General features: G+C 39.5%; 6 protein-coding genes and 1 long non-coding RNA gene across 10 annotated transcripts; 3 read left to right on the top strand and 4 right to left on the bottom strand.

The window, feature by feature from the left end:
- Window positions 1-521: 521 nt before the first annotated feature.
- On the bottom strand, window positions 522-2,797 carry LOC133728526 (uncharacterized). Of its 2 annotated transcripts, none has more exons than XR_009855881.1 (3): window positions 2,672-2,797; window positions 2,232-2,366; window positions 522-1,946 (listed from the first exon to the last, which is right to left on the bottom strand). It is a non-coding gene; the product is annotated as an uncharacterized LOC133728526 (long non-coding RNA). The 2 variants fall into 2 exon arrangements; XR_009855880.1 differs by having other exon boundaries at window positions 522-1,936.
- A 1,372-nt stretch (window positions 2,798-4,169) lies between these two features.
- LOC133728525 (ankyrin repeat-containing protein At5g02620-like) lies at window positions 4,170-7,540 on the top strand. Its single transcript, XM_062155929.1, has 3 exons — window positions 4,170-5,002; window positions 5,829-6,349; window positions 6,434-7,540. Exons 1-3 carry the CDS (start codon window positions 4,384-4,386, stop codon window positions 7,067-7,069), a joined length of 1,776 nt encoding a protein of 591 aa, XP_062011913.1. The 5' UTR covers window positions 4,170-4,383; the 3' UTR covers window positions 7,070-7,540.
- An 8,530-nt stretch (window positions 7,541-16,070) lies between these two features.
- LOC133733817 (F-box protein SKIP1-like) lies at window positions 16,071-17,703 on the top strand. Its single transcript, XM_062161455.1, has 2 exons — window positions 16,071-16,446; window positions 17,215-17,703. Exons 1-2 carry the CDS (start codon window positions 16,373-16,375, stop codon window positions 17,546-17,548), a joined length of 408 nt encoding a protein of 135 aa, XP_062017439.1. The 5' UTR covers window positions 16,071-16,372; the 3' UTR covers window positions 17,549-17,703.
- Window positions 17,704-19,707: 2,004 nt separating this feature from the next.
- Window positions 19,708-21,030, bottom strand: LOC133731056 (protein FAR1-RELATED SEQUENCE 5-like). Its single transcript, XM_062158525.1, has one exon. The coding sequence runs from the start codon at window positions 21,028-21,030 to the stop codon at window positions 19,708-19,710; it is 1,323 nt and encodes a 440-aa protein (XP_062014509.1).
- Window positions 21,031-28,578: 7,548 nt separating this feature from the next.
- Window positions 28,579-33,510, bottom strand: LOC133732397 (endoplasmic reticulum oxidoreductin-1-like). Of its 3 annotated transcripts, XR_009857086.1 has the most exons (12): window positions 33,416-33,510; window positions 33,116-33,289; window positions 32,894-33,025; window positions 32,036-32,294; window positions 31,519-31,629; window positions 31,171-31,289; window positions 30,767-30,871; window positions 30,471-30,673; window positions 30,241-30,364; window positions 29,798-29,994; window positions 29,538-29,691; window positions 28,579-28,927 (listed from the first exon to the last, which is right to left on the bottom strand). XR_009857086.1 is itself a non-coding variant. In XM_062159941.1 (11 exons), exons 1-11 carry the CDS (start codon window positions 33,446-33,448, stop codon window positions 29,670-29,672), a joined length of 1,479 nt encoding a protein of 492 aa, XP_062015925.1. In that variant the 5' UTR covers window positions 33,449-33,510; the 3' UTR covers window positions 29,424-29,669. The 3 variants fall into 3 exon arrangements, 2 of the variants coding, with proteins under 2 accessions (XP_062015926.1, XP_062015925.1); XM_062159941.1 differs by lacking the exon at window positions 28,579-28,927 and having other exon boundaries at window positions 29,424-29,691; XM_062159942.1 differs by lacking the exons at window positions 28,579-28,927; window positions 30,767-30,871 and having other exon boundaries at window positions 29,423-29,691.
- A 16,337-nt stretch (window positions 33,511-49,847) lies between these two features.
- On the top strand, window positions 49,848-51,963 carry LOC133728521 (serine/threonine-protein kinase WAG1-like). The gene has a single exon (XM_062155926.1). It carries the CDS (start codon window positions 50,266-50,268, stop codon window positions 51,739-51,741), a length of 1,476 nt encoding a protein of 491 aa, XP_062011910.1. The 5' UTR covers window positions 49,848-50,265; the 3' UTR covers window positions 51,742-51,963.
- A 289-nt stretch (window positions 51,964-52,252) lies between these two features.
- Window positions 52,253-57,109, bottom strand: LOC133728520 (leucine-rich repeat receptor-like serine/threonine-protein kinase At1g17230). Its single transcript, XM_062155925.1, has 3 exons — window positions 53,206-57,109; window positions 52,561-52,944; window positions 52,253-52,447 (listed from the first exon to the last, which is right to left on the bottom strand). Exons 1-3 carry the CDS (start codon window positions 56,117-56,119, stop codon window positions 52,443-52,445), a joined length of 3,303 nt encoding a protein of 1,100 aa, XP_062011909.1. The 5' UTR covers window positions 56,120-57,109; the 3' UTR covers window positions 52,253-52,442.
- Window positions 57,110-60,948: the final 3,839 nt, after the last annotated feature.

Here is a 60,948-nt window from a genome sequence, read left to right as displayed (position 1 = left end):
GCCCTTACCTGTAAGGCAAGAAGTCCTTTTCCGAAAGGCAGAGAAAAGAACATTGTGACGAGGTTGGTGCTCTCCTCGTCCACATCGTTTGATTCAGAAGTCAGGTTAAGGGACGCCCCGACGACTGCACCCCACGGTGCTGGCACGCTCGCGCATTCAAAAGAGACAGTTTGTACCAGATTGATTTTGGGAGCCAAACACATAGCATTCCACACGGAAATTCGTGTGAATACGTCAATACATACAGATACAGCGACGGATTATATGTCTGTATGTATTACTGGCGTTGCTAATACTACTACACACGAAATTGTCTATCCCTGTGAATGCATTGGATGGGTCCCACCACTTTAATCAACTCCAACAATTATGTCCCATCACCAAAAAAATCTGTGTGTACCAAATACATTTATTGAATTTTATTAAATAAATTTTTTAGTCCCACAAATTATTAAGTTTTTTGGTCCCTCAAATTATTGTCATCGTAAGTATTCAATTACCATCTTTGCATCTGTTTCCAGCATTATCCTCTTCCATCCTTCCAAGATATACACCTTTCTAATGCTTCACAAACCGCCAATGCCTCCACCAAAAGCACATATTCACTCCTTAAGCACCCACTACAGCCACCACGAAAGAAGTGGCCTTTTAATTCTCAATACGACCAAATCGAGACCACCAATCCATGGGGAAGTATGAGTCCCATTACAACTAGTGCTGCTAGATGCCTCATCTTCAGAAATGTGACCCAATCCATTCATCTTTAGGCAGCCACAGAACCCAGAAAACTCTGTTGCCAATCCTCTTACTTGTTCGCATAATTTCTTCAATGATTGATTTGACTGCGAGCTCGAAGTGTTGGATTAGATTTGGTTATGGCTTGAGGACGGAGACCCATAATGATTCGAATCAAAAATAGAGGATATTGGAAGAGAAATGGATTAGGCAGATCTACGAGAAATAGTAACCACAAATCTAAATCATCGATCTTCAAACTGATACAAACACTGACCATTATAATTATCTTTGCGGGACACGGTCCAACGCCCTTCAAATGTTACCAGCGATAGATCTGAGAGAGAGAGAGAGAAAGAGAGAGAGAGAGAGAGACTGTCCAATCCAACACCAAGGTGAGGAAAAAGCTTCTTTTCTGATGGGCAGAGGAGATTATTATTCATCAAGGCACTGCCTTTGAAGTCATCATAGAGGAAATTTATTTTCTTAATCTTTCCCTGTTATCAGTATCATTAGTACAACTGAGAGTGGTATCTCAGCATGTGTTGCGGTTGGGTATTCAATCATTGATTCAAGTAGTTGAGAAGCTACAAATACTTGATTGTTTAGCTGCCCACACACTTGGATTATTTCCTCTTGGACTAAAAAATCAGTTCGAGTGGGATTTCAACTCCAAGATCAACCCAAGCAATCATGACTCCATAGGAAGCTTCAATGATTCCTTCCTGATTCTAAATGGCTTTGAAGCTCTCCATTTTCACCAAAATGCTAATAGATCTGCAAACACACACCTTTATGTTATACTTGGAGTCCCAATCGATAGAATCAATTTTATACAAATAGAAAGCATAGATCCTTCAAGATTAAAGAAAGCTATACATTAGTTGCCACATAATAGAAAGCAAAGGTGTATTCCCAAAAAAAATAATAATAATAACATAATCTTTTTCTCCCTATTCTTCTCTATGCAAAAATATGATACCAAATATAAGCTGATTTGTTATACCACACAAGACAACTCATGGTCTTGGACAGGAAAGGAAGATTTCCACCAGGGTATAACCCCCTTCAAATGCTGGAACTGTTCTCAAGTTCGATTAACTCTATGCAGCACTGTGACGATAGCAGACTGGATTGCAGGGAAACTAACAACCAATATGCTTCGTCACATTTCGATAAAAGAACCAATCACCAACAGATTCTGCAATTGTCTATCAAGAATGGCTAAGCTAGCTATTGGTTAGATGGCAAATATAGTTCAAATGACAGGAAAAAAAATGCAAAAAATGGATTTTCAACAGCATATTGCTACCGTTATGTATTCACTCTTAGAAGACATCAACTCATGAACAAAGAACATTGTAATATAAGCCATTAACGATTGACAAAAAGTTAACCAAAATGGGTGACAACTAAAATAAGACACAGGTAGAAGTTGCAGGAATACAAAACATAGACAATAAATTGAAAAACCAAAGTGGAGTAGTAGATAGTACTAATTGTGCAAGTTTGAGCTTGTAGAGGATGGTGGTTTTACCAGCAACATCAAGTACCCACCGTTAGTGTTCTCATTTCTTTCCTTGCAAACAGCATCTTCACCATCCTAGACATTGCAATACCTATTTTTCCAACTGCTTCAACCACAGAAAATAGCACAATATGAGAGACCAGAAAAATATGTACCTGCACTAAACTGACTAAAGAAAGCAACAGATAGAGTTGCTTGAAATAGTGACAGTCATATCTACCTCCATATCCTTAACTCAGTATACAACTACTCAACTACACACCTAAAAATTCAGTATCTTTGCAATCCTTACTAACAAATTTCCAATCTTTCAAATTCAACTAAGCAAGAAAACCAATCACAGAACTGAAAACATACAAAATAAATAAATAAAATATAAAATAAAAAACTGAAGAGAAATTAACTCACAGAGTCAGCTCTACAATCAGGCAGTTTAATTTGAGTGCTGCAAAGGTCAGCTACTGAGTCACGGTAGGTGAAAGAATGAAGATGTAAAAGAAACAAAATCCTCCAAAACCATATTCAACCAAGATAAAAAAATAAATAAATAAATAAATAAATAAATAAAAAGCAGAACAAAAGCTAGCTAAAGATTGGATTCAAATATTCATTCATTTCAATCTCAATTAAGTTTTAGCAAGTCAGCTATGGAAAGTTCAAATTTGGGAAATCGATTAGAACTATAGAAGTCAAAACCGTAATGACCAACATAAAAAAGACCAAGGCTTTAAGAAAAGAACGAAGTAAATCTTTATAGGCAGACCTTTCTTGAAGAAAAGCCAGAGGAGATTTGTCATACCTGCAAAATTTGAAGATGATGTTCAGAAATTGTTCATCTGGCTGTTCAAAATATCAAGGCAAACACAACAAAGTAATATGCGTATAAACCCCCAAATCAAAAACTTTCAATTCAAATCCAATACATATCCCACATCAGAATGAGAGAACAACTAAAAATTGAATCAACAAAATCAAGGTTCAAAAAAAAAAAAAAAAACCAAAACCCAAAACGGTGATGTATCATGGTGGAAAAGCTGAGCGACAGACAAAAACTAAATGAAACAAATTCGAAGCCATCGTAGAATCCCTGATCAATTTACTCAATTTCTGTTCAAATCGAGCATCAACTTTTTCCCGTCTCCCTCTTCTTCTTTTCTTTTCTTCTGTTTCAACAAAATCCGAAGCAAAAACAGGTTTTATTGAGTGTAATCAAACAGAGACCCAGCATAGACTGAAAATTGAAACGAAGACCACCTTGATAGTCTGCAAGACTGAGATACAGAGACTTCCAAAAAGAAGAAGAACCGAGAATCCTTCTCAGGCAAAACTGTTATTCATCAAAATATCAAGGGCAAAACCGTCACTCCACTTTGTGAACAGTGATAAACAGAAAACCGGGCAACTGAGCTTTAGTATATTGTAAATATTTTGTATATAAATATGTTTATTAAATTTTAAATAGTTAACTTGTTTTTATTTTATTTGGAAATAAGATTCACATGGATTTTTTTTCTGTATCAACTCAAATTCATACGGAAGTCTGTGTAATGTCTGACACAAATAAAATAATTTTTTAAATATAAATAAATTTTAACACGGAAATCTGTGTGTGACCATAATTCATACGGATACCTGTGTGAATTTCACACGAATTTCCGTGTGAATTTTGAAGGTCTCACTTTTAGTTTTCAATTCACACGGAAAACTATGTGCATATAGTTTTGCACACAGATATCTTGTGTTTGCAATTTTAAAAACACACATAATCTTTTTCGGTGCGGATATCTGTGTGAACCAAATCTGTGTGTGGTGGGGTTTTTTTCTAGTAGTGTCATTTCTTTGCAAGTCGGATGCCGGCTTGGGAGTCCCATCTCCCCAACAGGGCCATTCAATATTGTTCCGCATACCTGCGGCGGCCCATCTCCAGTGCATTGCTTGGTTTTGAATCTGTCAGCATCGCTGCCAGTATTGACCGACCCTCATGTCATTTGGTTCTTTCTACTTCCCCCATCTTGTAATCTCTCACCCCTTTGATTCATTCGACTAGTTGCCTCGACTGGTAGGTGGGATAAGAATTATAAGATAGGAGGAGTACGTAGGAGGAGGCATCGAAAACCACCATGGATCTTTACCTGTATAATTCGGTGAAGAATGGAGATGTCAGCTTCTTGAGAAGAATCAGAGACGGCGACGTATTACTAAACCACGATCTTCTCCTTCAGAAAACGCCTAAAGACAACAACATCCTTCACATCGCCGCCGAATTCAAACGGATTGAGTTTTTCAGACAAGTCCCGAGTCATTATTCTCCTGCTCTGTTTTGGGCTGCTAACAAAAAGGGCGACACTCCTCTTCACGTGGCCGCTAGAGTAGGCTGTGATGAAATTGTCGAGTTCCTTATCGATCAGGCGAAAGCGCTGCACATAAGAGGAGCTGATGAGGAAAGCTGTCATCTAAAGCCGCTACTTCGGATGACGAATTTAGAAATGGATACGGCTCTGCATGTGGCTGTGCGGTACGGTCATCTTGGAGTGGTGGTTATGTTAATGGAAGCCGATCCAGAACTGTGTTGTTTGACTAACAGGGCAGATGAATCGGTTTTGTTCTTGGCTGCTAGGAAGGGGTCTGCAGAGATTGCTCGTTATCTGTTGAAGTCACCGGTGTGTCCTTGTTTTCGAGGGACTAATGGTGTGACGGCTTTGCACGCCGCTGTAACTCGCAGCAACCTCACCAGCAAAGGTAGTTTTCTACATGATCCCCTCAATTATATATGCATAGTTTATTTTCACAGGTTCACTTTTCTTGCTTGGCAGTTGTATTCTTTTTTTTTGAATTGGCAGTTGTATTCTTAAAAAGAGTAAATTTGATTTTGACTTATTATTAGTTGGATGCACCGGAAGTGACGGTTTTGCTCCTGATATATGCGTACGCAGTTTATTTTCACGTTTCTTGGATTTGCTTGCCATTGTAATCTTGGAAAGGGTGAATTTGATTTTAACTTTTTATTCAACCAAAAGTTTAGGACCCTTTTGGTTTTTCAGTAATCCCATACAATAAGTGAATAATTTCTATTAAAAGGAATGCCCTCTTTGTTCAAGTTTGGACTTCTAATTTTCATAGTTAGTAAAAAAAAGGACTTGTATAGTACGCGAAAAATACGTACGTGAATTATTCGGACATTTTATCCTATAGTTTTTTTTTATTAAGAACATTTTATCCTATATATAGTTCGTTGAAAAGTTTGGCAAAATATTTTTAATTAATTAAATAATTAAAATTTTTAATTAAAAATATTAATTTATATTCATTTTTGTTCAATAATATGTGTAAAATACGGGAAAAAACATAAAAATCTTGTATAGTACGTGTATAATATTTTTGGCTTTAAAAATAAGGGAAATTTAACGAGTCCTTTTCAAAAATATGAAGTACGGAAGTATTTTTGAAAAAAACGTAAATACATGTTTTATTCATTTATAATACGAAAAATTACTAACTAGGCTAATTTTACTGGTTGAGATTATAGTACTGCTTAGCTCTAATTTTTCAGTGTAATATATGCTAGGCATTGTGAGGACAATGGTGTCCAAAAATCCTGAGATGATTAAAAATGTCGATGCACTTGGCTGGACACCGTTACACTATGCAGCATTTAGAGGGAACCTTGAAGCGACTAGAGTGCTAATGCAATGCGATAGTTCTACATCTTACATCTTAGACAACTCTGGAATGTCAGCTCTCCATGTAGCAGCCCATGCCGGCCACACCAAAATAATGGAGGAGCTGTTTCGGTGGCGGCCCGATATTTGTGATCTGCTGAATGACAAAGACCAAACGGCTTTACATGCTGCAGTATTAGGAGCACAAGTTAATGTTGTGGAGTACATATTGAAGACGCCTAAGCTTGCGGCGATTATAAACGAAGCAGATAAAGATGGAAACACTCCTTTGCACTTAGCTACCCTTCACCAAAATGATAAAATCATAAAAGTTCTGTCTGGCGATCGGAGAGTGGACAAGATTGCTATTAATAAGGAATTCTCGATGCCCGCCGACATGTTTCTTGGTGACAATATTGGTGAACAGGTATGCAACACAAAAAGTACTAACCTTTATGTCATTGCATTCGTCTTTAAAGACTAAAAGAGTGTGCTTTCTTGATGTTTAAAGGAAAAAATTCGCCGTGGTATGGTTTTGCACAACCTGGGGTGCTCTGTTGGCGTGCCATTTTTCCAACAACAAGTCAGTCGTGACTTCAACAAATTGGAACCACTAGAGAAGGACACAGACGAGATCAGAGAAAACCAGCTGCGAGCTCGTCCGGATGATCGTAATGCCTTGGAAAGAGATGACACCAAACTACTAGTTGCAACGCTCATTGCAACTGTTACGTTTGCAGCATCTTTCACCAGTGTGCCTGGAGGATTTAAAGATGACGGAATGCCTATTTTATATGACAAGGCCGCTTTCAAAGTGTTTCAGTTTTTCAATGCAGCGTCCTTCTACATCTCAATTCTTGCAATCTATAATGAATCAACTCCGATAACTGTGTTATCCATCCATCTACCCACACCATCAAGTCTCATTCAGTATTCCATTGGAGGAATGGTGGTTGCATTTTTTTCTGGCACATTAGCAGTGCAGCCGAGACGTAGTCACAGAAATTTGTTTGAATTTATATTCGGTGCAAATTCGGTTGATATTATGCTCACGGTGATGTGTGGCACTCTTTTAATATTAGCTATCATCTCTTTGCTGAAGTCTCTGATTCAAATACGCAGGGGAAAGAGGATCCACTGGTTTTGAAACCATGTAATTTAAGCGCTACTTATTGAAGTGAAGTCTACCTGCACTCCTTTAATTGATTGGGTTAAAATTAATATGGATGGGGCATGGGAAATGAACTCACCTAGTGCGGGTTATGGTGGAGTTTTTCGAGACTAAAAGGGTGAGGTTCTTGGCCAATTTAGATATCTGAAGCTTAGTTGCAGCTGAAAAAATGGCGGAATCAAAGCTATTGAGTTGGCTTGGGTTCGCGACTGGAAGCATGTTTTGTTAGAAGTTGATTTGTCTCTTGTTCTTACATTCCTTCGCTCTTCTCATACGGTGCCCTAACAACTTCGAGTGGAGTGAGGCAATTGTCTTCATTGGATTTCTCAAATTCACTTGCTTTCTTCACACATTTATAGAGAGAGTAATCAAGTTTCTGATGCTTTAGCTAATTTTGGTGCTTTATTGTCTGATATGATTGGTGGGATTCGATTCCACAATTTACAATTTTTTTTTGTGCTCGTAACCGTTTAGGTTTTCCTAATTTGCGATTTAGCTAGTTTGTAGTTGTTCTTGAAGAGGTGTATCTCTTCAATTTTTCGAGGGGTAAGATTTTTGTCTTCCCCTTACCTGTTTTTATGTACTTTTTTTTTTCTTTTTCTTTCAATAAATTAACCTCGTTCTGTGGGGGCCGAGGCAGGAAGGTATATAAATGGGGGCAAATAAAATTCCAGGCTTTCGGTTCCTGGCAGTAGCAGCAAAGCTGTAAATAGTACCATTCTGCAATCTGCAGTAGCCGCAAGGCTACTATTTGGATATTGATCCTTAGCCACATGAAACAAGAGGAAACCTCCAAAAAAAAGGGCTTAAAGCTCTCTCTTGGGAATTAAGTCGAACAGGTGGTGTGCATTTTCATCCTTAGCTATATTCCACACCAAAACCAAGCTTGTGAAACCCAAGGTTAACAGAGTAGTAAGAGAAGCAGCAAATACATAAACATTAAACACGATAGTAACCCACCCAACAATTTTCCATTAGGTAGAGTGATTGAAAACTGTGAAAGATCCACCCAACCAAGTCTCAAAGCTTGGGTTTCTGATTAACCAAGATGGAGGACCGTCTAGAGACAGCTTAAGCTTTGAGCTTTTAGAGGGAATTAGATCGGAGGAAGGAAGAGGAAGAAGAAGAACAAGTATTTGGATATTGATTGCGGGGGCAAAACGGAGACCAGCTCAACAAAAATCTAAAATCACTGGGGCCACTGCCCCCACACGTCCCAATGTGGCTCCGCCCCTGAGTTCTGTCAAAAAAAAAAAAAAAAAAAAGTGAAGTCTCTAGCTACCTGCATTACGTTATTAGTTTTCTCTGCAAGGAGCCAAGGAAACTTATATCAGTTCATGTTGATGTGCAGCACATGAATTTATTCTTATTGTTTATAGTTGGTGGTGGAAGCCTAGCAATTATTTGCATGATAGATACTTTTTGTCATCATGCAGCTTTGTCCAAAAGAAATTAGTGTGAAGCAAATGTGCTAGCTCTGGAAAACATTAACCTAAGTATCTGGAGTTGCTTTTGATTTTGTTGCTCGAGTTGTGGTCATCAGCTCTTTCGTAATCTAATATAGCTTCACAACACAAATTCGATCGTATTCTAATTCTCTCATCTAACTAATACTAATTTGAAGGAAATTCTAAAGTAATTAATTTAAGTATAGCTAAAAGGTGTTCAGTAATGCTATTGTGGGTTTCATATTTTGTTACAGGACAAGAATTAATGGTAAGAAGGATAATATGATTCAAAAAAACTTGGTAGAAAGCCTTCAAGTCGGTTTTAAACATGTTAGAAAGCCTGAATAAAGAAGATTGGCAGCCACCAAGGACAAAGAAATGTAAGTTGGAATTGAACAATTACAAGCTTATATTTAGCACAACAATTACTGTTACCAATAGAGCAAGTAACTAGAGATATTAAGTAATTCATTTTCCCTGTTAAATATATTTATCATATGAATCAAATGAATATATTGGGAAACCTAAATAGCTTGAATCAAGCACTAAAATGTCGAAAGACTACTTAATTTCTCATTGGATATTTTTTGCAAAAACTTGACCTAGGGTTTGCTCTAGGGTTTGCTTCCGGTGATCTGGATAGCTGGTAACTTTCGACCAGGAATATGGATATCCTTAGTTGGAATTGCAGAGGGATTTGCAATTATTCAACGAAGCGGGCGCTGAAGGATCTCATCTCTCATAATCGTCCCCAGATTGTCTTTCTTTGTGAGACGAAGATTAGTCGTATGTCAGATTTTATGGATCTACATCGAGCTCTGGGTTTTCAGCCGTATAAAGAGGTGCTCAGTAAGGGTAACTCAGGGGGGTTAACTATGTTCTGGAATGAGGAGGTGGATATCCAGACTCGGTCTTCCTCTGCACATCATATTGACTTGGTGATCTCTGGTGGTCCTGGCGTCTTATTGGGTTCTATGGATATGCGCAAACCGGGGAGCGAGACAAATCGTGGGATTTATTGCGCAACCTAAGTGACTTGGATTCGATTCCGTGGGTGGTAATAGGTGACTTCAATGAGATCTTGAATAGCAGTGAGGGTTTCGGGATGCTCTTGGCTATGGGGATCTTCTTGATCTAGGTTTTTATGGTCCTATGTGTACGTGGTGGAATTCGGAAACACAACTGCGTTTGGATAGGGCGGTGTGTACGCCGTCGTGGTGTGATATTTTCAGCCATGCGAGACTTTGTAATCTCCTTCTAAGTGATTCGAACCACGCTCCCATTCTGCTACAGGCTAGCACAGTACCAATCATTCGACGTCTACGTCACCACCGCTTCAAATTTGAAGCCTACTGGCTGCAGCATGCCGAGTGCAATGGGGTAGTTCAGGAGGCATGGAATACTAACGTGACTGGGACGCCCATGTTCTGTGCCACGAAGAAGATTATGTATACGAGGCTGCGTCTAGATAAATGGCATAAACAAACTTTTCGTGCCAGGCAATTAAGCATGTTAGGTATTCGAGCTCGGTTGGAGGAGTTGATGGATGTCTCTATTTCTGAGGCAGTTCAAAATGAGAAGAAAAGTTTAATGGATCGCCTTCAGGTTCTGCTGTCCCAAGAGGAAACTTTTTGGAAGCAACGTTCAAGAGTGACTTGGCTTAAGGAAGGGGACCGAAATACTAGTTTTTTTCATAGGAAAGCTTCGAATCTACGTTACAAAAACATGTTATATGGATTTTATGATGATGAGGGAGTTTGGTGTGATGACGACAAAGGCATGGAAACTATTGTGACCTCTTATTTTACCAAAATGTTTACAGCTCAGGATATTGCTCATGAAGCGGTGACGAAAACATTAGCAGCGATTCCTCCTTGTGTGACTGAGGATATGAACAGCCAACTCTGTGCTCCATATAATCAGGCCGAGATTAAAAGGGCTTTGTTCCAAATGTACCCTACTAAATCGCCAGGTCCGGATGGCATGCCTCCTTTGTTTTTTCAACACTATTGGGAAACCATTGGAGATGATATTACCCTTGCAGTCCAAAGTTTTTTACAATCAGGTCAGCTGTTACGACAAATAAATTTCACTCATATTTTTCTTATACCGAAAGTTACTAATCCAGAGAGAATGTCAGATTTGAGGACAATTGCATTGTGTAATGTTATCTACAAACTTTGTTCTAAAGTGGTGGCTAATAGGTTAAAGTTGGTTCTTCCTCTGGTATTTTCTCCTTTTCAAAGTGCATTTGTTCCTGGAAGGTTGATCACAGATAATATTTTGGTGGCGAATGAGATTGCGCATTTTGTCCATAATAAGAGAGAAGGAGGGGAGGGTTACATGGCTTTGAAACTTGATCTCAATAAGGCCTATGACCGTATGGAGTGGTCTTTTCTTAGGCAAGTTCTAAATCGTTTCGGTTTTGCACATGATTGGATTGATATAGTTATGCAATGTGTGACTTGAGTTCGATATTCGTTCTTGGTTCGGGGAAAGCCACGCGGCTATGTCACTCCAAGTCGGGGGTTACGATAAGGTGATCCGTTGTCTCCCTATTTGTTTCTTTTAGGGGCAGAAGGTTTCTCGGCGTTGATCCAACATAAACAGAATCTCGAGCTACTACCTGGAATAGAGGTATGTGACAATTCCCCTTCAGTGAACCACCTGTTATTTGCTGACGATAGCATGTTATATGCCCATGCCTCTCTAGAAGCTTGCCGTGAAATACAAGATGTCATTGAAACTTATGGAAGAGCTTCCGGGCAGTTGGTTAATTTCAACTAGAGTTCGGTGGTGCTTAGTGGGAATGTGCCAGAAGATATGAGGGATGAGGTGTCGAGGTGGTGGCGTCGCACGAGAAATATCTTGGCCTTCCCACTTATGTAGGGAGAAAGAAGACAGCTACGTTTCAGTATATTAAAGATAACCTGGCCAAAAAACTCGAAGCTTGGCAAGGGAAAATGTTGAGTGGAGCAGGCAAAGACATCTTGATTCGGGTTGTTGCTCAAGCCCTGCCTTCTTTTGCTATGAGTGTATTCCAATTGACAAAGAATTTTTGTGATGATTTGGAGCAGATGTGTGCAAGATTTTGGTGGGGTTCGACTCTAGACAAAAAGAAAATTCATTGGAAAACATGGAAGGCTCTCTATAATCCAAAGGAGGAGCTAGGGGGGTCTGGGTTTCCGGAGTTTATATTTTAATTCGGCTATGTTGGCGAAACAAGCTTGGCGTGTGGTGAATAATCCTTCTTCTCTTATTGCCCGCCTGTATAAGGCTAAGTACTATCCAGAAAGATCTTTCTGGACTGCTACGCCTCATTCTTCTCCTTCTTTTTCATGGCGAAGTATTTTTTCTAAAAGAAACTTATTGCAAGAAGGATCTTACTGGCAAGTAGGGGAAGGCACTTCTGTGAATATTTGGGAGGATTCTTGGGTGTCTGCGATTCCGGGAGGAAGTCACTATGGTTAGTGACCTTATGCATACCACAAGAATGTGGAATGAGCTATTGATCCAGAGTGTTTTTCCTGTGGGGGAGGCTAATGCAATTTTACACATCCCGCTTAGTTTGAGAAGGGTTCTTGACAGGTTGGTATGGAAGCTTGAGAGGGATGGTAAGTTCTTAGTTCGAACTGCCTATCGATTTTCTTTTTCTACCTCTCCAAACCGCAGACCTTTTGAGCTTACGGTGAATGGTGGGTTCTGGAAAAAGCTTTGGAAAGTTTTGATTCCAAATGCTGCAAAAATTCATTTATGGAGGGTGTGTCACAACATTTTACCTTCTCTTGAAAGGTTAGTATCAAAACAGGTTGAGGTGGAGTCCCAAATATGTTCTCAGTGTGGTCAGGACAATGAGTCTACTATACATATTTGTAGGGATTGCCCCTACACACAGGAAGTCCTTAAGCAGAATGGGGTGCTACGACAAGTCTGCTATAACCCACATTTAGGTGTAATGGATATTCTGGATTGGTTAAGCTATTGTGCCAATGAGTTGTCTCTCAACCATTTGGGGGAATTATTTTGTAGTCTGTGAAGTATCTAGAGGGAAAGAAATGCTCGAGTGTGGGAGGAAAAGCGTAGTATGGCCTGTGATGTGGTGATTCGTTCGACTTCGCGATTGGAGGAATTCAGGTTTCACAACTCCAAAGTAAAGTGTAGTAATGTTCATGGTAGTCGAGTTGCAAAATGGGTGGCACCTCCAATTGGTTTATGTAAGATCAATGTTGATGGGTCATTCTTTCATGAGACTAGAACTGGAGGTTTTGGTTTTGTGGTACAGGATTCGAGTGGTTCTATGCTTGCTGGTGGAGCAAGTAGTTTGCGGGGCTTAATTTCTACTGAACATGCATGCAGAGGTACAGGCGTGCATGAAAGCAGTTCAGTTTGCAGCAGCTAGAGCAGGGTTTTGTTCCAGCTATTCTGGAAACTGATGCTATGGAGGTCCAGCAGCAGCTTGACTCAGGCTCTACAATCAACACCTCTGTTCTTGGTCGTATTTATGATGATCTCAGGTTGCTTTTGGAAGGCCTAGGCAATGTACGTATAGTTTATGCAAATAGAAAGGCAAATATGGTTGCCCACTTGTTGGCTGCACAGGGTAGGATTTTAGTGCAGGATAGTTTTTACTTTTCTACACCTAGCTTTCTTATGGCTGCAGTAGCAGCTGAACTCTCTCACTTGTAATCTTTTGGGCTAAATACTGTTTAGTACCCTGTGGTTTGTGTCTAACATCAATTCAGTCCCTCGACTTTCAATTTCATCAAAAACACCCCTGCATTATCAAATCTCGTCAAATAGATCCTTCTGTCATTCCTCCGTCAACTGCAACCGTTAACTCGCTGACATGGCATGCCACGTCAACTCCTGTGGGCCCAATCTCTAACACAAAATTCCCAAATTGTCCATGTCCTCGTTTCTCATCTCTTCAAAAGTTGAATCAAGAACAGAGCCTTGTTGCAGAGAAAAGCCAATGCCAGAGCACTGCCACTGGTGGCTGCGAGCTCCGCCGTCTGATTCCTCTTCCTCTCCTCAACCACAGCCGTGGGTGACCCATTTTCGAAGGTGGGTTTATCTTCATGAGAGGTTACTTCATACTCATGTTTATCGAACCAACAAACCAACATGAACATCAAACCAAATGACTCAGTATTATCCAGAAAACCCAAGACGTCTGCAGCCTAACTTTGCATATCCAATTCTACAACTTCAACGATTCCAGATACATCAAATCATCAATTTTTGTTCACTGTTCGAATTCACCAAGTTCCACCCAACTCGATGAACTACGAACAGAGGCGACCCAACAAATTCGAATTCACTGAGTTCCACCCATTCGATGAATTGAGCGCAAGTGCGCAACCAGGTCTCGATTTATGCTCCACGATGTCGGTGCTGAGCCCAGAAGCACCAGAATCGCCGTCATTGACAGCAGCTCCGTCAAAGCCGAAAGCACCCAAAACAAAATCGTTGAAAACTTAGTCGATTTCAAAAACAAATCATAGCACGACGTAGAGCTCGACGCAAGGATGGATTTTTTCCTACCTCATGCATGCAGATCATTCCATCACCGGAATTCGTCGAAGAACAGCCGGAAAACACGAAGATTCCTGGCCTCGATTCTCTTCCCAGTGCTGCCGGCTGAACGATTTGACCCCAAAAAGACGTTGGCGACGAGGAGAGGAAGCTATTGGTGTCGGTGCACCGTCGTGAGGTGGCCGGACGGAGATTTTCCCTGGGTCATCTTCTCGGGTTGTTGGGTCGTCAACCAGGTCGAAGAGCCTTGAAGCTTCTGGAGAAATTTGAGGCGTTCGATCTTGATCTGGCCTATTTATAGCCTTCCTTAATTGAATTTTAACGGCTGAGATCAAGTGGTGATGTAATCCAGATTGAACCGCAATAATTTCTGTTTATTTAAAAGGAACAAACAGAAATTTGAAGACATTAGAAATTTTGAAGACATTAGAAACGAGGGCATGGACAATTTGGGAATTTTGTGTTAGAGATGGGGCCCACAGGAGCTGACGTGGCATGCCATGTCAGTGAGTTAACGGCTGCAGTTGACGGATGAATGACAGAAGGATCTATTTGACGAGATTTGATAATGCATGGGTGTTTTTGATGAAATTGAAAGTCGAGAGACTGAATTGATGTTGGGCACAAACCACAGGGTACTAAATAGTATTTAGCCCTAATCTTTTTTTCTTCAATAAAGGGCTGACCTCCTTCCCTCAAAAAAAAAAAAGCACTAAAATGTCGGACTACATATATCATAGTGATTACAGACATTATTGTGATTACAATTATCTTTTATGGGAGGGCATTGTATTAGGATGTTTTCACTATAAATACTCAGTCCCTGTACCCTCTTTGAGACGAGCTATTCAGTTCTTGCTCCATAGATAGATAGCAAACAAAGAGAAGTACAGAAGATCTGTATTTGAGATGGCTTCATCAATTCTAGCAGGTAAACATCTTGTTCTAAGGATCTGCATATTTGTTTCTCTTTAATTATATATACATGTGTGTATGTGAGTGCAATATATGTGTTTTTGTCTTATATGCAATTGTAGTTTCAGATTTGTACTTTCAAGAAAAACAAAGACTGGTGGATGAACTGTTACAATTGTAACTTTCTAACCTATTGATATATAACTAAGCAAGTACCAGTATATTTAAGGATAAGTCTGATTATTTGTTCCTACTTGATCAGTGACTCGGTATACTGGGCATCCTTCACATATATTGCTTCTAAAATTGCTAGAAGAAAGAACATTGGCTGCAATCACTGAATAACCTCAAAATAGAAACAAAGACTGGTGGATGAATTGTTGATAAGCCAGTACGGGCCAGTATCTTCAAGGAAAAGATCTAGATCCGTGGATGCCGTATATATTGTTCTCAAAAGTTTAAAATGTCATTTGATTATTAAAAATAAGTCTACCTAACTAGCATTGTCTATTGACTCGAAGCTCTAAAGTCTTCATATTCCATTGATAAAAGAAACGATACGTCGACTTTAAATAACTAACTAAAGACCGACTACAAAATAACATTTATATACTTGATTTTCATCTTGATTCAAATATAGGTGCTTAGTTTCTATCTCCAATAGTTTGAGAAAGTTAATTGATAGGGAGAAAGAGAGTTCAAAGCTGGATGGATCCTTCTATGTACAAAGCGGCAACATCTGGTGATGTTCAAGGACGGATCCATGTACAAGGCTACTTGGACTGTAGCCCAACCCAAATGTACCTCATAAACATTTATATACTATAAAATGTACCAACATTCTAAAAGTTGTTTGCAGACCAATTGGTGAAGGGACTCGGCTTCTCTGCTAGAGTTCATTTTGCTATAATCTGCTTGGAAAACACTCTCAGCTCGCCACGTCATCTCACTTCAATCCAAGGGCCATTAAACTGACAACACAGAAAGCCCATAGCCTTCACTAACGATCTCCAAATAATTCTTTAACGTCAACACTGAATCGAACAAGAAGCACCTTGCCTCTCCCTCTCTTTCTTTGCCCAATTTCCTCCTTCCCCTCATCAGACCCCCCTCATCATCTAGTCGTGAACTGAAGTCGAGTCCGATCTCTCGACTCCTCACATCTCCCTCTCTCTCTTGGCCCAATTTCCTCCTTCCCCTCACCATCTAGTCGTGAACTAAATCGAACACGATTTGTCGACTCCTCACATCTCCCTCTCTTTCTTCGCCCAATTTCCTTCTTCCCCTCACCATCTTGTGTCATGTTATTCGTTGAATCAAATTGATTTGGGTGTATTTCAATTTATTGGATTTGGGCGTGTTTTATTGGGAGGTTGTAGGAATGAATTCTAAATTGTTAGGAGCTTGCAATAGATCGAATTTGAAGATGATTACTTTGTTGATGCGTTTTCTGAGGTCTGTTATGATTGCCCTTTTGTTTGTTCTGCATATTGTTAGTATTTTCCATCTGTATTAAGCATTTTATCATCTGGGTTGGTCTGTTTTGAGGGAGTTTCATTGTTGATTGATGGGTTGAGTGTGGAAAAAAATAATGCATTTGTATGCCCTGAGCTTTAATTTGGATTAGGAGGGTACCACTGGTGTGAAGTAGAGGAAAGAGTGGAAATTTCTAAGGATTTGGTATAGCATTGATGTTGTAATTTTACCAATTTCGAAACTTTTAGTCACACTAAGAGAAAAAATGCTGAAGTTGGTTTGTAAGTTATGGAGCTAATGTTATTCATCTTCACCTTCAAGCTATGAAGCTAATGTTATCTTGCATTTATTTATTCGTGTTTGATTCATTTTGGTTTTGGTTTGGATTTTCTATGGAAGTTTGGATTTTTGTGGAAATGGAATGAGGAATTGAAAAGTGGGAAGGTTTTGGTTGTGGGTTTTTATTGTCGTGGTGTGGTGTGGGGATTAGCAGGGTGATTATTAAAACTTGTTTTTTGGGCATGAATTTTTGTTCTTGATTGATGTATGGTGAGCTGAAAGGTTTATATATTTAGTTTTTGTTTGGAAAAATTAGATTTTTGAGGCCTGGAAGTGAGTAGTTTATGTTTTTCTTCATTGGTACATTTCAAATGTTGTTTGTTAAGTTCAACTTTTCATGGACTGTTGTGGGTAATTGGAGTTAGATATATGCCAATGTGATATGTGCTTGTAATTGTATTTTTCTAGGTGCCCAAACCTTGAGGTTCTTTCTATCAAGTGCTACCCGAATGTGACTGATGCATCCATCGCTGACATAGAGTTTCGGTGCACCATGATTAAGGAACTTGACATCAGCTATTGCCATGAAATATCTCCGGAGTCGCTGGTGTTGATTGGGAAGAATTGCCCTAATCTCACAATTGTTAAATGGATTGCATTGAATTTGCTAGATCCTTCTGAACACGCTAGGATTGTTCCTGAGGAGTATTTAAAAACTTGCCCTCAAGATGGAAATTCAGAAGTTGATGCAATTGGCAAATCAGAGCACAACATGTTGGTTAGGATATGGAAGTGGAGCTGATGATGTTAACTAATAGTAGCTTTTTTTTATTGTTGAAGGCTGTTGGTTTTGGTGAAGGTGTAAACTTTTACTTTTGGCCATGACTCCAATTTGGAGTGAATTGTTAAGTTTCTATGTATGAAAAGATTGTGCAGGACTCCAATTTGGAGTGAATTAATATGAAAAGTTTCTATGTATGAAGAAATTATGCAGGGTATTATTTACATGAATGAGAATTTCATTTTTTATCTTAACTTTGGCAAATGACCAGCCATTTTTTATCTTAAGTGATTGCCTCCTTGTTAAGCTACTGAATATGAATCAAATTGAAACTCAAAAGTTTGTTACCAAAACTCCCATACACAACAAATTGAGCAGAAAGTGGCAAACTGATGGACAAAAGTGCAGAAAACTAAAGCTGCAGAAAACTAAAACTGCAGAAAAACTAAAGCTGCAGAAAACTGAACCTGCAGAAAACTAAAACTGCAGAAAAACTAAAACTGACTGAAGCTGCAGAAAACTGAAGCTGCAGAAAACTAAAGCTGCAGAAAAACTAAAACTGCAGAAAAACTAAAACTGCAGAAAACTAAAATTGCAGAAAACTAAAACTGCAGAAAAACTAAAACTAAAGCAAAAAACTAAAGCCTGTACTGTACTCCTATACATACACAACTGATGGTCAAATTACTCAAGTTCGGCTAGGAACTGCAGAAAACTAAAACTGCAGAAAACTAAAGCTTGTACTGTACTCCCATACATACACAACTGATGGTCAAATTACTCAAGTTCGGCTAGGAACTGCAGAAAACTAATTGAGGTAGTGTACTAAGATTGTGATTAAAAAAAAAAAAAGTATTCAAAAGATGAAAACACAAGAGATTGAACAGGAATTATCAAATAGGTAATGCTTAAACTATAATAGCAAAGAGCATTGAACAGTTCCACAAACAAGCATCCTATTATAATATGAAACTCCCAAACTGTACCAAAAGACACCAAGTTGTACAAAGCCTAACATCTACACGATTCTGTGATATCCTTCACCACAGATGGCAAAAAGAAGAAGAAATTGAACTCTGAGTTCAAATCATTCATCACCACAAAATGAGTCTTTCCCATCATCTGGAAAATCTTGAGAGTTAAGTAATGCTTGGTAACTAAAACTTTGAGATTCTTGAAGTGGGCATCCATAACATTGGAATTGGCGCACTGCAATTACCAGACTGAGGACATGAAAAAAGAAAAAACAAACATGAGTAACTTTTAAGAAAACTCAATAGCTTGGTTGAATCAGAATTAGAAGAACTTTTACGAAAACTCAATACCTTGGTTGAATCAGAACTAGATGACTTTTCTTTCTCAAGAGGACTCCCTTTTCGATTCTTGGCCAAACTTTTTTTCAAAATCACCTATAATTCTTTTTTTTCTTCCTTGAGAACTCTCCCTTTTCTTGAATCCCTTGGCTTGAACAACTTTTGCCTTCTCCGAGTTACTGTTGGCCATATTAATACCCTCAATCACAGTGGAGGAAGGTGTAATCTGGTCATTCTTACCAAGTTGTAATGTATCCATTTTTGAACATAACACGTCTTCAATAGCTTTGCTTAGTTCCCCCAAATGATGTACAACTAACTGATATGTCTCTTCTCTCTCAGCAGCCCGAGATGAAATCTTGGTAGATATGGAACTTAGAGACTTGTACCAAGATGTTTGTTGTAGGTTGGTATCTACTTGGATGTCTTGGCCATCCATGTCTTTCACTCTTTCAGATCTTGCTTTTCTTGTCCACCTTTTTAAAATATACTGATCAGGAATTTCTTTCACATTCATGTAGTTAGTAAGGATTTTTATTGCATGGCGGCACAAAATACCTTCAATCTCAAACAACCTGCAACTACAAGAGACTGAATGGTCTTTCTTCACCCTAACACATCTCTCCTTTGGATGACCATTAAAGGCAACTTTATACACAATGTACGTCATCACCATCTTGAATACATCCGACTAAGTTGTAGTCAAGAGCCTTCTCATACTGAATTTGGAATTCTTCAAATGCAGCTTTAGTGTAAATATTTCCAGCCTTGATCACCATTGAAGAAAATATCCCAATAACAGGTAACTTGTAGCACAAACCATACTCTGCCTCTAACTCTTTATACCACTTATCATTGAGCAATCTGTCAAAGTGCTTGAAAAATTGAACCACGTACATCATAATCTGACTTAACATATGGTTTTAGCCTAGCATTGAAACTCTCACTTAACTGGGTGCTATGCATTCCAGCAGTCCATGCCCACTTGACATACGGTTTTGCCCATTTTTCCTTTAATCGGAATATACTAGTTAACCAAGGATTATCATGCGCACCATATTCAGTAAGCATTGCTTCCCATACAAGTAGGAACTCATCCTCCTCTTCATAGTTATTCATACATTTTGATAAGAAGGTGGTGACCCTATCATCACCCTTGAATATACTACTTGCTTTCTTAATGGCATTTTGCATTATATGCCATGTGCAAAGCAAGTGATATGTGTTAGGCATCACATTTGCACAAGCTTTAGCCATTGCAGCATCCTGGTCAGTAAAAATAGACTTTAGAGCCTTGTTAGACATTGCCTCCAAAAACGTCTCAAATGACCATGTAAATGAATCAGAAGTTTCATCATACATCAATGTTGCCCCAAAGATTACAGTCTCACGATGATGATTAAATCCCACAAATACTCCAAATGGACGATTGGCTTCATTAGTTCTATATGTAGTGTCAAAACTCACAACATCACCAAATAAACCATAATCAAGTATCATCCTAGCATCAGCCCAAAAAATATTTGTTATTTGCTCATCACTATCCAATTGCACAGCATAGAAAAATGAGGGATTTTCTAATGCTTGCTTTTGGAAGTATTTTAATAAGCATCCTGCTTCTCCATATGCCAATTTCTTTTGCCTCTGAGATTGAAGATAATTTTTCTGATCTTGTTTAGTGAATCCAAGAGCCTCTCTTCCACCAACTTCTCTGCCCATTAACTCGAATGAAAGCTTCGGTGGGATTCCAGAATCTTGAGCCAATTCCATCTCAGCTCCTTGTGAAGAAGTAACATTTCGTTGAGATGGTAGCATGTGAGCACACTCTTGTATTACAAGATCATGGCTGTGAGTTTCTTCAAATTGAACAACTCTGTACCTACCACTTGATTTATCCAATTTAATGATCATTTTAGCATCACAACTTGTTCGTGTCTCCGCTCGAGGATTTTTAGTCAAATGGTCTCGCTTATCTATTGTACGTAAACCTTCTTTAGAACAAACAAATATTCTTGAGATGAGCTTACCAGAATGCTTGTTCTTGTAATGTATATGTCTTCTAATACTAAACTCAACTCTTCGCCCATACATGTTATAAAACTCATATGCTAATTCTTCTGAGTCAAACTCCATACCATTCATTGGCTTATAATCTGGACTAGTCGAGTCATCTCTATCCATAGGCTCCATTCAATCATTGATTTTCAATCTATAACATATAAAATCTGTATTAACATTCCAATCAAATTCAGAAGCAAAATGTATCATGCTATGAAGTTTGGCTTATATGCTACTCTATTTTCACTAGCTACTCTGTTCAGTTTTTAACTTTGAAACAAAAAAAAAAAAATCTGATATGACAGACCATAGAATCAGATCAAGAGAATAAGAATGATTGAATCATGTCTTAGCTAAACAAATATACATAGAATACTTTAATAGGATAAACACCCATCGATACAAGGCTGAGATTTCAAAGAACCAAAACCCAAAACCAAAAACGCTAAATGGGATAAGATCAGGATCCATAAGATCAATGCTAAAGAGCTAGATACAGATACCTGAATGATGAAAGCAAAGTACCAGCACCTAAAGATGAATGAAATTTGGACAAAGAGTGATCGTGAAGAATAAGAGATGTATCAGCAGTGAGGAAGAGGAAGTCTGATTGGAGGGAAAACTGGTAGAAGGTCAAAATTGTTAGAGGGAAACTTGAAAAAGCCTTAACGTTTGGAGATCGTTAGTGAAGGCTATGGGCTTTCTGTGTTGTTAGTTTAATGGCCCTTGGATTGAAGTGAGCTGACGTGGCTAGCTGAGAGTGTTTTCCAAGCAGATTATAGCAAAATGAACTCTAGCAGAGAAGCCGAGTCCTTGGTGAAGGCCTTAGCTTCCCACATATTATGTCCCAGGTTCCATAACAAATGGAGTCAGTTTCTGTTTCTTCCTTTTTTGCCTTTTATTTCTTCCTTGTTTGACTAATTTTCATAATCTTTTTTTTTCCCTAGGTCGATTTTTTTTTCCTAATCATAGATAAAAGTATTTCTAGCTTTATCTAATTTTTTTTCATGATAAGATTGAGTGTAGTAAATGAGCTTCACTTCTCTAACTTTATTTATATATAGTTGGGACAACCTAATGTTAATTGATAAAATATGTATCACATAGGTATTAAAAATAAACTCAAATCATTTTAGAACTTCTGTGCTTTTATCGAGAAAAAAAAATTACTTATTATTCTAACCCAACTGAACTTAACATCCTAAATCCTAGGGATGTATTCATGTGAAGGGCAACCCAAAATTCTTTCAATATTTTAGATAGTATAAATGTGCTGGTGAACTTGCTCTTAATCAATGCTCTAACTTTGATTTAGCTGGAAGAGAAAAAAGAATCTTGTAAGCAGGCCTTAAATTAGCCCACCCCAAATGTACATCTTGGCTACGTCCCTCATGTTGGTTTCTTACAAAGAATTAGAGATGGTGATGTATCATCTGATCTTCTCAGTCATCAAACCACTAAAGACAACAATGTCCTTCACCTTGCAGCTGAATTCGAGCAGATCAATTTCTTCAGAGACATCCCTCTTGACAAACGATCTCATCCGCTGTTTTGGGCCGTCAACAACATGGGTGACACGCCCATGCACATTGCTGCCAGAGAAGGTTGTGATGAAGTGGTTGACTTCCTCATCGAAATGCAAAAATGCTACATATTCGAAAAGCAAATGATCAGGAGAAAGGATCAACTTATGCGGAATCTTATAAAAAGTTATTTCAACTCACTAATTTGGAAATGCATACAGCATTGCATGTTGCTGCCCAATCCGGTCACCGCGGAGTGGTGATTTTGTTGATGAAAGCATGCCCTGAGTTGTGTTCTTCAGTTAACAGCACCAAGGAGTCCCCGTTGTTCTTGGCAACTTGCATGGGTTTTTCCAACATTGCTTAGCAAGAATCGAACCCTAGACCTGCAATGTAGGAAAAAGGTGTCAGACCACTACACTATGCAAGCCGCTTATATTATTGGGTAACTCTAACTGCATATAAAATAAAAAGTTTACTGGGTCACGGGACCCAATGTCCCCTATGTGGCTCCGCCACTGAGCGTGTGTGTGTCTGTGTGTCTGTGGGCGCGCATGTGTGCGTGCGCCGAATCAGAAGCGAATGTCCGCACAGACGCAAAAGTACGGACGTCCCTCCTCCGGCCTCAATCAGGAGGCGATGGTGGTGCTGCGGTTGCCGGAAGAACCCTCTGGACATCCCGGACGGCGCCACCATCAAGGCGAAGGCTCAGCTGATCGGAATTGAAGGGGTGAGCGGCGAGCTCGCTTGAAACCATGGAAGCCCATCGAGGTCGACTTCGAACTCTTCATCGACGACTCCAATAGCAAGAAAAAGCTTGACATCGAGACCTGGTTCGCCACGGGCAACCGCAGCGCTGCCTGATCGAGGCCGGAAGTGCGGACGTCCTCTTCTGAACAGCTCTGTGTGTGTGTGTGTGTGTGTGTACAAGGCCCTTCTAGTGAGAGAAACTTTTTTTTTTTTTGTCTTTTCTAGGGATAGGGCATTAAACTAACTTTTCGATCATATTTTGGCATCTTAACCGTTCAGTTTAAGTCTAATGTGTAGATCACTTCTGCAAATTTTCAGCCAAATTAATTATCGTTAAGGCATTCAAAACGACGACTTAAGATTATAAGTATGAACGGTTCAAGTTTGATAGATTTGGTTCGTCCATTGATTTAATCTAGTTTGATACTTAAACGATCACCGATTTGGCTAAAAATTTGCAGAAATGATCTACACATTAGGACCTAAAAACTTAACGGTTAAGATGTCGAATTGTGATTAAAAAGTTGGTCTAATGCCTTATCCCTAGAAAAGATAAATAAAATAAAAAAGAATTAGTGGAAGGACCCTCATATATATATATATAGGTAGAAATATCACTTTGGTCATCGAACTATGGCTCGCTCGACACTTTGGTCATCCAACTTTTAAAAAATTCATTTTGGTCATCGAACTATATCATCGCATATCACTTTGGTCATTCCGTCTGTTTTCTCTGTTAACTCCATGGGTATTTTGGAGATTTTAAGGTTTACTTGCCATTTTTCTAACTTAATCCAACTTTTCCCGCCTAAACATAAAACTTCATCCAATTTTGCCAACTTTTCCCTCCTTTTATAATTCCTCGATTTATTAAATCAATATTTTTCTTCCTCTTATGTTCCCTCACTTTGAATCATTCTCTGACTCGATTATTTTTCTCTGTTGTATGCTTTCATTACTGATGATAAATGCATGAATAAAAGGAGGGAAAAGTTGGCAAAATTGGATGAAGTTTTATGTTTAGGCGGGGAAAATTGGATTAAGTTATAAAAATGGCGGGTAAAACATTTCATCTCCAAAATACCCCTGGAGTTAACAGAGAAAACTGACGGAATGACCAAAGTGATATACAGTGATATAGTTCGATGACCAAAATGAAATTTTTAAAAGTTGGATGACCAAAGTGTCGAGCGACCCATAGTTCGATGACCAAAGTGATATTTCTCCCATATATATATATATATATATATATATATATATATATATATATAGAGAGAGAGAGAGAGAGAGAGAGAGAGAGAATCAACCAATTGTCACTCTGTGCATAATGCTTGGCATTTCTCTTCTTGGTTGTTTACTCAAATGAAATAGATAGGGAGTAGTGGCTCCTTAATTATATAATTGTTTAATTTAGCATTTTAATTTTCCTTCAGATATTGTAAGTATGAAATGTATGAGGAGTAACTTTTTCCTTTCAAATATTACATGTTTTAGATTGGAGAAAATTTTACAAATAGTACCCGAAATAAAGTCCATTCATCATTTCGGTACCTCAATCTTTAAAACTATAACAACGGTACCTCAACATTGAAATCCCACACAATATTGATGTCTTCCGTTAATAACGCCGTTAGGGCCGATTTTTTCTATGGGCAAAATCGTCTCTCCATGGGAATTTTTCTTTTCTCTTTTTTCTTTTTCTTTTTTTTTCCGCGTCTTCTTCTTCCTTCTGGTTCGTTCTTTCTGGGCAAATATGGGGCGGTGGTGGGTGTGGTAATGGAGGCCGGCTGACGGAGGAAGCGCTGGCCAAGAGGTCTGGGGCACCGGGACTTGGCTGGAGTTGCTGCGCCGAGCTCAGGTTCCACTGAGTCTTCTCCAGGACAGGTATGGTGCTTGCTGGTCCGTGCGTGCTCCGGCGGTGCAGGGCTAGAGTCGGCTCGGCAGTGCAGAGCTTGAGGCGGTTGGGCAGAGGCGAGCGTCTGTGCGGGCGAGGTCAGGCTTGGCGTTGATCTAGAACGGCGACGAATCCGATCTTCGGTGCTGGAGGAAAACGAAGGCAGTCCATGGGGCTGGACGAGGCCGGAAGAAAAAAAAAATGTTTAGGGTGGCGGCAGGAAAAAAATAATAATAAACGGTTTTTTTCTCAAAACTAGGGCTAGAGACGATTTTGCCCATGGAAAAAATATGCCCTAACGGCGTTATTAACGGAAGGCATCAATATTGTGTGGGATTTCAATGTTGAGATACCATTGTTATAGTTTTAAAAATTGAGGTACCAAAATGATGAATGGACTTTATTTCGGGTACTATTTGTAAAATTTTTCCTTTAGATTGGCTAGAGTTTCAAATCGTTGGAGCAACATTATAAAATTAAGGGGAAATTACTAGTCACACTCTGTACTTTGGGTGCGTCGACAGTTCAGTCTTTCACATGCGCCGAATGGGTTTATCTTGGGCCTAGGAAGCCTTTGGGTTCCCCTTGACAAAGTAAAAAAAAAAAAAAAAATTAACAAATAACTCTCCGGACATTCAAATTTCACACAATTTGGTCCAAAATGACCATTTTACCTCTCACTTCCTCTTTTTTTTTTTTTTTTGTTATTTTTTCTGCTTCTCTCTCACTCTCTCTCTCTCTCTGCAACCATCTTACCAAGATGCATTCTGACATGCCCCTCATGATACCTCACCAATTTACCCATCAAACCTAATGCATTCCTTTCTAACAGAACTTTTTTGTTCCGAATCTGTATCCAAAATACATGACAGAAATGGAGCAATCCCATCTGGGTTCAAGCATTCCGCCATTTTCTCAAGCTCCTCGACACCTATTTGGTAAGTATCCCGATCAACAAGCTTGTTCAGCGCAACAACCATCTTTTGTTTGAGCTCGAAAACCACCTGTTGCACAGTGACTCTCCCATTTCCTCTCCCCTTAGCATGCGTCTTCATCTTGATCATAGAATCCTAATTCAATAGCCCCAAATTCCACCTATATATTCCCTCCACAATCAAGAACCCCACTTCCTAACTGTAGGAATCAAATCACTAAAATCCTGCAAAAATTGAAAGTAAAACAAGATTTCAACAACCCAAACCAACATTATTGATTCCCACACCATATTAATGAACCTAACATAAGCTATGTTTTCATTCAATTTTTGAATAAAAGATTTGAGTAAGAAACCAAAACATTCCAACTAGATAAAGATCAATACTTTCTTTCTCTAACTCTACAAAAATCATGCAAATTTAAGTTATTGAATTCATTAAACCCTAAATGCTATCAAAAACAGTAAACAAAGACTTAAATCCTAAATTTTGAACCAAGCCCACTTACACATATTGACATTTAACTCCAGTGGAAACTTACCCAGATGAACAGGAAGCTTCAGTGTGGTGGAATCAGAGCAAAGTATGGGAGCTTCGTCTTGTTCTTCCGCCATTTTCTCAAGCTCCACGACGGAAGGGATGTCGAAATCGGGCTCGCCGGCGGCTAATCGGATCACGGGGACTCCGGCTTGGCTAATCGCATCCTCTGAATCTTCCGGCGTCGTCTTTCTGAGTCGAGAGAGAGAGAGAGAGGGACCTAGTGTTCAACAATGAGGAGTCTAGTCGAAGAAGAGGATGCGGGGCGATGATGAGCCTTTCTAATTCGTTTGAAGATTCCGACAACGAAGGGCAATGGTGGTTGGAGAGCAGGCAAGCAAGATCGGAGTCATCCTATGCTCAAATGGGTTGCAGACGGCCCCGTGATTGGTTCGAGTTGGGGTCGTAGGATCGGGTGGCGGCTTCGCTGGGATCTACTGGTTTTGTTCGGATCAGGTCGGTTTTTTGCTCTGATCAGATCGTTCCGATTGAGATTGGGATGTCTAGCTCCGATCTAGGGAGGAGTGGCATGTCTTTACCGAAATAGGGGCCTGATGGAGGGTGGAACGGTCGGATCGCGTTCGCGCTTCCACGGCATCAAGTTTGCGGCCGAATGACGAGGGAGGCTCAGGCGAGAGAGAGAGAGAGAGAGAGAGAGAGAGAGAGAAGCAGAAAAAATAACAAACAAAAAAAGAGAGAAGAATTTACAAAAAAAAAAAAAAAAAAAAAAAAAAGAGGGGTAAAATGGTTATTTTGGACTAAATGGTGTGAAATTTGAATGTCTGGAGAGTTATTTGTTAAAATTAGAATGTTAAGGACTGAACTGTTGGCGCACCCAAAGTACAGGGTGTGACCAGTAATTTCCCCTAAAGTTAATATTCTTAATTTAGGTTTTAATTAATTTTTGCATAAATGTGACAAACAAAAAACAAGTGCTATTGCATTTGGTCGATCTAGTGGCATAGTCTCCTCTTTGTAAGTGAGAGGTTGTGAGTTCAACTCAAAAAAGACTAGTTGTAACATTTGAGTTGTTTATTTGATCAAAAAAAAAAAAAAAAATTGGAGATGGATGCTCCAATCTGCATGTTGAATTGTTTAAAGTCGCCTCGACTCAATTCAGCCCGACATCACCTGAAAATGCGTTTCATTCAAAAATTATAAATTCATCATCCAAATTATTAATCAATGTATACTCCAACAAATTAAATTTCAATAATATGCCTGGGATTGTGGTGATTATGGTGTCCAAATATCCTCAAATTAAATTTCAATAATATGCCTGGGATTGTGGTGATTATGGTGTCCAAATATCCTTATAAAATCAAAGAAGCTGATTCTTTGGTTAGGACATCCCTACACTACGCAGCATTTAGAGGGAATGTTGAAGCAACTCGATTAATGATGATGCACTGTTACGGTTCTAATAGTACTCCTTACATCTTGGACAAATCTGGAATGTCAGCTCTTCATATTGCAGCATTTGTAGGCCACATCGAAGTAATGACAGAGTTGATTGGATGTCGACCATAACTTGCGAGTGTCTCACTGCCAACGACCAAACAATTCTTCATGTTGCAGTTTTAGGTGCACAAAGTATAGTTGTTGAATACATTGTGAAGATACCTGAACTTAGGAGACTAAAGATCAAGTAGATAAAAGAGGAAGAGGAAACACCCCTTTGCATGTAGCTGTCAGTGCTACTATTGATAAGGAATTTTTGCTGCTTTTCAACAATTTTCTTGGCGATAATATTGAAGTGCAGGTTAGACTCCTTAATTCACACACACACATATTATCTTTTAAATAAAAGTGAGGACATCATCACTCCGACTCATTGTGCAATGCAATTAAATCATCGGAGCCGCACATCTTTTTGGTTTATCTACAAAACTTGCACTCAAAATTTCAGCTTCATGGGAAACTATTTGATCATCTAATTAAATTTGATAGCTAGAGTAAGTTGTTAAATATAGGTTATTACACAAAACAGAAATGATGATTTAAGAACATATATAGTTTGGTGGGGGAAGGCTTCCTAGCTCACTGAGTGAACTTAAGATATGTCTACAACTGATTTTTATTTAGTTTTCTGTAATTGATTTTCATATGTTCATTTATTTCCTCTACATTACATTTGTAGGAAATCATTTGGGCCATATCACTATATCACGAATTATTGCTGTCAGTATTGAAGCCTCAGTTGCATCTGAAAGTAGCTTCCCATTAATTTCAACTTTGGTATTGTATCTCTGATTGCCATGCCAACTCCAGCTTTGGTTTGGTCTATAATTTTGTTCATAAACTGGATCAACTAAAACTCGGAAAATTCACCGAGTTCAGTTTAGGTATTCACCACGTTCTCAGGAATTCATTCTGATGTAAGCTCTGTCCTAAATTAATATAATCACAACGAAAAACCGCCAAGATTTAGGATGTCGTCTACAAATTCGTTCAACTGGCATAAAAAAAAAATATATATATATATATACATATATATATATAGGATTTTTCTCAGGTGCGACGTCCGTACCGAAATTTCGGTACGGATTTCCTGTTTTCACCCACTTTCCGGTCACATTTTTTTATCTTAACCGTTCAGTTTTTAGGTCCTAATGTATAGATCATCTCTACAAAATTTCAGCCAATTTAGTGATCGTTAAGGCATCCAAAACTGCAATTTACACGAACGAACCGAATCTGTCGAACCAGAACCTTTCATATACATTGTTGTAATTTGCAGTTTTGGATACCTTAATGATCACCAAATTTGCTGAAATTTTGCAGAGATGATCTATACATTAGGACCTAAAAACTGAACGGTTAAGATGTAAAAATGTGATCGGAAAGTGGGGGAAAAAGGGAAATCCGTACCATCCGCACGGTACGGACGTCCGCACCGTAGCCGGACTGTATATATATATATATATATATATTGGCTGCTTGACATTATTCCAGCATTTTGTGCAATTATGGGTCCCAAAAATACATGCAGGGATTTACCAGTGTATGGTTGAAGCTTTTTATCTGTAATTCTCAAAACTTGGTCCATGATTTCATCTGATATTAAATGATCGATCATAGACATACTCCAGTCAGTGACTCAGTGTATGCTTTACATTTGCTCTAGAATTGTTACAGTGCTAACATCCCTAACCTGCAAAAATATACCATTCATTAGTAAGCAACAGTGTTACATGCCTATAACCAGAATCCAGAAGACCAACGATTGGAAGCAATGTAAAATACCAATAGTGATATACCTAAGCCTGATTGGGATCACCGCCTCCCATATTCTTTGCAATGTACTGATTGTTTGTATAGAATAAGGTTCAACAACTCGTCCTCCTTCCGCTACTTTCTTGATTGAATGTCCGCTTTGACAAGCATATTTGACAGATTCAGAGAGTCGATTTAGCAGATTTACGAGAGCAATCACTTCATTTCGTTGCAGCTGCAGCTGCATATGCAAAGAAAAATGAGAGAGAAAGAGATGGTTCAAGTTCACCAACTCTAAAGAACTTGTTTAAGAAGGCAACTCAAACAAAGTCTAGATATTCAGCTGGAAAGCTATTGGAAAACCTCGAGCATAACCTGATCAATTGGTTCGGTATCTTTGCAAGTCAAAACTGACAAATGGGTATTTAGATGAATAAGAAAACCTATGTTGAGAGATGAGTTTGATAAGAGAGCTGCAAGAACTTACAGGTTGATCTTGATGATTTTTACCATCAACAGAAAAGAGGATCTTCAATGCAGTACCAAGACCAAGAACTTGAAGCTTTCCCCAGAGCCGACATTTCTCACATCCCACACAATCCATTAATGCACTGAAATTTGAGGATGAAATTTTTAGAACACCGAATGACAAGAAGGTGATCAATGTTTAGTTCAACACAAAATATTAATTACTGAAGCAACTTCTCACAGACAAACCTAATGTTTCTGAATTTCTTTTGAATTTGTTGCTTCAATTGTGGTCCGCTCTGACCTTTCCAGAGCTTTGCTTCATCAAACGGTAGGGGACATGCAGCTTGGAGTTTAGGATTGTAAAGTAGCTGCCTCATCAAAGACTCTGTTCTCAGGTCTTCCTCGTGATTACCTGTATCATACTCAGCCTGCTCTAAGTAATCTGCAGCCTACAAGATGTTAAGCCCATCAATGATTAGTACAATGTGGGACAATAAGAAAATTGATTATGCGGTGCAGAAAGGATGGCAGAAAATGCTTACTTTTGTCACTGCCCGGAGAACAAAGAGGAATGCGAAGTACAAATTCTGAACACGATCTGGATATTTTAAAACGCGATCATACATCAATTCCATGTTTTGACCCCACTGAAATTTATATGTGCAAAGGTCATATACAGCTCATATTGACCAAAGACAGTGACATAAATTCTTTTAGTGGTTATACCTTTACTAAAGTACTTTTTATTCTCATTGTAGAAAATTTTCTGAAATCCTATGAATTTTCAATTTTGAAACCGCAGAAGATTATAGAAGAATGAACAATGCATGTGTTATGGGTAACAAATAAGTTGATAGTTATGCTGATAACCCCTCAACTGGACAAATGAGATGAAAATGAGCAGGGAAAAGAAAAATAGTCACATGATATGAGGCAGAAGGAGAACCAGATTGGTAATCTTGTCTAGAAGATAATCAGCAGCTATGTGGATTGAAATTGACGAGTGAAGACCCGATATTAATTTGTACAATACTCTTTGCTCCTGGCAAATGTCCTGAGATGAATCTGCAGAAGAGCAAAATAAACAACACTGATACAGTTTTCAAGCAGGGCATATGTCATTTTGATATACTCAACCTAGACTTCCCACCATAAAGTTGTATCATGTCACCTTCACTGGAGTTGACTGGCTATACAAATATGAAAGCAATATCCAACATTTCAATGATAGAATATAGCAAGCAGAATAAGGATCCAATTTTTCCAAATAGATATACCAAAAGTTTCGACTCACATTTTGGGCAATTTTCAGAATAAACAGCATCCCATATCCTTCTTGCTGATGGACCAGTATAGCCAGTGTAACGTTCAGGGTTCAGTAGAAGGTTCACATATGTCATCTCATCTGCAGATCAGAAGTTAACAGAGTCAATCTCTGAACAACATGATTAAAAATCAGTTATTTACTCCAACAAGAATTTTTTTCATTGAGAGAAATGAACACAGAATAAAGACTGAGGCAGTTTTTCATTCAGAATTTGTTTGCTACATATACCATAAACCATGACCTACATTCAATAAATGGGAAGATGCAAAATATTTAGTTCTGTCATTTAAAATGCAAGCCTATTGTCTTCATTGGTTTCTGATGTCTCTCATAATATAGCATATGCATTCCACACTAAATTATAAATAATGACTTTCGCATCTAAAATTCCAGTGTGTGTACTCCAGCTTCCAACAAATAAAATCTTTACTAAGGACGTTAATACTAGGAAGCATAAGATCAAAGATAATATTCAGTGAATTACCATTATCAGTCTCGTCATCATTTGTCCAAGGGTTATCTGTCTCAATCCAGCCTCTGAAAGCTCTACTGTCTAGAGTGCGGTCAACAGACCCCTGCAGCTTATCATCTTGACAAACCAAACTGTCGGATGGAAGGCCACGGTGAAAGGGCCTCTTGAAAGGTTCCGGAAATTCATTTTCTGGGCATTCGCAGATGCTGCAGTCATGCAGGAGGCACATACCATCTTCAGTCCAGAAGGGACAGTCACACCACAGCTTGGCCTATCAAATGAACCAAGTACATAAGCTCCCACAAGGTAAACACAGAGACTGACAATATTACTAAAGCACTACTATAATATGAGGAAGCACAATGTCAATAGAAAGTTCACATAGTCACATATCGATTCCAAATTTCTTTTTTGTTACTGACAGCTAGAAATGTATGATTATACCAGAACTCCAAGTAAAAATCTGGGATAAGTAAGGCAAATAACAGGAAATGAAGAAAGTTTGGTGCTTGCCTATTTCGGATACACAAGTCTACAACTTTTATGCAAAAAAGTCATACCACTTTACACAATGCTGTCAAGAATTACAATGAATCCAATTACCACTACCGTCTACTGAGCCCTCTCTAACCAGTGTATTCCATTCAAACCAGTTCTGGGTATACGAGGTCATTAATCATTATGTGGCCCTCAAATCTCTAATGCCAGCATACATACACATAAGAACGAGTCAAAGATAAAGAATTCATGTGACTAGCATCATTAACCCCTTGAAATGCTCAAAATAGCTCTTCACCTTGTGAATTAGTTAGCCAAATGTGAATCAAACCCAATAATAGAAAAAACATCAAGAGGGCTCAAGCGGCACACCTTAAAATATCGAAAAAACGGAGTTTTAACAATCTCTTGTAGCAGAGGATGCAACACTTCTGCATTAACACTGTCCACCGTTTCATAATCACAACAGCAGTCCTCAACAATGCCACTGTATTTCTTTGAATCCTACACTCGCACAAAAATAACTCAAAAATCAACAAAAGAAACCATGACAATGAACTCAATTACATGCACATCCGCACATCCAAGTCTTACCTGAGGACATTGGCAGGAACTGGGATTCTTGAAAAACAGAGCAAGGTTGAGTTTAGAATTAAAATCTCTGGTAGAGGTGAGAGCTATGGCTAATAAGACCACAATCACAGCACCCACTAAAACCCATCTCTTCACATTCTTCTCCTTCACCATCTCCAATTCCACCAAATCCTCCTAAAATCAAGCATCAAAGATATCAATGTCTGCAACTACATTTGTATATAAAAGACTTTTTGAGTTCAACGTTAGGCTTTGATTTGGAAAGTCCAATTCAATTTAATAGCCAGGAACACAACTTACGCGCCAATGCTGTAGCGAAGGACTAAGAGACATAGTGACCGAGGCGAGAGGTAGAGACACGGAAGAAATGAATTGGGTAACTGAAACGTGGTCGGAAGGGATTGGACGGTGTGACAGAAATTTCTTTTGTGCGAGTGGGTTTTAATAGTCTTGATTTGTCAACGTCCGCTAGTTAAGTCTGTCAACGGTGACGTGCTCGCGCCAATGGGAAAGCAGTAGCACCGTTGCGTACTTGCTAGTTATGGAACGGACCTAGCCTTCCTATTTCAGACAATTTTAATTTTATTTTATTTGTAATGCAATTTAATTCTGTAAATTTAGTTATTTTTATCAAATTTGAATTTTGATTTTTTTATAGGTAAAAGAGATTTCATTAATCCCAAAGCTAAAACGACACATATAAAAAGATCTCTATACTTGCATCCAAATCAGTGATCAAGTATCTAATGACAGACCAGTATCATCCATTGTACATACTGAAGTTCATTTATTCTAAGAGCTTACTAAACTATGACAGATTCCTATACATAATTAAAATATACTGAATATTCCTTAAGTAAGCAAAGCAGAAAAAAGATTGGAAGAGTTTACGATTATATTTGCAGCCCATTCCCAATCCTTTGCGAAAGGACCCAGCCCAAGTGGTCCAAGTATACTTGCAGCCAACAGTGGTCACCACCCGCTGCCAAGGTCATCGCCATAGTCACCGGAGCACTTCAATTGTCCACCGGCAAAATAGCAACAGTATGTGGTGTATGTCGTGCCCAGCCCTAGTAACTAATAAGGTTTTGGTCTGCAATTGTCAAGACCGGAGAATATGATTTTAATGAGCTTGATGCAAGAAGAAAACTTGATATATATATATATACACACACACACACACACACACACAGGGCCCTTCTAGTGAGGGATCCCTTTTTTTGGTCTTTTCTAGGGATAGGGGATTAGACCAACTTTTCGATCACATTTCGACATCTCAACCGTTCAGTTTTTAGGTCCTAATGTATAGATCATTTCTGCAAATTTTCAGCCAAATCGGTGATCGTTAAGGCATTCAAAACGGCGACTTATAATTATAAGTATGAACGGTTCAAATTTGACAGATTTGGTTCGTCCATTGATTTAATCTAGTTTGATACCTTAACAAGAATCAATTTGGCTGAAAATTTGCAGAAATGATCTATACATGAGGACCCAAAAACTGAATGGTTGAGATGCCGAAATGTGATCGAAAAGTTGGTCTAATGCCCTATCCCTAGAAAAGACCAAAAAAAGGGATCCCTCACTCAAAGGGCCCTCATATATATATATATATATATGAATCATATATTGGCAATATTAAAGCATGAATCATATATTGGCAATATTATTCTCTGATGGGGAAATTCTAGTGTACTTGTGGGTATCTCATATCCACATTTACAAAAGTGACAACAAATTTGTTGTCAGAGTGGTAATGTTGAGTCATATTTTGTGTAATCTTAGTTCTAATAATAGTAATTACACCTCTTACGACATTGTTACAAGCTTTTGAACAAATTCGTTGTCAATGTTGTAATTTTTGTTTAACTATATGTAATAGTGCAAATGAATATGGTAACTTTTGTTCTCAATGTTGTCATTTTTGTTTAACTATATGTAAATAGTGTAAATGAATATGGTAATTTTTGTTCTCAATGTTGTAATTTTGGTTCAAATAATTGTAATTTTTTGTTCAAATAGTTGTAAATGAGTGTATGAGATACCCACAAGTATCATAGCTTGTCTCTCTTTGATGATCCAATCGACGGAAAACTTCACAAGTTCTTTTGATTCCCCAAGCGAAAACCCTAAAAAGAGTTGAAAGAAATTCATTGTTAAAAGAATTCACCAAATGATAAAGGAGTTTGGGCCACCAAGATGTTGCAAACCAAGCTTGGGCCTAAATTTTTGAGATTCAACAAGACAACAACAACCAAAACGAGCAAAATCATTGACTAAAATAATCACTTCTTGTTATTGCAGAAACTTTTGTTACTGGAAATCCTTAAAATCCACATGTCAAAGCTTTAAGCTAATGAAGAATCTAACATTATTAGTCTAAAATCAACTTAACATTATTTGTCTCACATGAACACAGCTAGCAACATTACTTCTGTTGCCCGCTGCAGTACTTGGTTATATATTCAATGGCAAATTGGTTTCTTTTATTTCAACTATCTGAATTTGAAGATTATATATTTCTGTACTTGATATCTTCAATCTCTATTTTATTATTAATCTTCCTTCAACCCTCGATCTGCCACGTTAATTTCTGTAACTGAAATAACTAGAAATTAACCAAGTTGCAGGGGGTATCAATCTGCAGCTAGGTTGTATAGTTCTTGGACTCAACATATCCTGTTCCCAACTAACTAGCTAGAGACGCCTCTGGGCATCTTCTCCTACTAATAATAAGGGCATCCCATGCCAAGATATTTTGGTGGACGCACTCGATCACCAGACTAACAGAAACTCATGCATATTATTATTCCAGTAGCTTCTTGATCGATCAGGCTAGGGTTTTAAAATAAGCATTTTTTATAGATGATTGGTCTCACAATTATTGGATTCTGAAGTTGATGATCCCATGTACTTATATTATATACTCGATCAGCACTCTGTCTCTGATTACTGTGAATAAGTTTATAGGATCCAAGTTAATGATTAGGAGTTTTTGTAAGAATGATAAACAATGGAGGTTGAAACATGCATGTGACAATTATGTGAATTAAGGTGCAAATTAAAACAGACTTGAGAGTTGAGATAGACATATACAAGAGCTTACTGATAGCTTAGGTATTATCATTCTGCATATTTTATGTAAGTTAAGGAATAATAATTAAACAGGTATAACGAACTATATGATCGAATAGGGCCAATTTGGAATGATACATTGTATGTATCCAAAAACAGGATAGAGAGAGAAAGGGAGAGAGAGAGTGTTTTCATCGTAAATTTACTTCTCTTCAATCCAGATATGCTGTTTGCCTCTACATGCATGCACCTTAATATATACAGCTGATGTATGCCACAATATTCCAAATATAAAATATTTAAGAGGAACAATTTAGACTTTTTTTGTCCAAAAGAAGTTGGTTAGAGGTTAGAAACACGAGTAGGTTATGAGGAAAAAAACCTATATATAATTTTGGTTCATGGAGCTAATTGAATATGAATTAATTAACTCGTATAGAATTTTTAGATCGCCATGAACTCCTAATAGATAATTTAAAGCAAATTAAGTTTGATATTCTTAGTCAAGCATGTCATTCTACGCTTGACTTAAGCATAGAATTCTAATTAAAAAGAATGAGAGGGCCGACCTGGGAAGGCGAAACCTTGGTTTCGTGATGGCGGCGGGGAGTCTTGTGCTCTCCAGACCAGACAGTGACGAGACGAAGGTGGCGTGGGCGTGGAGGGACAGTGGTTTCTTCTGCAACGGCGTTGGGGTCTCGACCAAGGTTTTCGAAGGCTCCGGTTGAGGAGATTCTCGGCTGAGGGTGGTTTTTTTAGCGTGGCTTGGCAAATCGGGTCGGAGTTACGACGCTGGCGTCGACGCCTGCAGGGGTGGTTGGGCTCTGCATCATTGTGGCGGCGTTCGCTGACCGAGTTTGGGGTCAAATCTGGGTGGTTAGAGGCATTGGCTCCTTCGGTGGTGTCAGGTTGTGTCCTCGGCTCAGGTTATGGGGACGCGGGTGCACCGAGCTTTGTGGAGGAGGCAGGAGGTGTGATGCCCCGAAAATTCGTTATTATTTTTTGAGAATTTTTCTGGAATCTAATTTGTGGTTATTGGATGGTTTCGTGGCTCGTGGACGGAGCGGAAGTGTTTCGGACGAATTATTATTCGAAGAATATGGTTTTAGGGGAGGTGCAAAGGTTGACTTTTTATACGTTGAGTTTCTCCGAAAACTTCCTTCACGAAAGTCGTAGAGCACCTCGATACAAGTTCGTGGACATATGGAACGCGGAAATCGGAGTTCGTATGAAGAAGTTATGGCCATTGGAAAAAGTTTCCATTTTGATATATATGGGAAATTCCCAGAAAAATCAGAGTTTCCGTTTTTTGGAAAGTTTTCTCTCTCCTCTCTCCCGAGCTCGCGTCGCGCCTTCCCCTTAGCCGGCGTCGTTCTTCCTCCTCCGGCCACCATAGGAAGCGATTCAAAGTGGGTTTTTCTCGCCTTGCTCTCCTCTAGAGGTCTGTGGTAACCATCGAGCGTGGAACGAGTTGTGGTGGGCGCTACAAGGCCGAGAAGAAGCCGCGTCGAGGACGAAATCGCCTTCGTCGGAACTGGAGATTCTGGCCACCTTTGCCGGTGATTCTGGAGGGCTTTTAGAGCCCAGAGGACGTAGATGCTTCTCCCCAAGGTGGCTTGCATCGATTCAAAGTGTGGAGGTTGAATTTTGGATTTGAAATTCTAGGGTTTCAATCGGCCCGATTTGTTCTAAGGTAAAATTCGATCGATTGGTTTATAATTGGACTTTTGTATAGTTTTGAAAGTTGTAATTGGAGTTGAGATGAAGAACTTTTGTGTTGGGGGTTTTGCCAAATTCCGACTTTGGGCAGGCGGCGGCGCCGCCACTATGGTGGTGTTTTCCGACGGTTTCCGGCCACCTCAGGGATAGTTTCTATTCCTAATTTCGATCTACTCATCGATACGATCATGTCGATATGCAATACGTAATTTTTGGAGATCGTATGAGCATGTTAGGGTTTTTGTGATTTCGATAGTTTCGGTTATCGATCCGTGAGGATCCGACTATCCGATCAACTTGTGGTTTTGTCACATCGATCGTATGAGCATTCCGGAGACTTTGGCTGGTCTCGGATGAGGGTTCACCTCGATTGGCGTTACTTTCAGGGTTTTCGATTTGGGGATTCTAACTTTAATCACTTGGTGATTCGTATGCTGATTTGAGACCATTGGTGATTAGGTGCTTCTCAAGGTGATTTGGACGAGTTGTTGGTGTGAGTATTAGTTCAGTTTTGTATAGAAGACGCAACAGGATTTCGAGGTGAGTAATCTCACAATGTTTATTTACGAACGAAGTTACCTTTATCGTTTTGAGAGTTATTTAGTTAACTGCAAACTATAGTTGGTATTAGTGGCATTCCTGAGTGAATGACCACGTATATATATATTTGCGTGAAATATGTATATTCTTATGGGTTGATGGGTGATTTAAGCAATAGGGATTGATGGGTTCATTCTATTGTTTGGGGGCTTGACTTTTCAGGAAACATTGTTTTAGAAATGGGGAATTTCTATTGTTTGAAAAGTGTCAAGATTTGGTGTGAGTTGCTTTATTGTGATTTGAACGTTTTGATCTAACGACCGGGGGTCGGAAGATCTGAGAGTCACAAGTGGTGATTTATCCTTTTGATTTGATTTAACATTTTGGGTCTAGTGCTACTTGCTTAATGTTTTGAATCTGAAGACCAGGGAGGTCAGATGATTCGGAGGTCACTGGGTGACATCTCCTTTTGAGAGTTGAGTAACTTTTGGTCCTGAGTGACCGCTTTGAAATGTTTTGATCTGATGACCGGGGAGGTTTGAGGATTCGGGGTTGCTGGGAGTGACCTCAGGCATATATATCGGGACTTCACGCCTTTGGCCGGGTTTGTGCGATCAGTTAGAGCTCTAGTCTGTTGCCATTGTACATCATGGGGGGGGGGGGGGGGTAGCGGGGAGCGGGGATCTATTTGATGCTCATGAGTGCGTGTTTTAAAAGGGAGTGTCGGGGATTTTTTCTTTTAAATGTCTGGGGAGGACTTGTGTATCATATTTAATTGTCAGAGTTTCAATTATTATGATTTTGTCACGGGGTGACTTTTGTTGATTTGAGAACGTGTTTTAAAAGGGAGTGTCGGGGATTCTTTCTTTTAAATGTCCGGGGAGGACTTATGTATCATATTTAATTGTCAGAGTTTCAATTTATATGATTTAGTCACGGTGTGACTTTTGTTGTGTTCTTTGGGGGAAAGCATATTGAATTGTCAGAGTTTCAATTAATATGATTTTTGTCATGGGGTGATCTGTGTTGTTTTCTTTTGGGAAAAGAATGGGTTGTTTTGGGAAAACAGGGTGTGTGTTCCTTTTTCACGAGTTGATGGGTTTTCCTCGTTGGGCGAGTTGTGCATGTGTGTTTTGAGTTACTCATACGAGCTTTCACAAGCTTACCGGGTTTGTTGTGTGGCAACCCGGTGCACTATTCAATGGTGTAGGGGTTGATCCTGCAGGTCAGGATAATCGTGGCTGAAGGTGAGATCTCGTGCTTGCAGCTATACGGTAGGAAGCCAATTTTGTGACTTTACCGTTGAAAAGACTTCCGTTGCAGTAAGCTCTGAGAAGCATTTACTTATTATTTTGTTATGACAATTTAATTCGTAACTCGTGTAATATATAACTCTGCGGAGCGAGTATATATTGACTTTGTGGGGTCAGGGCATCAGTATGTACTTGGTTTAAAAGGAAAAAGTTTTCCAGGTATTTTGTATTGATGGCTGAACCATCACGCATGTATAATTATGAGATTATATATTGATTTTTATGTTGTTTAAAAATCAGGGGCGTGACAGGAGTGCTGAGGCAGGCTTCTTTAGCGTTAGCGATGTCTGGGCTAGTGGTTGGGCCTATTAGACCAGTGTTAGAGGTCGATGTGGCAGCAAACTGTGGGCAAGAAGAAGTCCAGGAAAAATCAGCGGGAAACCCTAGTTTTGAACTAGGGTTGACCGCTTGTTTGACTGGGCTGACTTCTATTGCTAGAGAGGGCTGGGCTTAGGGCTGCTGTTCGTGGGCCAAAGGCAAGGACTGGGCCTATTTGGCTCAAATTTGAAAAGGGGGGCTATATACTGCAGACCCTTAAAAAGAGCCCGGGGAGCAACCTGTTGCCGAGGTTGTTGGCTACTGAGAAGGCTGAAGATGGCGCAGGTTCCAACCCTAAGGGGGAGGGACGAGCGCTCTCTTAAGTTCTCTAAGCTTTTAGACATTCTGGACTCAAGCCTTTTGAAGTAGGGGTAATTTCTATAAACTTTTCTAAGACATTTCTAGTTGATATTTGTACCACAATTGTGTGTTTGGCAGATTAGACTACATGAATATATTTTCCTTAGAGAGCGAGATTATTCTTGCGTAGTTTAGGCTTGTGGTTCAGCGAGCGTCCGTTTAGATTTTAATGAGTCTAGTTGTGGCTTGGATAGATTACTCGATTTGTCCTGAAATTCCGTCTGTAAGTTATGTTAGACTCTGACCTGTTTTCATAGCTTGATTACTAGTGCAATCAACTTCTATTAAAAAAAAAAATTAGCTTTTTCCTAATTATTTTCTCAAAAGTTCAGTCAATCATACAAATAAATATAATGTCTCTAAGTTAATAGACCAAGTGAAGACATCCAAATTTACTTATAAAAAAAATATTTATCAATTTAGAAGTTCGATCAAGCTCGACCCTCATAATAGCTAACAGATAGAGAGCAAATATATAAGTAAGTGTCGGACTATTTCTCAAATTCATACATTTGTTTCGAATAAATGTATATCAATTAAAAATTCAAATTAAATATTCTATAAATACGTGATATGCCCAAGTAACCACACCTCAATATCTCAAACTCTCTTAACTAATTAACTAATAATGAGTGTTCCCGATATTTGAATTCTTTTTCTATATCCCACCTCCCCCTTCATAATTTATTTGCGTCTGATCAGGGAGGGGCCTAAACACTCATGTCAAAGTGTCAAACTCAAGCAGATCCTATGCTATAAACACTCATTGTGCCATGTCTAACTCATAAACACTCATTGTGCCATGTCTATCTCATAAACAACATGAAAATCACATACAAGTAGAAATATCAACCATAATTGAAAACAAAACGAGACAACGACCAAAACTAAGCATCGATCCTGTGGTGGCACATGTACATGTATTTGCCACATCACCCTACTATGGCACTTGATATATTTCAGAAAAGAATGAATCCAATATGTAACCTACACCACAGTGGTGCTATTTAATTTGTTGCCCAGAATAAATATAAGGTCAAGGCCATTTAAAATTGTCACAAAATATATTTTGGGGATTGGCGTCTCTTAATAGGGTGGTGGACGTCCACTTGGGTTATTAAGAAATAAAAGTAGGTTCTAATTCCAACTATTGGACATATTCGATTCTGAAAGAGGATACATTTTCATTGTTAGGATCTTTTATGAATTCAAGTAGTAGCTAAATATCATAATAAATTATCGTTTCGTTATTCCTACAACCGTAATTGGTAGCTAGCTGGATTTATGAGGAGTATTGTGACACACTACCAACTTTAATTACTTGTATAAACGTGTGATTGGAACAAACGTTTAATACCAAATTATAATTTGCTGTCACCACTCTGATATTCTAGAAACTAACCCATTACGTCTATAAATTGTAGTTCATTGTTTTCAACTATTTGCCAAAATAACTCTTCCATAGTTTGATGCTTTATCTACAGAAAGATTTTAGTCACGAACTAATATGATTAATTAGCTTTTCGGTCCATGATCGACAGAGGGCAATGAATGTCTGTTTGTTATTTTCTTCCTAAAAATAGCAAGTGTTTTGGTTAAAATACCTAAAAGATGTATAAAAGATGATCGATGAAGAGTTAATATAAAGAGTTCAACACAAAGTGTTCAAGCCATCCCGTGAATTGTCTCAATGACGTTGAAGTAAGAACAACGAGGAAGTAGCGCAAGCTGGAAATAGAGGGTACGTTGCTTCTTATCGAGCGATCTTAAGAATAAAATTTCTTTGAATCCACCACAAACTACTAAAAATCTTGGATGCACAGTCGGCGCTCTGGTTTGAATTTAAAGACCAACGTACCATAGTTGGCACATATCATAGTACCAAACCATATTGGATTTACAAGTTTTGCAACCTGGAACCTACTCAATATCTATAAAACCCGCTTAAATCGATGATTACTGACAATCTTGAGTTGGTAATTTATTTTAACACTTTAAACAATTCAGCTAATTTTGTCGGTACAGGCTTAATTATAAACCATCTTCTTGGCCTTTTATTTCTTTTGAACAAAATAAACTATCAACACAAATATAGAACAAGCATATGTTTTTGATTTCGTAAAGCGGTATTAATGTTTGGATCATAGAGAAGATCATTTACAAATGATTCTGAAAAGGTTCTTGGCTTCTTCTTTTTTTGTTTTTGTTTAGGGGTTTTGTCCATTTACCCCATTTCTAGGGATTTTTTTCCCACTTACCCCATTAAGTTTTTTTAATTCTCTCTTATCTAATACACTCTAAGGGAGTCTTCCCTAATACCCCATTAAGATTTTTTTTTTTGTTTTTAATTTTTTTTTAATACCATTTTACCCCTCACCCCTTTGTTACTTAGAGAGAGAGATAGAGAAAATGGAAGAGAGAGAAACCATAGGAGACTTCGCCGGCCGCCGGAATCCGGTCAACTTTCGCCGGATTCCGGTCAACTTTCGCCGGAATCCGATCACCGGTCGCCGGATTCCGGTCACCAGCTGCCGCCCACCGGAATTTGCTGAAAATCTCACCGGAAAGTTTTTTTGCCCTCAATAGACATCTATTGCCCCCTAATATAGGGGCAATAGACGTCTATTGACCCCCAATAGACGACTATCAGCCATGTATTGCCCCCCAGTAGACGTCTATTGCCCTCCAATAGACGTTTAGATTACCGAAATGGTAATTAATCTTCCTAAAACTACACAAATAAAACTTTGATTAAAGAAAAAAAACGAGGAGATTACATCAATTTAAAACGTCTATTGCCCCCCAATAGATGTCTATTACCCCCCAATAGACGCTTTAACAGATGTCTATTGCCCCAATAGAACTTTTTTTTCTTCATTTTTTCTTTCTATCCGGGCATTCTGCACCATTTTACCCAAAAAAAAAAAAAACAGAGAAATTGATTGAGTCACCCAATGAAAAGCTCTGGGCACCCATGTCCTCTTCTCCATTCCTGTTGCAGTCGGAGTCGACTTCTTCTTCTTTCTGTTGGGCCTTCTGTCTTGCAACCACCATCCAAATTTTGAAAAAAAAAAAAAATAACGAAACAAATCATACCCAAACAGACATTACAATGCAAACTCTTAGCTACTATTGAAAATCCACCCAATGACAACTCCTAACATGTTTCAAGGTATCAAATTTTAACTCACTCCCAATTTTGGAGAAGGGAGATTCAGAGCAGACTATTGAACAAAACCAGTTGGAAGGTGAGACACCGAGGCTATTTGTACAGTTTGACTTGTGTGCAGAAGAAGCCATCACCGGCACAATCACGACGGGTCGACCGCGAACAAATTCTCGGAGCTGAGCCAAGCCACTAGCCCACGGTCGAGCTGGCCGGACATGGAGAGACTGGGCCGAACAAGAACCATCTATCCCCGCTTCGAAGTACCCTGAAATTGGACCCGAATCTTGCCGGAGATGACTGTTCTCCGGTGGGCTGCAGTGGAATCGAGGTGAAAGAGGCTCGTCCCCGGCGTCGTGATCTCCGGCGGAGACATTGTTTTTCGAGGTGTGGAGAAGGTGGCGGAGGAGTGAGGTCGACGGCGGCAGGAAGCTAAAGAAGTCGCGGTTCCAGATCGACCTTGATCGTCAGCGAGAACGAGATGTCAAGGGTGAGCTTCTCCGACGAGTTGGACTCCGATTTGGTTGAGTTGGATCCGGCCGGGTCGGAGGGGAAGAGGAAGAACACGGTGACGGAGCCTTCGAGAGAGAGAGAGAGAGGAGAGACAGAGAGAGATCTGAGAGCAATGAGAGATTGATGGCATTGATGTAGTTTTTTGATTAGGCTGAGGTCAAAATTGTTATTTCACTTCAAATTGTGTTAGTGGGAATAAAAATCTGTTGTTGGGGTAAGTGGGATAATTTTTGTCAATTTTGGTGCTTTGGGTCAAGGACCCTTTTGTTTATGAGTTCGATAGACCAATCACAATGGTATTGGTATGCAGCTCTATCTCACTCTCTTAGCACGAAAGAGAAGACAGGGAAATTATTTATTTGCCTGCATTATTATCAGCATCACTTAATACCTAGTTTGGAAGGTGAAGAGCATTATTGATGAATTATTATTTTTATTTATATAAAAAAAATTAAAACTTCAACGATCATAATATAATATGAAGATTGAATTAGGAGTCAAATATGAGTGAGAGATTATTGAGGTGGTGTAAGCGACAATGTAGGGCCAATGTTGATCACGTGGCAGACAGCATCAACTTTCATTTTCGACGTGGGTCCCGCCCTAGTGACGAACAAGCCATGTCGACCCATCACATGGTACGTACCCTTTGCCCTAATAATTAATTAGAGATTAGCAGTGATTAAGTCGTCAAAGAATTTAAGACTAGTCCTAAACAAAGATTAGTAGTGAGTAGAAGGTTCCAGCTATGTTTTTGTTATTTTTTTACCTGCGGGGGTAAAAGTCGGCTACATGCACGTTGGGTTTTCACTTTAATTCGTGTTGATATATAATGTGTACGTAAATCAATTAAACTTGTAAATGAAGAATTCTCTTTAATTATCTTTCTTGTTGGAATGCTCTTTATTATAAGATGCAAGGTAGGTTCAGTACACGCTAAGTTCAATCTCCAAAAAAAAAAAAAAAAAAAAGTAGGTACGTACTAAGTTGCCAAATATATAGATTATTTAAGACACGACGTTTTGATGTTTCTATAAATCCTTGTTAATTCTACAGATTTTTATAGCTCTGTACACTTTTGTTGTACTGTTGGTGATCAAGTAAAACTTTAGTTGTCAATTATCATGGGTGAAAGTCCTAGAAATACTAGGTTCTCTATGTGGCTATGTGCAAGTGCCTAATCCTATGAATATTCCGTCGTTGGTGCGTGCTCCATTTTCTCATCAAAAAGAGATTCATTATGCTTAACTAAACTAAAGTAAAGCAAGAATTTACAACTCTAGGCAGACTAATTTTATGTATCAATTCAAAGCTAGCAGATTTATGAAATTAAGTTAGTTTTCTTTCTCGTACGTCATAAGATTTAATCTTCTCTATTTTCTTTATACTTTTATACTTGACACTTCATATATTCAATCTAAATAGGTGCACAAATTGCAAACCCTGGCTACCAAAACCTTTTTCAATTTCGAGTACCCAAAGTACTTCAAAATGGAGTTTTAATTAGATTCCCAAATACCGATGGCCAAACCTTGTTTTCTCTTTTGATCAGAAAGTGATGACTTCATTTAATTATATGATCCTCAGAATTTCAATCCAATAAACACTACGATAAAAAAGAATATTATATCACTACATCATAAACTACAAAGTGCAAACGAATACGACTTCCAAAATCAACAATCCACTGTCAACAACACTTGCATCAGCAGTGTTAACCATATGCAATCGCCATTGTAGAACTATGCTCCAGATAAAGAACGGCTGTGACTTTGTGTTATACGGCGCAATTACAAAACTTCAAATACTGGATTAAATGGACCACTATCTCATCAAAAAGAGCTCCTTTCAGCAGCTAGTCCCAACCCCTTCGATGGTCCAACTTTGACCGTACATAATTACAGATCCATCTAATTTTAAGCAGTGCATTAAACTTGGTGTTTAAAACCTACCAACTCTGGATCGCAGAAACTAATAAACCACGCCTCCCTCCTCCCGCAGATAGATCAAAATCATTAATAAACCATTCAGCTAGCATGGAAGTAGTTGGAGTCGTAGAACCAAAGTTATGACTATCCTGAATAATTTAGTAGAGCTCAAGCTCGATCTCTGTGAGAAACAGCCGACTAGACTTATATATAGGCTTATGTAGATCGATCAGAACTAGCCCTATTATTCAGTTCTCTTAACTTTTTTTTATTATTGAAGTTCTCTAGCTTTGATTCACACCCTTCGATATAATAAAAGCGGCTTCTATCCTAACTCGTTCCCTTTGTCAGCGCCTTCAATTCTTCAAACAACTATATATTGACTATCCTCATCAGCCTCCTGCATGGGAATGTGCTCCCCTCTTAGTCTTATCAACAAGAAAACAACTACACACGTCGATTGGGTAGTCTTTTGTATTTAAAGCATTATTGGCCGCACAGATAAACCTAATGACGTCGCTAAACGCCTAAACACTTACTTTTCTGAGTAATTAAGCTCTCTGCAAATACAAAAGGAAACAATAGATTACCCTCCCTTGATGTTGGTACATTGAAAAAAAAAAACATGATTAGATAACGACAATGAATTAATAGGAGAGCATATTAGATTTTAATTATCATTTTGTTTGCTTCATCACTTAGTAAACACATAAATAGTACGGTCCGGCGGCCGATCTCTGCTGCTGGTTTTTTGGAGCGGCGGTGCCATGTTTCGATGGCAGTGGGGTTTCGAAGCCTGGTTCAGGGATTGGTTTCTGTGTTGATCCATGTCGCTGTGGCGTGGTTTGGAGCGGTTTGGATCGATCGCCGTTGGTGTGGTGGGGCGGCTCGTGGCGACGCTGGTCTGGTGATGTGGGTCGGCCGGAACTTGGCCGGACGGTGATGCACGATGGGTCGTTGGTGGGAGAAGGTGGACTTGGACCATACCAGAATGATGGGCTTGATGCCAATTCCTTGGTGGACTACCCTATTGGGCCACGAAATGTTGGGCTGGGGTTCTGCCCTAGTCCATTGTTATTTTGGGCAAGGGTTTAGGCCCTTGGCCCAACCCTATGTTTTTAGCTTTTGTCTAATTACAATAATGTTTCTTGTATTAGGAACCTAGATCTCTAGCGCCTCCGGCGTAGTACCAATGGAGGATCCCCGCTACCTCTACGTATTTGATTGTTTAATGAGTAGGTCTATTTTTATGTACCACTGTGGGTACTACCACTATCTTCTTGTCTGCCTATGTTCTTAAATGGCAGCGGAAGGGTATGTAACGGCCTATTTTGGCTTGTGATGAATGATATTATTGCCCCTTGGGCCGATTAAAAAAAAAACACATAAATAGTACCAAAATAAACCATACTTAATAGTGCGTCTAATACGTAGTGATAGATGAAATCGAAAGTTCAAATTATTTCTCTTAAAGAAGAAAAAAAGAAGAAGACATTATCAAAACCAAGCGACTATTTCTTCCATCAACAAAGATCACAAATGCTACTACTATCCCATTACTTGACCTCCTTTATTTCTAGTTAGACGCGTAACTTATATTCAACATGCTACGATTTCGGTTAGCTTCATCTTAGTTGATCTTGATTCTGTTGTGATTGTTTTTCTTATCATAGCGAATAGAAAGATCACAACTAAATCAATGTTTGTAATTAACTACTAATCTCTAAGGCCTCGTTTGGTTCGCAGAATTGAGGACTCAGGAAAGGAAAGTCATTACTTTCTTTGTTTGGTAACCACAAACTCCGGAAATATTTTCCTGACAGTTGGGAAAGCAGGGGGAAAATCATTCCACTCAGACCCCATGGGATTGATTTTCCCTTCCCATTTCCCAGCATTTATTACAAAAGTTTTGGACAACAATACCCTCTCTTGCATAAAAAATTGGTGTACTTTTGAATTTTTATGATGTTGTTTTATTTTAAAATACAAGGGTATTATTGAAATATTGATATATTTTTAGGGATTTTGTCAATTTACCCCATTCTAGGGATTTTTTTCCCACTTACCCCATTAAGTTTTTTTAATTCCCCTTTACCCAAAACACTCTAAGGAAGTCTTCCCTAATACCCCATTAAGTTTTTTGTTTATTTTTGAGACTGTTTTACCCTCACCCCTTTGTTACTTATAGAGAGAGAGAGAGAGAGAGAGAGAGAGAGAGAGAGAGAAACCATAGGAGACTTCGCCGGAGCCAGGTCACCTGATGTCGAAATCCGGTTACCGGTCGCCGGAATCCTGTCACCGGCCGCCGCCCACCGGACTTCTCTACAAACCTCGCCGGAGGTCCCCAAAGAGGTTGTCGGAGATCTCATAGGTCGCCAGAAAGGTTTATTGCCCCCAAATAGACGTCTATTGCCCCCCAATAGACGTCTGTTGGGGGGCAATAGAGATTTATGAAATGTCGCTGGAAGTCTCCAAAGAAGTTGTTGTAGATCTCATATGGAGCCGGAGAGGTTTATTGCCCCATGAATAAACCTGTATTGCCCCCAAATAGACATTTATTGCCCCTCAATAGAATTTTCGGTCGCCGGAATGAGAACTAATCTCCTTAAAATTAGACCAATAAAACTTTGATTAAGGAAAAAAACGAGGAGATTACATAAATTCATAACATGTATTGCCCCCGAATAGACTTCTATTGCCCCCAAATACACCTTTAACAGTCCTCTATTGCCCCCTAATAGCCCTTTACTGCCCTCTGATAAAACTTTTATTGAGAGTTAATTAAACTCCAAATTAGAACACTACCTCCAATTTATAAAGATGCTTACACATAAATGGCAAAAATAACTGAAAGCTCAAGATTAAACTCAAAATTGCAGCAAATACTGCACCACCAGTAACCAAGCCAAAATTATACCCAAAATTAAACACACTATGGTGCCCAGGATCCAAAACCCATCGAGCCCATCAGCTTGGACGAACTTTTGAGAAACCCTCCCAGGCACAAACCTCAAGGTGCTCGCGAACTTCAAGCCGTCCCTCAACAACTGTCCTGAAGACCAAAGTCATGGAGCTCTGCAACATTATTGTCGCCACCATGAAGCCGAACTCGACGATGATGAGGACGGAATAGAATACCGACCTTGAGCTTGGAGGGATCGATGTTTAACAACGACGTTTCGCTAGCAGAGAGCGCGGTGACAGAAAATATGATCAAACCCCGTTGCTGGAAGCCTACTTCTGCTACAACAACGTCAACGAGTCGCCGATCGATCGCCGATTTCAGTGCGGTTGTTGTGCTACTCTGCAAAAGATTGAAGAAGGAAGGAAGATAGTCTTTTCGATTTGTATGTTGGGAGCTAGCTAGCTAGGTTTGTGCCGACTGATGCATGCTCAGAGAGAGAGAGAGAGAGAGAAGTGGCAGTGGCTGTGATTTCGTAATTAGGTTAAGGGCAAAGTTGTAATTTCATTTTAAATTGGGTTAGTGGGAATAAAAATCTGTTGGTGGGTTAAGTGGGTAATTTTAGCCAATTTTGGTGCTTTGGGTCAAGAACCCATATTTTTACTTTATTTTCCTGCACCAACGACCAAACACCGGAAGAGATCTCAAATGGTATTTCCTGAATACTTTCTCTGCTGTACCAAACAAAGGAAATGAAACTTAATAGGAACTTCAGTTTCCCTTTCCCATGGGAAAGACAAGCGAATTAATTTCCCTTCCGTGAACCAAACGAGGCCTAAATGTAATACGATAAATTTAATGAATGTGATAGTTTATACGATAAATTAAAATATTCTTTCATACTGGATTAACCTCCTTCTTTTCTATTGACATCAAATATTCTTGTTCCTTTCTTAAATTTACGTAGATATGGAGTAATATCTGTGCTTATTGCATGATTAGGTGAACCCAAAACATGGTTAAATCCATAGGACCAGAAAAATCCCTGTTGGCTCCTCTGAATTTGATGCCCCATTCCTTGTATTCCTTCCCTTCGATCCCCCCTTATTTAAACCCACTTCTCTCCCATTTTAACATGCAGATGCTCAGCCGGGGTCAACCAAACACCTTATTTAATCCTCCTCCAGGCCCTTCGTACCTTCCTCTCTCTCATCCTTTATAAGCCTCCATAGTCCATACCAATACAAAACTAACTTGCATTTGCTTTTCTCCAACATATATACTACAACTCTCTAGCTCTCTTGTATGCACCAGCCATGGAAGTCGACTTGGACTACCCGTTGCCTATAGCCGACTACGGCGACCTCGACTTCAGCTTCACCTCCTGCACAACCGACCGCACCTACGTCTCCTCCTCCAGCGCCCGCACCAGCTTGGCCCGCAGCAGCCTCACTCTCAGCTTCAACGATCGCGACTCACGCCTATCCTCCGCCACCGTAACAACCACCAACGTCCCCACAGTCCTCCACCACCGCAAATGGGACCCGCATTGGACGGCGATAAAAGCGGCTACCAACCTGTCATCCGACAAGGCACTCCACATCCGACACCTCAAGCTCCTCCGCCGCCTCGGCTCCGGCAACCTCGGACGCGTCTTCCTCTGCCGCCTCCGCGACTACAACCCCGACGACTCCTTGTTCGCCCTCAAGGTCGTTGACCATGCGGCCATCTCGCCGAAGAAGCAGGCCCACGTGGAGACCGAGGCCCAGATCCTCGCCTTGCTCGACCACCCTTTCCTCCCTACGCTCTACGCCCGCATCGACGTCTCCCACTACACGTGTCTCCTCATCGACTACTGCCCCAACGGCGACCTCCAAACCCTCCTCATGAAACAGCCCCAGCACTGCCTCCCGGTCCGGACCTCCCGCTTCTTCGCCGCCGAGGTCCTCGCCTCGCTCGAGTACCTCCACGCGCTCGGGATAGTCTACCGCGACCTCAAACCCGAGAACGTCCTCCTCCGCGAGGACGGCCACATCATGCTCTCCGACTTCGACCTCTGCTTCAAATCCGACGTCGTTCCCACCTTCGAGCGCCGCCGCGTCATGAAGCTCCGGCCCGCCCGGAAAACAAGGAGATCCGCCAACTGCTTCGGATCGAGCGAGCGAGAGCCAAAGGAGGAGGAGGAGGAAATGGAGGCGGAGTTCGTGGCGGAGCCAACGACGGCGTTTTCGATGTCGTGCGTGGGCACCCACGAGTATTTGGCGCCCGAACTCGTCGGCGGTTACGGTCACGGTAACGGCGTCGATTGGTGGGCGTTCGGGATTTTCATCTTCGAGCTGCTGTATGGGACGACGCCGTTTAAGGGCGGGAGTAAAGAGAGCACGCTGCGGAATATAGCGTTGGCTGACGGCGTTAGGTTCCACGTGGCGGAGGGAGAGGAGGAGGGGATGAAGGAGGCGAGGGATTTGATAGAGGGACTGCTGGTGAGGGACCCGAAGAAGAGGCTAGGATGCGCCAAGGGGGCTACTGAGATTAAACGGCACCCGTTTTTTCATGGGATTAATTGGGCCTTGCTCAAGAGTTATAGGCCGCCGGATGTGTATGGGCTTAAAAAGAAGCCCAGTAAGACTATTGTCGTCCCGGCTGGGGTTGCGCTTTCGGCACACAAGAGGCGGCGGTGGTGGTGGAAGGGACTTGGTCAGCTGGTGAAGACTAGAAGTAACAAGAAGAACAACCAGAGTAACAGTAATTACTATCATTACGTCAGTGATAAAATGGTCAGGAAAAGTTAATCACATTTTTTGGTGGGAAAAAACTAGGTAAGTTGTGGTTAGAGATGAAGATTGAGTGAATATAAAGAAATGTAGTGCAGCAGTTCTAGATCCCAAGGGTGATCATCTTTGTGGATGTTAGGGTATATGTGAATCAAGTTATACACAGTGAGATTCAGTTTTTCGTTGTTTAAAACAAATTTGGTTATTGATTTACAATTTTGGCCGTACTAGAATTCTTTATTATGAATGTGTTATTGTTGTTAATGTTCTGGTAAACCGTCCTTGCACATGATTATGCATCTCCGGAAATGACATACAACGAGACCCCTATACAGGATTTCTTAGCGAGTCCGAGTCCAAAACTAAAGGTTCCACCCTCAATAACTTGAATCTTAAGAATATCATTCATGTAAATAAAATGTGGTTTTTGGCAAGGCATGAGTAATCTCATGTAGAAAAAACTGCCACAGACAATCTGGCCAACTTGGAAAAAGAAACTGCGAAGATGCTATGATAGAATTTTGGGACAGGATTAAAGTGGTTCGCTTTCTTTACAGCCACACTATTTTGCTTCTAAACTAATTTTAACATTCGAGTGGTTAGCACAAAGCAGATCATAAGATATAATCTTTATTTTCTTTGAGCAAATCCAACAGAGAAGAACAACCAGTGAGTTTAAAAAACCCTTTCTGGCAGATGGAGTGAGTCTATAACTCCATTCAATCTGCAATATACACAATCATGCAAGCCAATATCAGTTCTAACCCCTAGAACGATAAGTCTACCAATCTTTCTTTCTTTCTTTTTTTTTGGTTGTGTGTGTGTGTGTGTTCTAACCTCTTGAAGGATCTTTATCCAAAGGACCCTCAGATGTTGGTGATGAGCAGTTGCTCACAGTCACGGACCGCCTAGCATCAATCATCATCGCAATGACCTCCCTCATTGTTGGCCTTTTAACTGGGGACACACTGGTGCAGAACAACGCAATCTTGAGAAATAGAGTCATCTCTTCAGTTGTGCTCCTCATACTCAGATCTAGCCTCTTGTCGAACAATTCGGATGTTGCCACTGAATTATTTATGGCTCTTCTTACCAGAGTGACTAGGTCTCCACCCAGCTCCAGTGGTTGGACAGGTGTCTTTCCGGTTACTAGTTCCAGCAGAACCACTCCGAAACTATAGATGTCACACTTCTCAGTCACTTTCATTGTGTAAGCATACTCTGAAATGAAAAGGTACATGGTCAGAATTACGATGAAGACTACTTTCCCTTGATTTTTTCAGGATCTCTACTGTAAGTTACATAGGTTATTCTGAAATAAACATCTGATACAGTGAGCTACTTCAAGTGAGTGTAATAATTCACTAAAGTAAGAATATATTCCCTGAGATATGATATATAGTATATCAACTTTTATGTAGCAGTAGAAACAAGAATGACAGACTGAAAATACGTAAAAACTATTATTAACACTTTTCTTACCTGGTGCAATGTAGCCATATGAGCCAGCAACAGCAGACATGGATTTTGAGTATGGCAATTCAATCAATTTTGCCAAGCCGAAATCTCCCACATGTGCTTCAAGAACTTCATCCAGTAAGATATTATTTGACTTTATGTCACGGTGGACGATTTGGGGCTTGCAGTAATAATGGAGATAACACAAACCCTCTGCTGCTCCAAGAGCAATCTTATATCGTGTATTCCAGTCTAGATAACATCTTTGATCGTTTCCATGGAGATGTTCTCCTAAACTGCCATTTTCCATGTACTCATACAAGAGCAGATTCGAGTCTTGGTGACAGCAGAAGCCATAGAGCTTCACAATATTGCAATGCCTGATCTTCCCGAGGGTTGATATCTCAGCGCGGAAGCTGCTATCGACACCGACTCCTTCCCCTTGTGCCTTGAGCTTTTTGACTGCAATCACCTCCCCATCAGCCATGACGGCTTTGTACACAGTGCCACAGGCTCCCCTTCCAAGAACTGCATTGTCTGAAAAATTGTTGGTGCCTACAACAAGATCCTGGTACTTGAAACCTTCCTTTGGAAAGTAATAGTTGTCCAACACGTCTGGCTTGATTGGATCTTCAAGTGGAACAAAAGTAGGTCTGGAGCGCTTCATTGCCCAACAGAAACCAACTATGAGAATCAAGGAAATTACTCCAATTACAGCAGCAATGATGCTTACTAATTTCTCTTTAGATGAACCCTCCTTTATCCAGCTCCGTTTTGGAGTATGAGATTGAACTGGAGGTTGATGACAATGGTATGATCCAGATCTGCACAATCCATTGTTTCCAGCAAAATTTGAAGAATCCATCCTTTGAAATACTTGTGTGTTTGGCACAGTTCCCACTAGGTTATTGTTAGAGAGGTTGCACACCAGAAGGCTAAGCAACTCACCAATTGAGGCAGGAATTTCACCAACAAGCTGATTGTCATTCAAGTAGAGGGATTCCAACATCTGCAAGTCCCCCAACTTTTCAGGAATTTCACCCGAAAGATTATTATGGCTAATATTGAGGGCAATCTGTAGAGCACCGAGTTGGCCCAGCTGAAAAGGGATGCTACCAGAAAAGTGATTTCCCCCCATCTCCAACTCAGTCAATCGGGCAAGGTCCCCTAGAGTACTCGGTATCCCTCCCATCAACTTGTTATCAGAAAGCTTCAAAAGTTCCAGATTCACTAGCTTTCCAAGTTCTTCCGGGAGAACTCCAGTGAAGTAATTCCTACTGAGATCAAGCCTCTGTAGCTTTGTACAATTTCCCAGCTCATGAGGAATGTTCCCCGTGAGCCTGTTAGAGGAAACATTGAAGGTCACAAGCTGCGATAGGTTGCCAATCTCAAGAGGAATATGCCCAATAAAATAGTTATCTGACAACAGTAGCCTTTCTAAACTTTTAAACCTGCCTACCTCTGGAGGTATAGGTCCTGAGAATCGGTTTTGAAAGACTTCAAGAGCATAAAGAGTATATAACTCCATAGGGAGACTTCCTGTAAGATGGTTGTCTCCTAGCATTAGTTGGACTAGAGACTTGCATGTTTTAATACCATAAGGAATATTTCCAGACAACCTATTTGACCCAAGGCTTAGAAATGCTAATTTCCCATACTCGCAAAGATGCGCAGGTATGCTACCCACAAGCTTATTTGCAGACATGTCAAGAATGCTGAGGTTACTGTTAGCTCCAAGGAGAGGAGGAATTTTACCCTCGAGATGATTATCAAACAGTTGCAACTCATCCATGCAAGTAAGGTTCTGAAATTCTAGTGGGATTGGGCCAGTCAAATTGTTTATGGACAAGTCTAACTTCTGCAGCTGCTTCAACTGGCCAAGCTCCCTCGGAATGTTTCCTTCCAGATGATTTTCGAAGAGGTGAAGCAACACAAGATTAGGAATGTAACCCAACTCCCGTGGTATGACTCCACTTAACTGGTTTTCAGAAAAATCTATATGAACCGCATTGGTACAATTCCCTAGTTCACTTGGGATAGTTCCATTCAACTGGTTGGTGTATATATACAATCTCTTCAGCTGTGATAACTTCCCAAGTTCCTTAGGGATCATTCCTCCGAAAGAGTTTTCATGCAAGGCAAGCAACTCTAGCCTACTTAGATTACCAATCTCAGCAGGAACTGAACCAGTTAAATGATTTTGCCAAAGGATCAAATCAGTCAGATTTTGAAGTTCTTCAAGCTCCCTGGGAATTGAACCTTCTAAATGATTCTGTGATAACCCCAAAACTTCTAAGCTCTGGCACTGACTGATAACAGTTGGTATTGGGCCAGAAAGAGAATTTCGACCCGCCCTGAGGACTTTTAACTTTTTCAACTTACTAATTGAACCAGGAATGGAGCCAGTGAGATTATTACTATAAATCACAAGCTCTTCAAGTAGAGTTAAGTTCCCTATCTCCTCAGGCATTTCACCAAACACATAATTCTCACAGAGATACAACTTCCTAAGGTTGGTCATTTTGGTGAATGGGGTAACCAATTCCCCATGAAACCTATTTGTGCAAAGGTCTAGAAACGCTAGATTATGACAGTTAGCAAGATCATTGGGAAATGGCCCAGAGAAGAAGTTCTTGGACACATTGAATTCAACCAAGTAAGGAAGATTGCAAATGACTGGAGACAAAACACCAGACAAATTAAGGCCAGTGAGATTTATAGAAGTTACCTTGGACTTGAGACACCTCACACCAGTCCAATTGCAAGGACTCAAATGTGATGAATTCCAGCTTCCAAGATTGTTCCTTGGATCAGATAGGGATCTCTTGAACTCCAAAAGAAAAAGACTTTCTTCATCTAATGAGTTTGTAGAGCCAAAACTGAAACATAACACGAGGAGTCCCAAGTGTAATAGCATTTTCAGGGAAGAAGTAACCATACTACGAAAAACAACACCAATAGGTTTGCTTCACAAGTTTAGGGGATGAAAGATGAAATTTTGGAGTAGCTCAAACCCAAAACATCATTTGATTGGGTACCCGATTCCGGAAAAGTTTAGAGGTGCAAATGATCAAAGAGAATGGAAGAAAAGAATGAAAACTGAGATAAGGATAGTAGGGGATAATGCATGGTTACCAAAACAGAGACTCTGGGGAATCCAGGAAATTTTGGTCTCTATGGTTTAAAGGTAGAGAAACCCAACTGGGCTTTAAGCATTAGGTAAAGGTTAAGAAAAATAAGTAAGCCCATGAAAATAATCAATATGGGTCTGACTTTCAGAGATAAGGAAGAGAGAGACAGACACAGAGACTCTTGAGTCCTCTTCACACCTAACTTTACAGAGAGGAGAAAAAATGTGAGGCTAAGAACAAAAATAGGGGAATAGATCGATTGATGAAGGAGGAAGACCGTGAGAGTCACAATCTTGAGCAGTAAAAGAGACCCAAAATTTTTAACAAGTCAACTCTTTCCTTGCTACCACTTTACAGCAAATTGAGTGCTGCTTCATTTTCTTTCTGTGCTTGCTCTGTTTCTTGTTCTTCTCGACCTCTACTCCTTCTGGTACTCGCTTTGCTTTTGTCTTCATGCCATCCACCATAGAATTGCTTCTTCTTGCCTGCCATCATTGTGAGCTTGATGGGTTTTTCTTTTCCTAATTGAGAGAGACTAGTCATATGAAAATCTGAGAATGCAATCTGTTTCTGGGCCTCTAAGTCGGGATGTGAAGGATTTTGGAGACTAATTGTAATTTTGGTTTGGCTTTTTATTGTTGTTGGAACTGTGTGTAATGATTTCTTTGGAGACTTGTAATGTGGTGAGTGGCTCAGTGGGATTGTTTTGGAATCTCTCTCGGCATTCAGTACCCGAAAGGCTAAATGGGGAGACGAAAAATCTGTAAACGTGTTTTCAACCCAACTATATGAACACTGTTTATCTTGTAGACTTTTACAATACACCAATGAGATATTTTTTTTGTTGAGAATCACCAATGAGATATATGAACAAGTAATCAACTACGAGTCTACGACACATGAGCTGCATGTAATTGTACTTGAATAAAATAAAGCCAGGATTATGAGTGTTTGGATTTCCAGCTTTGTGGGGGTGTTTTTATTTGTTTTTCTCTTCCTTTTGCAGTTCACTGCTACCATACTTTTAAGAATGGAGAATCGGCTCCAAATTAATCGCTTTTACGTAGAAAAATCGGAACACCTAGAAGCTGAAGCTCGTACCAAAGTCCAACTCTTCAATGGAAGAGCACAATACTTCGGGGGGTCGTCATGCAATTTGATCACATAATTATTTGGCTAGCTATGTAAAACTAGACTTAAACCTGAATATTGCCTCGAATTTTAAATTCTACGATCTTGACTGAAGTTTATCCACATACACCAAGCCTAGTCTAGTAAGTGCAACTTGTTGACATAATGAGCACGAATGAAGCATGAGATACACGAGAGGGTGTAAATTAAACTTTTCAGTCTTATTTACCTGATCAGTTATGCTCAATTATCATTAAATTTAAGTCCAATGTTGAAGAATAATAATGAAAATGAACTCATTCTAACTACCTCATTATCCTAACTACCTCATTATCCTGTGTTCTTGAATTTAAATCCAATGTTAATGAGTCATGACTTGTTGGTTAGCTAACCTAAATAATATGGTAGAGGTCATGAGTCAAAATGTCAAATCTCACATGCATCAGAGATGGGGGTTTAGGGTGAGATAAGTGCGGTAAGGACTAAAAATAAAAAATGTTTGTTGAGCACAATTAAGTAATGTATTAACTGAGACTTAATTAGCAAAGAGATAGAAACTTGGAGACTCAGGGCTGAAAATTAACTATGACCACATATCAGGCTGCAAATAGGCGAGAGTAGCTGGTATAGCTGTCCGGGGCAAAGCATGACAGTTTAATGCAGGTGCTGCTAGACCGGGTGTTATGCTTACTTTGCCTTTTCACGCAGACTTTGCTGCGTTGCTGGAAGGGATGAAGCTAGCAGTTTCTTTACAGTATGTGCATGTATGTTTACAGACAGATTGCTCCTTTTTGGTGCAAGCTATCAGTCAAGAAGGCCAGGATTTGTCTACAATGACTTTTATGCTAGAGGACATCAAGAAGCTGTTGAGAGATCATCCTCAATTCCCGATTGCTTTTGTACCAAGAAAGACAATTGCAGCGGTTCACTTGCTTGCATCTCATGCTTTTAAGGAATAGTGATAGCCAAACTTGGCTTGTAATTGCTCTTGACTTTATAAGGGATGTCATTAATAACGATTACAATCGTTAATGATTCAATGAAATCATTTTGGGTGGTTCTAGTTAGACCTTTAAATTTCATATTTGATATTTGAAACTCTCTTAATATTGGAAATTTTTTAATTCCTATTAAGATCCGATAGATTATTGAAAAGGAGAAAAGAAAAATTCAATTGCACCCACCTCTTTTAAGAACATAAATCCCTCTGGCAGGTCTCTCTCTCTCTCTGCACACGCATCTTTCTTTGTGTTGTTGGTGGCCAATCCAATTTGCAAGACGATCGAATAAGACGATTTGCGAAATTTTGATCATAATATTTCGTAAGATACTAATTCAAATAGTCACTAACTTTTGAGTTTAACTTCAAACACCAATTAATGTCTCATTAATCTAGTAGAATGAGAGTAATGAACTAATGATTTGATCAACAATTAATATACTGTCCAAGAAATTGAAATCAGAACTCTACTACTTCACCTTTTAATCTTTCAAGTAAAGAAGCATGTATGATTGATGATACATGCTTTATTCTTAGTTTGTTTTATTTGATTCCAATACCTAGCTTGTTAGTTTGGCCCCCCATCTAGATGGAATTGTATTCGATCAAACCAACCGATAGCATGTTCATGAAGATGAGCAAATCGATCTAAAGAAAATTAAAAAAGGAGGTAAAAATGGTAGTTTAGTGTGGAGATATTGACGAGAAATGTTTAAATATCAAATTTGGAGGTCTAACTAAACCACCCGGTACTTTTTTCAAAAAAAAAAAAAAAAAAAAAAGAAGAAGAAAGAGATAGAAACTTGGAGAATCCAAACTAGATAGTCATAGAGAAAATATTTGAGATCCCAAAAAATTGTACCAAAATTCCTTACCAAATGATGCGGCACTGCCGGCACATGTCACATCATTGATTACATGATTTACTTGTTTGAGTGAATTTGTGTTTCTTTTTTTAATAAAGTAAAACTAAAATGATAAATAACTAAAGCTCTCTTGTTATATCAACCTTACTAAACATGCCCTTTTTTTTTTTTTTTTTTTTGAGGAAAGGACATCAGAGTATATTTATGTATCAACTTAGTTTGTACACAAAGTGGCTACAAAGCCACTAATTTCTGTGGGAACAAATTCTCTCCAATACAAATCAAAATCAGAACATAATGCAAATTTAGCCAACTTATGTGCTACCCTATTTGCATTCCTACCAACATAACTAAGATGAGAACCATGTAGGCTCTCTAAAATAGTAGAAGTAACCTCATATACTGATGCGGGAAGCGTGTAACCTAGGTTTACCAGCAATAAACCTAAAACAAAGATTCTGGAGTCCACTAGAGATAAAAGAGAAAACTCTCAATTTTGATTGATAATATGATAAAAGATAGGTTCTGCAACCGTTTAAGGTTGCTTATATATGAGAAAAGAAACCCTAGGGCGACTAACAATGAATCCCTAAAGCCCACGGGTTAAAACAAAACAAATCCAAAATAAACTAGAAAACCTAAAATAAAAAGAATGCAAACTAGCCTAAAAAATATTAAATCACGAATCGGATAATTAAGACGATACATTTTGGCCTAAATCTGATAGGGCTCACTAAAGTGAGTCTTGAATATCTCGTCGTTCCCATTCTGGAAAGGTATCATGCGTCTCAAACGGTGGCCAAAAGTTAGTCAAATCTGATTCAAAATCAAAACCTGACTTTTCGTACGAGAAACCCGAAAAGTCCAAAACCAAATCTTCTTGAATATTCCAGCGGCTAGTAACCTGATTACGCGTGAGTTACCTATTTTCCAATCACTCTTCTTGATTCTACACCGCTTCTTTACTTTTATGGTTTTTTGGCTAAACTGGGTCCATTCTCGTCCTACATCATATACTCTACCCAACAAAGAAGTATTGGCACCCATTGACAGAATGGATGAAACAATACACTGGAAATCCGACTCAAAAGCAACTGGAGCTAGACTAAACCTCTCCACTAATTGACATGCAGCTCGGCAAGCCAAAGCTTCCATAGTCTCCAGATTTAACACCCGCCGTACCTTAGTATAGACTCCACCCACCACAGAGCCAGAACTATCTTTAAGCACAACCCTAATACCACCAAAAGGGCTTGAAGCATCGTAAGCCCCACCAAAATTGGCCTTGAGCCAACCCAGTAAGGGTAAAGACCATTGAACGCTCCACTTATTAACGACCCAGTGTGTCGTACCTTTTACTGACATATGAAGATGGTGAAAGGAAGTGATTTGGGAAGCTAGTTGAACACGGGATGCATACTTACTAGACCAAAGTCTCTTGTTCCTCTCCTTCCAAACAAACCAAACCAAAATCAAGAACAAAACAGCATTCTCCTTTCTCAATAGCCCCAAACATGAAGAGAGCCAATCAACCACAGAACCATGTAGATCACGCAACTGCAACACCGAACTCAGAGAAGGAAAAAGACCCAACAGATCCTTGACAAAAGAACATTCCCAATTGACATGCATAATTGTC

Source organism: Rosa rugosa, chromosome 2 (genome assembly GCF_958449725.1).
Source record: "Rosa rugosa chromosome 2, drRosRugo1.1, whole genome shotgun sequence".
NCBI classification, from domain to species: domain Eukaryota; kingdom Viridiplantae; phylum Streptophyta; class Magnoliopsida; order Rosales; family Rosaceae; genus Rosa; species Rosa rugosa.
Note: the sequence above shows the minus strand (reverse complement) of the source record. Positions and strands in the feature narration are given on the sequence as shown.

What these genes read in the sequence shown, in the direction of transcription:
- LOC133728521 (XM_062155926.1), top strand. Translation starts at nt 50,266, where the DNA reads ATGGAAGTCGACTTGGACTACCCGTTGCCTATAGCCGACTACGGCGAC.
- LOC133728520 (XM_062155925.1), bottom strand. Translation starts at nt 56,119, where the DNA reads ATGGTTACTTCTTCCCTGAAAATGCTATTACACTTGGGACTCCTCGTG. An exon ending in ATATGGCTACATTGCACCAG is followed by an intron (nt 52,945 to 53,205) that starts GTAAGAAAAGTG and finishes TTTTCATTTCAG; the next exon opens with AGTATGCTTACACAATGAAA.
- LOC133732397 (XM_062159941.1), bottom strand. Translation starts at nt 33,448, where the DNA reads ATGTCTCTTAGTCCTTCGCTACAGCATTGGCGC. An exon ending in TTCTCCGGGCAGTGACAAAA is followed by an intron (nt 30,674 to 30,766) that starts GTAAGCATTTTC and finishes AACATCTTGTAG; the next exon opens with GCTGCAGATTACTTAGAGCA. An exon ending in AAAATCATCAAGATCAACCT is followed by an intron (nt 29,995 to 30,240) that starts GTAAGTTCTTGC and finishes TTGCATATGCAG; the next exon opens with CTGCAGCTGCAACGAAATGA.
- LOC133731056 (XM_062158525.1), bottom strand. Translation starts at nt 21,030, where the DNA reads ATGGAGCCTATGGATAGAGATGACTCGACTAGTCCAGATTATAAGCCA.
- LOC133728525 (XM_062155929.1), top strand. Translation starts at nt 4,384, where the DNA reads ATGGATCTTTACCTGTATAATTCGGTGAAGAATGGAGATGTCAGCTTC. An exon ending in CAGCAACCTCACCAGCAAAG is followed by an intron (nt 5,003 to 5,828) that starts GTAGTTTTCTAC and finishes AATATATGCTAG; the next exon opens with GCATTGTGAGGACAATGGTG. An exon ending in GTGACAATATTGGTGAACAG is followed by an intron (nt 6,350 to 6,433) that starts GTATGCAACACA and finishes TGATGTTTAAAG; the next exon opens with GAAAAAATTCGCCGTGGTAT.
- LOC133733817 (XM_062161455.1), top strand. Translation starts at nt 16,373, where the DNA reads ATGAATTCTAAATTGTTAGGAGCTTGCAATAGATCGAATTTGAAGATG. An exon ending in TTGTTGATGCGTTTTCTGAG is followed by an intron (nt 16,447 to 17,214) that starts GTCTGTTATGAT and finishes GTATTTTTCTAG; the next exon opens with GTGCCCAAACCTTGAGGTTC.